A 72,089-nucleotide genomic window follows, 5' to 3' on the forward strand; every position below is an offset into this window, starting at 1 on the left:
GTTGAGATTAAAATTTGAATAAATCCAACTAGGGCCTCAACTGTTGATAACTAACTATATTAGATTTGTTGCTAATGTTGAGGTTTAAAAAAATGAAGAAGTTTGTTTTCCAAGTAATTTTTAAAAAATAAACTGTTTCTGTATACACCTAAAAATGGTATGAAGATAATTAATTAAATAAGCAATTATTTAATTAATCCCCCTTCCTAATTTAATGAAATTCATTAAGCAATTTGATTAAATCCCCACTTGCATCTACTTATTAATAAATCTAAGGATTTATTTAATAGGTTCATATTCATAATCCCCTTTGATTAATTAATTTTCCCCCCATCTTCAATTAATTCTTCTAATCTTCTAATTAATTAAAACAAATCAATTTATGAGTTGTTGATAATTAATTAGTCTTATTTGAATTTTAAATTTAAATTACCCACATGCCTCCTAACTTCTAACCACCTAACCTAACCCCTTCCATCTAACCCTAGGTTTAGTTAAACCTACTCTTCCCTTGAGACACATGGAATTCTTGGGCCACATGTCCCCTTTCCTTAGATACTTTCTCTCTCATGAGCAAAGATTCTTGACACTTGTCACCAAAGAGATGGAAAATGTTCCCTTTCATCCAACCTTTCTAGAAGCTTCTTGACACTCGTCACCATATAGATGGCAAATGTTCTCTTTCATCCAACCTCTTTTCTAACCTCCAATTTCACCATTGATATCTTCAGACTTAATCTTGACCGTTGATTCTTGCTACCTCACCCCTGGCCTTGGAAATCCTATAAATAGACCACATTTTGGAGCAATAATCATCCCATCTCATTTGCATTTCAGAAATTGTTACTATAGGCATATTGATCTTAGCATATCATTTGAGCATTGTTATTATAGGCAGCGGCATTCTTAGATCTACCTTATTTTCTAGCATAATTTTTGAATCATGTAGCTTAATCATTATCTTTTCTAGCTTAAAAACATCATTATCATCTTAAATTCTCCATCTAGATATAGTCAAGTCACTCGAATTTGCTTATCTAGATCTGAGAGAAAATCTACACTTGCATTTATTAGGAGGCAATAGATCGATTAGCCATGGTTTTATCTTTATTTGTTTTAAATTTTCTAACCATGCTTGTAATGATCTATTGAGTGTTTTATGTTGCAGCTGAAGGTATACACTTCATAGGCATGACATTTTGGCACCCACCGTGGGGCCGAAATTATTATTTTTGGCCTCTCAAGCTTCATCAACCTTCATTTCTGATCAGGATGAAACCAGAAACTCATACGAGCTCCTTTGTTGGCTCGTACGAACTTCTTTGTGAATTGGCACGAAAAATCATTCTTTACTCGTATTATCTCATTTCTGTGTCGTACAAACCTATTTCTGCTTTCTTGCGAGATTTAAAGTTTTGTCATGTGAGCTAGTAAAGCATGTTGTATGACTTTCTACTTCTATTTTCTTTAAATAGATAATATTTTGGGGTTTGCAAGTTTTAATCTAATCATTATTAACGCTAATACGGGTTTGTTTATGATTTTTTTTTGTAGCCTAACTAATTTAATAGGACAATTGTCGAAGATACACTAGCCAAAGACTTATTTCAACCAAACACATCATGATTACTAATGGATCTATTTTCCAGGTTTCCAAAGAAGAATTCAACAAAACTTTGTATATTTCTTAAATTTTTCTAGGCACACTTATCTTTTGCTAAAGGAATGAAAAATCATGTATTTTGTGTTTTTGATGATAGGCGAGTATGCTCTCACCTTTCTTAGGTGATCAGAAAGCTAGACTCATCTTTTACTTTCATTAGTGCATATCTTTAATGGGCCTACCCTCCCGAGGATCTAATAACTCTTAGCTATTAAGGCCGGTGAGAGGGGAACGACCTAAGTGGGAATGGCTAACACCAAGTATTCCAACCCACTATAAAATAAATGTGATTTGATGAAAATCAAGTCAAGGACAATGCTTTCCTCCATACCTTCGGGTATAGAAAACCTTGGTTTTCAAGGTTGGGAGACCTCTTAATTGAGTATTATACCCCGACATGCCAAACAGAATGCTTACTAGTTTTGGTTAAATTAGAAGCTACTCGATTCACCTTTGAAAGGGTGATAATATTTATGCAAGAGAGATAGTAACTCTCACAAGATACTTGCCATATCGTGCCCCCATTAGTGTTTGGAGTCGGATAATACGGTGTTGAGAATCCATTGCGTGAGACTCGGTGACCGCATTCTGATTAGCTATTGGGTGTGTAACTAAGTTTGCAAGCAAAGGTTTTCTCTCCTCAGCAAACTTCCTTAGGGTTATCATGCTTGTGGTCACTTACCATATCTTGTGTTTGTTGTGTATTCATCCCTAAATTGAAAAAATCAGACATCTAAAACTGGAAAACATAAGCAAAACATCAGAATTCAGTGATCAAAATTGGACCAAACAAACACATTTTTCTATGTACTATTCTCTGTCGTACAAGGCATTTATCTTGTCGTATGGTTCAGAAAATTCTATCGTACAAACTAGTGATTTGTCGTATTTCTTAGTATTTCTTGTCGTACGAGGAATATGCTTTATCGTATGGTGCAGAAATGTTTTTCATACGAGCTTTTTCTTTTGCATATGAAAATCTTAGTTTTTCGTATGGCCTTTTATCTCTTGTCATTTGGGGCTATATAGTCTTTCGTACGAGTCTTTGTTTCTGCGAGTCTAGAGTTGTGTCATGCATGCCTTTTTCGGGTCTATTATTTTTGCTTGATCGCTTTGCAGTAATCATAAATGCCTGTTCTTTGTCATTATGTGCTTGGATTGTCTCCTTTGTTTGCTTGGTCAAGTTATCATCCGTTGAAATCAGACTTTAGACATAAAGACCTTAATATTTTCAAGTATTCACCCTCAATAAGTTCAAGATCTAAGCATCTCAAAGTGCATTATCACTCTTTTTGGTAAGCTGATAACTCAAGCATAGTTTCTCATTAGGATCTATCATCCTTTATCACAAAACTAAAACGTTTGGTCAGGATAATCTTGTCCCACATCGTAGGATATATCATTCCTACTAGACTTGGTTTTTATCAAATCATCATCGTTACACTCCAAAACCAAAGATCAAAACTTTTGGACAATCGAATTCTAGCACAATATCTAACACATGTGTATGCTCATTCTAACCAGAGCTTAGAGATGAAGAATCATAGAGCTCAGAGACGAAAAATCATAGAGCACAATATTGAACTTTTGTTATAAATAAAGCTTTCATTACTACTAGTCACTGGAATTTTCTTATCTAGATCTGAGAGAAAATCTACACTCACATTTATTAGGAGGCAATAGATCGATTAGCCATGGTTTTATGCTTATTTGTTTTAAATTTGCTAACCATGCTTGTAATGATCTATTGAGTGTTTTTTGTTGCAGCTGTAGGTATACACTTCATAGGCACGACACTTTCTATAGTGTGTATTGAGTTATACCTGTCGATCCATGAGACTGTGTAGGATCCTCATCAAAGGGGTTCAGGTTCCTACACATGTAATTCAATTATATTATGTTAGCTAAAAATTACATAGTACACAACATGAACAACATGAAATTTGTAGACAAAAAGAGTATTAAATATAAAAAAGATGATGGCATCATAATCATTGTAAATTTTTAAATTCCTTACCTTTACTTTATGTAGACTATGCAGGATCCTCAACTAAAGGGTTGACTATGTATGTAGTCAATGACCTGTTTCCACCAAGGGTGACAGAATCATATAGGGACTATACATGAAATCAACACCATCAACTGAGCACCATAAGCATTACATTTGTAAGTTGATAAATAATAAATACATATGTATCATAAGCATCACATGATTTATCATCACATATGTAGTTGAGGATCATAATTAGCATTACATATGTGTCATCCTAAACATGTAATCCATCACATATGTATCATAAATCACCATCCATCACATAGATAGTAAACAATCCACATTCTATAAATAAACATAAAGCTCAAAAAATGTCACATGTATAATCATAAACATGTAATCCATCACATATGTATTTTAAATCAACATCCACCACATAGCTAATTAATAAAAAATCCAAATTCCATAAATAAACACAAAGTTTAAAAAATGTCACATAAATAGTCACTCTCCCTATCTCCATCTCCTAGGGGTGGCATAGTTCTAGTATAAGGACCTGCTAGAGGTCATGGAACATGAATTAAAAACATTAAAAGGTGCATCATGAATTAATTATGTAATGGCATTAGAATTCAAAACATAATGAATTAATTATCTAACCATAGAAGTCAAAAAAAATTTATCAAAAAATAATTATTAAATAGATAATATACTAATCGCATACCTCATACATATCATTATGACCATCATTATGACCATCATCATCATCATCATCATCATCATCATCATCATCATCATCATCATCATCATCATCATCATCACCACCATCACCGCCACCACCACTACCACCACCACCACCACCACCACCATCATCGTCTTCATCATTGTCATCACCATCATCACCATCACCATCACCATCACCATCACCATCACCATCACCATCATTGTCATCATCATCATCATCATCATCATCATCATCATCATCATCATCATCATCATCATCATCATCGAGTAACTGACGATCGTGATCATCATCTACATCATCTTCTACTTCTTCGGTATCTTCTTTGTCCATCACATTATACTTTATCGACCTTCCTATTGGATCATGTCTAACAACAAATGACCAACCCAGTTTTTGTTGAACCTCTGAGTAAAATACTTGTTCACATTGGCTTGGAAGAACATAGAGCTCATCCCCAACTTGTTCAAATGGCCTTGTATTAACCATTCTAAAACCATTATCATGTTCAATAACAGTTCTATCAGGATCAGTTTTATTCAATCATGGCCTGTACCATGTGACGACAAGCAAAACTAATTTGAAGGAATTAAAATCAGACTCAAGTATATCATCTAAAATGACATAGTATCAATTTTCAGACTCTTGTCATTTATCGATGAAGTATTTGTCACCTCAAAGACAACAGTTATCCCAGAATCACAAGTTTTCTTCTTGTCATCCAACTTTTTGATGCGAAATTTATGAACATTGCATCACATAGCATTGTGGTGTTTGACTTGTGATATGTCAAACATATAAAAATTATTGCATCATGAGTTGATAAGCATATGGGCTATTAATAAATTTATACGTACATATTTATCTCTTAAACCATATGCTAAATCAATTTCCCTTTGCATAATATTGGAATCTCCATTACGATGAGCTTCTTTAACCAATGAAGCCACACCTTCCCATGTTAATGTGCAAGCAGAATGTTGACAATGTTCAATCCATACCATCATCCAATCAAGATTGTTTGCAATATACAAATGTAGCGCATCCCACTCTTGACCAACTGTACAAAAATAAATAGATGTCTTACAACTAATTTATTTTGAAGATTAAGAATTAATTAACTACAATAACATCTTATAATTACCTCTCACTTTCCTCAATCTACCTTTCCTTGTCAAGTACTCCCCTTAGAATTTGTTAATAGGGTTGGGATCCCAAATGCAATCCACATGGATCTTTGTTGTAAACTTAGGAAGATATTCAGAAATGTACACCATAGTCTAGTATACCATATATCCCTCCACCATAGAACCCTCAGGATGTGCTCTTTGTCAAACCAAAGCCTTCAAAAATTTCAAGTTCCTCTCAACCATCCACATTGACCTAGTGTGTACAAGTCCACACAATTCAATCTCCTCAACTTGGTGTATGAGAAAGTGTTCTTGTGCATTGAGAAAAGATAAAGGTAGACACTTTTGCATTTCACACATTAGATGAGGAATTTCTCTCTTCCAATATTGTATATCTTCTTTATGGATTTCATTACATGACAACCACCTACAAGATATTCAAGATGCAAAAAAATATATTACATAACAAGTAAAACAAATCACAAATATAATATCTATACAATGAACTGAACAAATATCACTATTTGCCTCATGTGCTTTCCAAGATCATATATGACTTGCTTGACATTATTGTCGAAGTCGTCTGGGAGAGATAGAGGTAGAACATACCGCAACAATTATAAAATTATCATTTCATTTTTTTAAAACATAATACAATGAAAATTACATGCGCAGTATACAAATATATAGTAAAAACACAAGAACATGAATTACCTTAATCAAGGTATGCCAATCATGTGTTTTCATCCCTGACCCAAATTCACTTCTTTCTATATGAGATTGTTTATGTTCACAGCAAATCCTATGGGAAATCAATTTTTTTGTATGACTTGTTTTATAGCATTGCTTTGATGGTCTATTAATAGCCAAGGAAGGTCAGGTATATTAATCTAGTCTCCATGGCTATTTAATTGAATGAAATTTTTTATTGCATGATTGGAATCCTGAATGTGACTACAAATTTTGATAATTTTTTTTTTTCACACCTTCCATCCAATATTTTCCATAATTTCTCTGTTATATTCTTTCCAATATGCATAGTATCAAACAAATGCACAATTTGTAACTTCTCATAGTAGGGTAACCTACTAAATTGTCGGGGATAACTTTTTAGTCCCTTAGGAAGGTGGTCATTTATGCCTTGATGACCTTCACGATCATTAATCACATCATTAGTAAACAAAACACAATAGAAAAGATGTTTTATGACATATTCCATTGGATGGAATGTCATTACCTTGATGATTAATTCTATTATATTCCAACTTCCACAGGTGAGGTGTCATTCTTAGTGGATTTGATGTATTATTTTCTTTCCCATTGAAAAGATTTTTTTCAATATTTCGATACTTATGATATTCGTAGAAAAAGTGCCTATACTCATCAAACACCTGCTTTCCTAAACTTTTTGAATGATGAGATTTCATCTTTGGACCACAAACTGGACATGCAAATTTTCCATTTATTTAAAGACCTACAAGATAATGTATAATTGGATTAAATATGTTAATTTTTTTAATTATAATTATCATGCACAACTTGAATACTATAACATACAACAAAAATGTGTCAGCCCTGGGGCATCGTGTATTGTCCATACAAGCATCGCATGGAATTTAAATCGTCTTTATCTTATTGGTCTAGAGACATCATACATAGTGACAATATTCAATAACTCCAGCAACTCATCGATAAGAGACTCAATATGTACATTCATATCTTTAACTTGGTACTTACCTATTTGAATGAACAAAAACATTACAATATTATTATGACCATTTTACTACAATATTTATAATTAAATATAGACAACTGTTAAATGATAAAATACCTAGAACAATCATTGCCAACATTATGTGCTCCCTCTTTATTAACATCCATGGAGGAATGTTATTGTTGATAACAAAAACAGGCCACACTGAGTAAACAGATCTCAACTCTCCAAATGGATTGACACCATCCATTGCCAATGAAAGCCTAAGGTTATGAGGTTCTTCTTTAAAGTGTGGCCACTTTTTCTCTATGTCCATAAATGTTCAACCATCCGCAGGCATTCGAATAATGTCATCTCGACTTCTATTGCATGCATGGTAATCCATTAATTGTGCCAAGCTAGTGCACTTGAATAATCATTGCATATGTGGAATAATGGGAATATAGTGAAGAACCTTGCGAGGAACCCATTTTGTTATTTGATATGTTCAATATCTACTTATATGCCATTCAAGGCATTCAATTCGAAATTCATGTTGTTTATGATATATAATACAATCATTGGGACAAGCATCTATTACTTGATACTCTATTCCAATATATTTTATAATGGTAGATAATTCTCGATATGAGAAAGGTAGAATATTTGATGGTGGTAAAAAAAACTCACCTATCAATCTAGAGCAAAAAATATAATTTTTTAATATAAAGAATATTAATGGTACAACATGATTCACCATTTACTAACTATAATAACATATATGACATACCTTAACATATGTGAGATTGTTATGTTGGATAAACCATTCATAACCTTCAATTTCACCAACAACAATACAACAGATAGAAAATTTGTCTAGGAGCCTTCATAAAGGGCCTCAGATGCCTTCTCAAGTAGAGCGACATCATGAACAACATCAAGGTAATCTTCATCATCATGATCAGCTGTTCCAGTACTAAATATGTCATGGATCAATGTATTTGTACTATCATCTTCAATTGTGTTTTGTGTCTCATGATTGTCATTAATGTAGAGCATCATGGACCCTCCCACAATTACATTGCAACTTATCATTCTTTCTTCTTCAAAAACTCAACTCTTCTTGTTTCACCTTCCTTCACTAGGCTTCACCAAGATGCCCAAATAGAACTATCAACCTCACCAACTTGTTACAACACTTCCTAGGATCTCTACATACCGTATTATAGTTTACCCAATAGGCTTCACTCAACCTATCAACTGGTTCTCACAAACCCTTACCCGGGTCCCCAAATAGGCCAATTCCCTAGTAGCCATGTTCAGCAGGTATTCTAACCTTTACTCAAAATAATTTGAAAATAGTTGACAAATAAATTGCATATCTGGATACCCTTTTTGAAGTTACCTAACATATGTGAAAATAAACTATGGGTCTTTTCGACGAAATACTCAGACCAGCACCTTGCTACACACAAACCAGACCTAATTAGCCCTCTTTTCCAAAGCAAGTACCAACAAACGGTATGACCACAACAAATAACCAAAAAAAATTCTTGAAAAATGTTCCAAAACCATATATTTTCTAGGTTTCAAGACAATACACAATCATTTGATAGGTTAGATACTAAACCCCCCTTTTTAGGCTAAAAAAACTAGGGCCTCCTTGTTCAAACCCCAAAAATCACTTCCAAATCTTTAAACTTGGTATTCACCATGAATTTACCATACCATAACACTATTTCACATAAAAATACTACCTCCTTAAGGTAGATCTTCTGCTGCTATACTCATGCCTCCATTTTCATGCTTTTCCTCACTCAATCTCTTAGCCTAGTGTATCAACACATCATCTCCATGTTATTACATGCACATGTAAGGTTATAGAAACATATAATACAATATTCTTGACCAATTCCACAAGAAACAACAACCACATAAAGTGGAATGGGTCACATTTGCATTGTGACTCTCAAAAGTTCCCAAAAACAATCACCTACAACAGATTTTAGGACAGCAAATAGAAGTGTATCAGATTTCAATGTAAAACCTTCAATAATAGTATCAAATGATATTAAAAACACTCCTCTACATTTCCAAATCCATTTCCAATAAAAAATGAAGCAAAGAAGAAGAGTTTCAGACCAATAAAGTGCAGATTTTAGACCAAAATTGCAAGGAAAACCTTGTATTTGTATTGCCAAACCCTAAATTCTTACAATGCCAAGAAAATATGACCCTATACCCCTTCATTTTGGATCATTAAAAAGGCAATTTTGACAACTTATTACAAAAGGACTCATTACATGAGTTTGATGACTCCAAGTGGAATTATTATCCATGTTTAAAATATCAAATGGTCATTTTAACCTCATAGACTTAATATCTCATAGATCTTTAGTATGGCCTCATGGTGGCCAATCTTTTCTTGGGTGCTCCTGCACCATACTCCATGCCTCAAAAATTTCCAAGTCTCTTGGAAATGGTGGACCTACAAAAACAAACAAACATAAAACCTACACCATCTTGCCTTTTTAGTGTGCTCATCTTCACCTTTGGTTTGTATTTGTCATTCTCTTGACTTCCCATCCATGCTTTGTCTCTTGTACCCCTCATTGCTTCTTTTTCCACTTGAATCTTCTCCTTCATGCTCTAATTAGGCTGCTCCCATCTACCCTCTGTCTGACCTGCATCTTCACTCTTAGTTTCCTATTCCTTAGCAATATCAACAAAATCAAGAAGAAATAGCATGCCCCTTCCACCATATGACTTCTACCAACATCCATCATCTTCACCATGTTTGGAATCTCTATCACAATAGCATACATCTGCAAAAAAATCAGACTTACCACCCAAAGACAACTCATAGTCTTATTATCAACATATTTCACCTCCATGCTAGGAGGCCTCACACTTTCACTAGCCTTCTCATGGCCCATCATCATCTTATCAACCAACTCAACTTCATCTACCAACTCATTCCTCATCTCCTGCCATTCCCCTTTGCATACCAACTCTCTATCCAAATTCAAGGCTACATCATTAGCCTCACAATTCACTATCATAGGGGTACTTTGCTGCACTATACCCTTTACTCCATCCAAAGAACATTTCATTTTCCCAATCAAAATCACTTTTGCATACTCAAGCCCTTAAAGACTTGAACCCTTGCTATCATCACCAGCATCTCTGTCATCTACCTCTGTCTTAACTCTTTGAACCTCTTTTCCATTAGGTTCATCTTCCTCTTCACATGCTACTTGCTGCTCTTTGTTCTCTTTCACCTCATACCCGCTCTTTGCATCTTCTTCCTGCAACTTGGACTCTACCTTGTCTTCTTCAAGCCTCGAAGTGGCTTCTATCTCTGTCTTTTTTTCATCCTTATGTTCCTCATACCTTAGGAAATCTCTTCTTGCAATCAACCTTATCCTTGACATTCCCCACGTTGCCTTGTCATCCTGCAATGATGTCATCACAAAATTTTTTCCATTCTTGTTAATAACATATGTATTTTCTCTACCATCATGTAGGGATTTAACAAAAAATTGCTATACTCTACCCAAGATCATATGACAATCACTCAAAGGCATAATATCACATAGAATAGTATCATAATATGAACCAATGTTGAAAGAAACATATGCTTTCTCTTTAACATCAACCCATTCATCATTGCTTACCCCATATGCTTTGTAAGGTGACTCAAGAGGTTTCCTTGGAAGGTTCAACTTCTCAACCATCTCTACTGAGACTATATTTTCAAGAGAACCATTGCTAACATCAACCTTGCATACCATACCCCTGCATTTGCATTGTGTCTGGAATATAGAGTGCCTCTAAGCATACCTTGCCCACATTTCTTCATCTTCTTCCATGATGGTTTCCTCTCTTATCTCTTAGTCTTCAATCTGTAATCTACAAGGACCTACTACCTTGCTCTAATACCACTATGATGTAGAGCATCATGAACCCTCCCACAATTACATTGCAACTTATCATTCTTTCTTCTTCAAAAACTCAACTCTTCTTGTTTCACCTTCCTTCACTAGGCTTCACCAAGATGCCCAAATAGAACTATCAACCTCATCAACTTGTTCCAACACTTCCTAGGGTCTCTACGTACCCTATTACACTTTACCCAATAGGATTCACTCACCCTATCAATTGGTTCACTCACAAACCCTTACTCGGGTCCCTAAATAGGCCAATTCCCTAATAGCCTTGTTCAGCAGGTATTCTAACATTTACTCAAAATAATTTGAAATAGTTGACAAATAAATTGCATATCTGGATACCCTTTTGGACGTTACCTAACATATGTTAAAATAAAATATGGTTCTTTTCGACGAAATACTCAGACCAGCACCCTGCTACACACCAACCAGGCCCAATTAGCCCTCTTTTCCAAAGAAAGTACCAACAAACGGTACGACCACAACACAAAACTAAAAAAAAGTCTTGAAAAATGATCCAAAACCATAGATTTTCCAGGTTTCAAGACAATACACAATCATTTGATAGGTTAGATACTAAACCCCCCTTTTTAGGCAGAAAAAACTAGGGCCTCCTTGTTCAAACCCCAAAACTCACTTCCAGATCTTTAAACTTGGTATTCACCATGAATTTACCATCCCCTAACACTTTTTCACATAGAAAAACTACCTCCTTAAGGTAGATCTTCTGCTGCTATACTCATGCCTCCATTTTCATGTTTTTCCTCACTGAATCTCTTAGCCTAGGGTATCAACACTTCACCTCCATGTTAGTCCCTGCACATGTAATGTTATAGAAACATATAATACAATATTCCTGACCAATTCCATAAGAAAAAATAACCACATAAAGTGTAATGGGTCACATTTGATTTGTGACTCTCAAAACATCCCAAAAACAATCACCTACAGCAGATTTTAGGACAGCAAATAGAAGTGTATCAGATTTGAATGTAAAACCTTCAATAATAGTATCAAATGATATTAAAAAAACTCCTCTACATTTCCAAATCCATCCAATAAAAAATGAAGCAAAGAAGAAGAGTTTCAGACCAATAAAGTGCAGATTTTAGACCAAAATTGCAAGGAAAACCTTGTATTTTTTCTACCAAACCCCAAATTCTTACAATGCCAAGCAAAGACAACCCTCTACCCCTTCATTTTGGATCATTAAAAGAATATTTAAACCTCTTCCCTTCATGGAAACTTAAAACCAACTCTTAACCACCCATACAACCACTTTTGGGTGTTTACAACTTTAATTTATTGTCAAATTGACACTTTTAGTTGTCAATTGACAAGTTTTTAATCTTTTTGCATCTTGACACTTTCTAATAAACTTTATTACATTAATATGGTCACACAAGACCTTATGAAACTTAAAATTCTCATTAAAAACCTATTCTACCTTTTGAACCCCACTACATTACTCATTTTGACATTATTTGCCCAACATGACAATTTTGACAACTTATTACAAAAGGACTCATTACATGAGTTTGATGACTCCAAATGGAATTATTATCCATGTTTAAAATATCAAATGGTCATTTTAACCGCATAGACTTAATATCTCATAAATCTTCACTATGGCCTCATGGTGGCCAATCTTGTCTTGGGTGCTCCTGCGCCAGTCATCTTCCATGGGATCATTATCTTCAGCTTCGATATTCACACCTCCATGTTCCTCCACTTTGAAAACCATATTATTTGGGTTGTGTTGATCCATATCATGTGCTTTGGGGTGCTTGACCTATATAAAATTGATAAACATTAATAAATCATGATCATGATCTAATCATCAAGTGATTTCGTATGTATATAAATTGTTAAAACGATATAATGAAAAACTTACCAATGGATGATAATCATGTCCACCTTCAATGTGACCATGCAGCCTACAATTTTTCTTAGTTGTTTTTATTATAAGTCTTCTATTCTTTAACCCCTTACAAATTTTGCAGGGACCATAACATTTTCCATCACCTTTTCTTTTCAAGTTAGACTACAATCTAGCAATTGTCTCCTTATTTTGTTGTTCATTGATATTGTCTGACATGGTATTTCTTCACAGGAAAACAAATTGGGCTATAGAACTAGTTATATAGAAGTTGAAATGTTAGTTAAGAAATCACATTCAATATAATATACCAAATTAAATTACTTGAAAATAGAAATTATGCAAATTGAACCAAAACCATTTAACTCTTCTTTTTAATCTCAAAACATATCTAATCACTTTGTGATGATTTAGAGTAGGCGATATGCCCATTGAGAGTCATAGACCCAAGTTATTCATAGACCGAGGTTATAGAGAGTCATAGACCCAAGTTAGTCTAAAAGGGAAGTAACTGTCCATTCCCATGCTCATGCATACTTGCATGACTAATGATGCCCTTGTGTATCCTAAACATTGGAGAGACCTTATTTGACTTGCCTAATCAATGTGGTTGTTGTCCTAATATGAAATATTGAGTCCTACCCTTCCATCTTACACCCTCACCTCCCTCCACTAACTTCCTTTCGACCTTACCCCTACCCCTATTCTATCCTAGGATCTCCCTTCCCCTCATACCTTATATCTCACACTCCCCTCCATAATACCTACCCCTTTACCCCTTTATTTCGATAAAATCACCTATTCTAACCCACATCCCATAAGTCTTACTTCCTTTATTTCCCTAAGCTTACCTCTACCACACACCTATTAATCTACCCTTTCCATCTTATCACCTACCCCAATCCTATCCTATCCTAACCTACCACCCTACCCCCTTACCCTTTTCCCTTTCCCCTTATAATTCCCATTATAACCTAAATCCCCTTTACCCTTTCATTATCCCCTTATACCTCCCACTCCACTTTATTCCCCAACATACTCTAATTCCAACCCCTTCTACCGCCCACATCCCAAACCTCTTTCCCCCCCACGTATCTCGTTCTTCCATCATTTATATCCCTTATGTCCCCCTTTCCTCACACATTCTATTCCGTCCCCTTTCTCCACATAGCATCTACCCTTAACATTTCCTACCACTCTCCCCTCATATTTCTTTCCACCGTATCATATCATCCTTTTGGGAAAGAGCACCTAGCACAACATGGCCACCATGAAGCCAATTTAGTAATAGGTCAAGGTTTTGAGTTTGGTTATGAATAAGGTCTTAGAAGACCATATTTCATGTAATAAATGTTATTAAGACTATTAGATGGTGTACTGAGTCCTAGTGGGGGTCATGATGATCAATATTGTCAAAACTGTCACTATGTTGCAAATATGTCTAAATGGTCAATTGTTTGCTAACAGTCTCTTCAAATTTTGATTCTTTTTGTAACTTCACCTAGACTTCTGCAACTAAAGTGCAACTTACATCTATTGAGCTTCATCTCATACATAAAAATTTACAACAACAAATTCTTATTGATTTCTTAGTTTCTTTCACATTTTTATTTTTTTTCCAACTAATGCAATAGTCATACTCATTGATTTCTCCTTAATAGTAAACTCATATCTTCCACAAAATTCTCATTCTTTAGGAAGATATTCAATCTTTCTCTGCACTTTTTCTACTTTCCACTATCCTTCAATATTCTATAGGAAACATCAACACTGACAAACATCATTTAGTCTACAAGTACCTACACATCCATACTTGGGATTCATCTTCCTTTCCTATCTTTGAATCGAAAACAACATAGTAATTAAATGAGATCAAATTGATTAACAAATATTGATTCATATTGACAGTAATTATGTATATACAATAACCATCCACTTTTATTGAACAGAAAAAAGAAAGAATATAAATATTACTAAAAGAGAAAATAAACACCCTCTGGTAGTGAACAGTGTATAATAGACACTATTTCTTTTGGTTGCCTTCAGATAAGTGCTTGTTCATAGTCTCTATTTCCCCCTACATCAATGCTTCACCTCCTCCCTAACCTATTGTAATTTAGAGCCAATTTGGTCCTTGGTCAGATGACCCTTCTTAGTGGCATCCTACGAGGCTTGAGAAACCTCCCCCTTAGCCATTTAAGTAGTTTATCTACTTTCTCCTTGCTCTACTAGGAGACCAGTATTCTTCTCTTGCCTAAAATATTTAGCACAATCAAAAGTGTAAAAGGGAATATCACTAGATAACATATTACTTCTTCTTGTTTTCATTGATATTAATCTCATAATTGTAGACCCTCTCATGAGGGAGTTTGGACCAGTCGAGCTCTGATACCAAATTTAAATTTAGTGGAGCAATACTACAAAATACAAAAATAGATCTTATTGATTCATTAAGAAAAAATTGCATTGCCTCTTTATTTATAAAGCACCTAATTCAAACTTTGACTCAAGAAACCAGATACAAGTGGAGTATTACAACCCACTAGAATCAAGACATGGACAAAAAGTGAAATAATGTGGATGACAATTAAACACAAATTTAGGAAATGTCAAAAACATACTTAAATGGATATTGTAGTTTCGTTGCAACTACTTCAAACCTAGACTAGTAGAAATTAATTTCTTCCAACATTAAATCTCCAAAGTAGGAAAAAATATTGAATACAAAATATGTTGCAACTTGTACTAGGAAATCTTCTATGCAAGCTTTTCAAGCCACATGGGTGTAAATACATCAATCAAAGATACACATCTTTCATGTAAAATTACCCCTCAACTTAACCACTCAAATGAACTTGATTAGATCATGGACAATTTTTTTAATATTAATCACACAATAAACCAAAGATTATATGCAACTGTATTAAAAAAAAAAGAACACCATATAAACCGAACTAACAAACTAAGATCAAAGACCACTTTTATACCATCTAGGAAGAGAAAGGAATTCAAAATAAATGGCTAGTGTTGGTAAGCTAATATATTAAAGAAAGTATAGAATTTTCAATGCGATACCTAAAACATATTAAAAGATGGATTAAGGAAGTTACAATATGGTGAATAATATATAGAAATTGCATTTCCACTAGAATAGCAACTCCTATCGAGAATAGTAGGAAGTGGTCACATGCAATATTGGACACCAAATAAATGTTATCCTAACAGGATAACATCAAATAGTAAACTTAACTAGAATGAATATTTTAGATCTAGAATATTCTACACCAACAAAATATGCATGAAGAACTAGAAATGATCATGTCTTAGGACTGATTAGTTTAAGTGTTGGATACCACACATTATGGTCTCTATCACATGTTTTCTTTCAATATCTCAGAAATACTAAGGAAAATTCAAAATATTTTAATGATTGTACACCTCGATGTGACCCTGTTGTGGATATACTTAGTACCATTGATTATATTGATAATCCTTTGAACGAATATGTTATCAAAGTGGAACATTCTTATTAGGAATGTACTGAATATCCTAATGAGATAGAGATATCTTGTTTTGATTCTCCTATTTCAACACCTCTAGAATTGGAAGCTATTGTACCACCTCCAAAAGATATTATATCTAGTGTGAATAGATCCTTGTGTCGATGATGGTCGCATGTCACTACCCTATGGCCCCTACTATTCTCTAGACCTTTGTCCCTAATATTGACACTATTGATTTTTTCTTTGAAATCCTATAGTAAGTCTAAATTCTCCTTTGAAGGATGGGGAGGCCTATGGACACTTTAGTCCCTTGATCAAGGTTAAAAACTTGTCTCATTCCTCTTGTGTCCTCCCATGTTCCTCATTTTCCATAAGAGACTTTTCCATAGCAACCCTAAAGTCATTTGGATTGGCCATGTGTAGGAAAACTGAAATTTTGGGATTTCCACTTCTAGTAATGAAATAAATGAAAAGTAACTTGTCTTGAATGTAATCTGCAAACTACAAGAACTCCAAAAACTAGCTCTCATGTTGAGCCACTACGAAACCTCATTATGTAAATTTTGAAACTCATCTATGCATCTCTGTCAAAAATATTTTGAAATAGAACACACTTTGAAGCACTCCAAAATGGTATCCCACGAGAGGGTTTCCATTGTGAGTTGGTGCATTTTATCCTCCCAGTACCACAAGGTGGAAGCAAGTCCTCTCAAAAATTGCATTTCAAATTTTGCCTTTATGTTTCTCACATATAGATGCGACCCAAAGCATAAGTCCAAGCTAAGTAACCAAGACTTAGCCTCAACCCCATTTGTGGATCTTAAAAATGTAGAGGATTGGAGATGAAGCAACTCTTGAATATGATCCTTTGGCTCATGATATGTGCTTTCTATAGTCTATATCTCTTATATTTATGCATGATGAGGCTAGGTAATGTGTATTGATCAATATTCTATCTCCTCTATGTGTATTTCAAAAATTCAAGGAGAACTCCTAATAAGCTCCCAAGATGCAAGTATATGCTCCTCTACTACAAGTGGATCCTCATGAGGTTCCTCTTTTGTGGGTCAAAACCTATCCTATATCACACTTATCAAATTCTATAAGGATTGTAAGATTTGAAGTCCATACTCGAGCTACTCATCTTGGTGAAAACTCTCAAAGTGATATGACTCTTCTTGTCCCTCATGTGAATGTGCTCCTCTTGAAGCACTAGGGGATGGATGATCCATCCTCATTGTGTGTGGCATTATATAATCCCAGATTAAGTTTAATTAAGTGCATGTTGAATTCAATCCAAATTTTCTAGTGTACAAAACCAATATCATGCTCTCATTGGGACACAACACAAACCTTAAAAAAAAAATGGAAAGCATGCTAAATGTCTCTAATGTGTACTCACATATGAATAAAATCAGACCCACCATGTGCGCCTAAGGATGGCACATAGGCACCACCACATTAGGCATGTTTACTAGAAGGTGACGAGAGGAAAAAAATGAAGTGAATGCGAAGATTTTAGTATGCTTACTTTAAGATGATAACTAACCTATTTGGGCATGGTATTTGGCAAACACAAATGCCTTAAGAGAATGACTGACTAGTCGATCATGGATTTTATCGCATGGAGGATTATGGCTCTAGTCAAGCCCAAGTATATGGATTATGGGAGAGTAGTCCCCTTATTGTAGAGAGCCTTACTTGGTTCTAGGCATAGCTTTCTCGAAGAAACCCTCAACTAATCAAGGAGTTATATCCGTTGAGAATACAATATTGATTTTGGGAAGGAAGTTATGGAAGGTCTAATCGGCCCCTTCCATAGATCGTAGTTTCTTGGACCCCTACAATTCTATGGGTGGAATTCCCCTTCAATAGATAGCAGTTGCTTCCACAATCGATCAATATCCCACAAGAATTCAGACATAGCTAGCATGTATAAAAGAAAAAGTTGTAGAATCTCTTGAAAGGAATGGTGTAATTTTTTCATTGATGAAATTAAGGTGAAGAATCTACTTGCGTGGGTTTGCAATTGGTTCTAGTCCAATTGGCTCTCGAATGAGAATGAACTGTTGCTTTCACTCGGTTTGAAACTAGATTTTCTAGGACATAAACTAATGGTTTACGCATTGTAGCTTCTTCGGTTCCATGTCCACCTATTGCATCTAGAATTCTGCCCCCCCCCCCCCCAGCTGGTTTGAACAATGGGTTCCCTGCCTGCTTATTCTAGCAAGCTGATTAATTGAGTGGGAGGAGATATTCAATTCAGTAAAAACCAGTAAATGATGTTTGCAATGCAACACAAGTCAGACACCTGCGCGGGATTGCAACAATGCACAAATGACTTGCCTTTTTTTTTTTTTTCAAATAATGCTCATTGTCACTGGAATTCTGATGAACGCGGGCACTTTTTTGAAAAAAACAAACAAATTTCATTATTAATGCCTTCTCTGTTGAAACCAAATGTCAAATTACCATCAAAATTATGAGGAATTTAGGCTTTTTTTTAAAACAAAAATCAAATTTGGTCACAATATACCATCTCCATCGGAAATATAGACCAAATGTATTAGTGTGTTATGTCATTAGTTAATTATAAGTTTAAATAAGTTCGAAGGAATATTGATTCACCACTCCCCTCTCAATATTCCGATTATGCATCAGAGAAACATGGCACCATCTTCTTCTCATAAACATACCCTAGCACAAGGGGGGCAAAATCAAGATATTTTTAACCATTCCTTAAATTTCAAATAAATTTTATTTGTACAAACTAGACTCTATTCTATATATAACAAAAAAATTGATTTTTAGAAAATTTTGGTGTTTGCACACTAAGTTTTGCCTTTAAAAATTTTCTATTTTAAAAATTAGTAAAAAACTCATATATCTATTAAAATGTTGGCATAAATACACAATGCTAGTTAATTACTCCCTAAAGTTAATTATACACTAAACTAATTTTTGAAATACTAAAAACAATTAACATCATAGGGGGAACACAAGACACTATGCAATATTTTCTTTGATAAAAATGTTATTAGCTTGTGTGGCCCCAAATTTCAAACCCCTTAATCTCCACCATTTAAAAAAAATCTAGTTTAGAAAGTAGATTCAAAGCACTACAACTCTTATTCTTGATGCATCTTCAAAATCTAAGTGCATAAATATCTTCAATTTCTCATCCAAGATTAGGCTTTTTCATTTTGATGCACTTATCCTTGAACAAACTAGTAGATTGTGGCATGGTAGAATCCTCCACCAAGGCAACACCCTCCTAGATCCATAATAAGATAGGATGGGAACCAGAAGACTTAAAAATAGAAGGCACCTCCATGGAGGTCAAAACCACCCCAACACAAAGAAAGTATTCATCTACACTTAATGAAACCCCCTTGGAGGTAAGGCCCTCTCCAAACTCGACTAGATTAGCCAACACATGATAACATTCAAGACCAAAATAGGGAGATTAAATGGGAAGAAAAACATCTGAGAATGAGACATAGTGAGCATGAATGACAACCCCCACACAACAACATCCTTGCAAATGCTTTGCACATGAACAAGACAAACCATCCCTAAAAGACTTCCAAGCAATTGATTGCACCAAAAGCAAATAGGAATTCTTTATGAAGACCAAGAATAGCTCCAAGATGCATATGGGGTATGGAAGGACAAAGGGTTGTAAGGGAGAGAAAGACCCTATGCAACCCTAGAGAAGAACCACCCTTAGGAGCAACACTTGCAAAAAATACACTTGAAGAGGTCTCCCAATGCTCATGCACTGGACATTGCCTCTCCAACCAGAGACTTTATAGGATCTCATCCCTATCCTGAAATATCTAACCACGAAGCCAATCTTCAATATCTCCATTGTCTTTATCATCACCAGAATCATCCTTACCATACTAAACGCCATTGCTAAGGAGTTTAAAAGCTCTCTTGCCCATATTATTGACCCCATTCCCACTCCCTATTGAATCAAAAAAATTATTTTATACAAGATATGATTAAAATATATTACATCCTTAAAAGAACATTTACTAGAAATATCACAAAATTAAAGATATTTCTTACTTATAACAAGAAATTAACTTATATATCACTGGACATTACTTATTTATTATTGGAAACCAATATTATAGAATACATGTTTCAAGGACCTTAATTCCTTTATTGTAGGAAATAACCCATACAAAATGCCTATGAAAATTTTGCATATGCAATTAGACATTTCTATACTCAAAGATATACTTTTATATATGTTTAAGAGAGTGAATAATGTAGATTGAAACCATTTAAATAATTTATGTAATAAAAACTCTTTTAATGAACAATGACATGTGAGATTAGATAAATAGATAAACATCATTCATTTTAATAATCCAACGCTAATTTTTACCATTACACATTGAATAAATATTTTTTATATATATAAATAAAATATTAAATTATTAATTCATGACATAATATTTAAATAGAGTATGTATATAGTCTATCTTTAAAATACTATCTTCGAGGGCCAAGCCCATTAGGGAAAATTCAACACACTTCCATAAAATCAAATACCTCAATGTTTTCTAAGGTAGATGCACTGTCTTGTCGATTGAATTCATTGGGTTTAATAGGGGAGATGACCTAGTAGTTGTGCACCCTAAATTTGTGCTTCTCAAAATGCTACGTGGAAATTTCAAATCACTTCAAATTTTTTATATCAGCGTACTTGGCAAGTCCCCTACTTATAACTAAGGTTTTAGGGCCACATCATCAAATATGATGCCACATCAGCATGCTTTTTGCCAAGGTGTCCAAAACAACCAAAAAAAAGGTGAGACCAATAGACGTGCAAAAGGGGCCCCAATTTTTGTGCAACTGATGTGGCATCACATGATTGGTTACTTTTCACAACAAATAGTATATTTCATTCAGTTATTGGTACTTATCATTGTTGTACAAAAGTTGGACATTAAATCATCAGGTATGGAGATATTAAATCAACATCTTCTATCACAAAAATTGGAAGGGGTTCAACTACTGGATCCTTTCCCCTATACTAACACATAAACTAAACCTTTTTGTGTCTTCGTGTGGTGGAAATTTATAGTCAAAACAAAGCAAAGCAATAAAGGAAAAATACAAATCCTTGTAATCCGTGTTTTATAACTCTTTCGAGGCAGCGGCCTTATAGACCTACCATTTGTAGTTTCCTTATCCTCTCCTCTTGAGTCCTATGGTGGAGAGTGGAGAGTGGAAACCAGGTTAATGTTTCTTGTGCAACTTCTTGCAACCTACTATCTTATGGGGCTCAAAAATATTAATTTAACACAGAGAACCGCTTTCGAGGATACAAATAGGGGGAATTGAGTAAATCTCTGTACAGGCCAGAATGAAAGGAGTTAATCAGAGGGTCGTGAGGACGGTGAGTGCATTTCTGGCTTGCATAATAGTGGTGGGAGTTGTGTGTACTTTGCTATTGATGAACAACTTCAGGCTTCCTTCACTCCGATTCTCTACAATGCAAACGCTGTTCCATTCAGAGATGGACGATTATGCAACAGATCCAGATATTGTAAGATATTCTCACCTTTTTAATTCATCAGTAACTGCAATAGGTATAACTGACCTTTTTAACAGACTTTTGTTATTCATTCATTCATTACAATTCTCGCTTACTGTCATTGTATTTACACCTATTTGCCTAAAACCGTGCTCAAAAAGCTGTGATTTAGAGCCCTGCACTGATTTACAGTAAAGAATTGAATTACAGAGATCTATCTCTGCGTCTTTTATAGATTATATATGCAATTCAATTTTTCAATATCACGAATCACTGTAATAAATATTAATTCAAAAATAAATACATATGATTTCACAAATAATTTTTGAAATTGCAAAGATATTTTAAATACGTCTAAAGAGACACCAGTTCTGAATCTTCTATAGAGTAAATTATTGAAAATATAATTTTCCCCTGTTTTTAGACAGGTGTACTAAAGATGTCTATGCTAATTTACAAGATTTCAATATAAAATTAACAGTTTACAAATAGGTGTGATTTAGAGCCCTGCACTGATTTACAGTTTCCTCTGTTTCTCGCAGCCTCCTTATAATTCATCAGATGTTACCGACGAGCTAAAAGTAAGCCTTTCAAAAGCGGCGAACCAGGAGAAAACCGTTCTAATCACGACTCTGAATGCGGCGTGGGCGCAGAAGAATAGCATGGTGGATTTATTCCTGAAAAGTTTCCACATCGGTAACGGAACCGAGGCGTTGTTGAAAAATTTGTTGATTGTTGCCGTAGATGAGAAGGCGCTCAATCGCTGCCGGGAAATTCATCCGCATTGTTATCTGATGAAAACAGAGGGAGTCGATTTCTTGGGAGAAAAGCTTTACATGACTCGAGGTTATTTGAAAATGATGTGGAGAAGGATTCGTTTCTTCGGACAAGTGTTGGAGCGAGGATATAACTTCGTTTTCTCGGTAAGTTAGGTTTTCATGTTCGTCAAGGGTTTGAAGAAAATTGTACAATAAATTTATATCATATTTCCTGATTTTTCATCAGAATAATTCAGATTATACTATTATTATCCAGGATGCCGATATTATACTAAATTCTCATCCAAGGCAGATCGTTATAGAAGGAAAGCAACTAATCTCTACAATAAGCCCAACGCAGGATTCATGTATGTTCGCTCAAATGAAAAGACAGTTGATTTTTTCAACTTTTGGTATCGATCCAAGAAGGTTTATCCCGTAAAAATGAGCAACATGTGTTGAACATACAGAAATGGAAAGAGTTCAGACGCAGGCGACTTAAATTCGAATTCCTTGACACTAAATATTTTGGCGGGTACTGTGAAAGAACGAAAGATGTGAACTCGGTTTGTACAATGCATGCCAACTGTTGTGAACTCGGATTGAAGGCGAAGGTTATTGATTTGAGAAATACTCTTTCCGACTGGGAGAAATATAAGCAACAAGAAAAGCTAGGTAAAGGCAAGGATGTGCTCTGGACATCTCCAGACGCATGTCGGAATTCCTGTCGCCGATGAAGACTATTGTAATATTATCATTATCATTATTATCATTATCATATGATAGTAATTAGCTTGAAATTTGCTGAGACGTCGCCACGTTTAGGTAGTATGAAACGCAACCCTTTAGATCATTTCTAGCTTACTCATGGTTCTCATGGTTCTTAGAAGCTTTGGAATATTCACCTTGTCAATTTTAGGAACATTCACCTAACAAAAGCAAGCACCCCAATCTATTAGTATTAGATAGTTTTTTAATTAAAATAAATGTATATTTATTGAACAGAAATAATGTTTTCTTATTAACCAAAAAATTTATTATATTTATTATTAAAAATTTTAATAAGATAATAATTATAAATTAAATTGATTCTAATAACTTCTAATTATAAAAGAAAATTTAATTAAAGTAAATTTTAAAGTTAAATCTAAATTAAAAAATAGAATAAATTAAACGCAAAGTCAATATATCAAAATCTAAATATTAATAAAAATTATTAATAAATAATAAGATTGTTTTTTATAAGATAAGCAGGGAGAGGGCCTTAATCCCTTACATCAAAAGAAACAGCAAGGCGGAAAAGAAACCAAACACTACAAGATTAGTGAGGGCCACCCAACACTGAGACGAACCAGATCACACGGGAGAAACAACCCAATGGAACAAGCAAGAAAACAACCAAAAAAACTAGCTAACATAGAACTAACAACAATTAACACAACAAGCACCTAATCAACATCCATCTATCAATTGTAATAGACCATCAGAAATCACGTCTTCCTCCAACACCTGCAAAGTTGTTTTCCATTATACTTGCCCCTTCATTCAAAGTTATTTTCTATATTTTAATGGACAAAATCTTTTCTCCAATGGCTCTAGGTTTGAATCTTAAGGCCCTCATTAGCAATATAGTCAGCGACCTATTTTCCTTCTCGGAATATATACTAAACTTTGAGTTGTGAAAAATCCTTGAATTTTCAAACTCTCTCTCACTGGGGATCTGATCTCCCATGGGCCTATAATTTATTATTTTAATATGTCAACTATCAACTTTGAATCTCCTTCCATCACAACCTTGGTAAAGTGCAAATCTTTAGGAAGATTTATGCCCTCCCAGGAAGCAATGGCTTCAACAAAGTTGTTAGATTTTATTTCTAAGAACTTAGCAGTGCATTGAATAAGTCTCCCTTTATGGCCTTTGAGAACAACACCCGCACTAGCTTGTCTAGGGTTACCCTTGGAACACCTATCAAAATTACATTTTATCCAATCTTGATCATTCTGTTTATCTTCTTCTACCAATTAATATTGGTCATATCTTGAATACGACCCTAAATTTGTTTAATCCTTATTTCTTGCAGAGTAGGCATGTCTTTAAAGGGCCCAAAGGAAACAACATTGAGATTTTCAATTATTTGATGCTTAATAATCTGGTGTTAGTTGTTTATGGTTATAATTGTTGTATCTCTTCAAGTTTTTGTACTGTAGTATTCATGGCATATGTGGATTTTGTATCTTTGGAGTTTGGAGGTATTATGATTAAGTTTTGTGATAATGGGTTGGTATCTTTGGGTCTAGTTGGCCCTGCCTCATTTCGGTAATCTTGCTATATGCATTAGCTAATGAAGTATGGAAAAGGAAGTGTGTGGAGGTCTTGCGGAGGCCAACATGGAGGTCTTGTTTATGTTAGATATCATGTTGGGCTTGGTTGACACATTATTTCATGTTCATATACTTTGGTGTGTGTGTGTGTGTGGGCGCGTGTGCATGCGTGCATGCGTATGTGTGCGTGTGTGTGTGTACATGTGTAGTTGCATGTATTATGAGACAATGAAAACAAGGAGAAAGAGAATAAGAGAGTGAGGGTGATTAAGGAAGTATATGCAAAAGAGACAAATCAGGGGAGATAGAAGAGAAGCAGAGTGTGAAGTGTGAGTTGCAGACAATGAAGGAAGATAGTGTTGCAATAGTGCAACAATCCTTCACCAAACCTTATGCAGGATAGTGGTATAGAGATCTTTAATCGGATCTTCTGTAGAGTTTGTTAATTATGATTTGATCTTAATCTTGGAACTGACCTCATGCATTTGGAGATGCAATCGTTTTCAGTTCAATCTTTTCTGTTATTGTAAGCATTCCAATAGTGTGTGGTCTTTTGTATCTTTGTAGTGAGCATTCCAACAATGTGTTCTCTTTTGTATCTTTGCTGTGAGCATTCCAGTAGTGAGTCATTTTTGTAATCTGGTAGTGAGCCACCCCTTCTGTAAACTCTTTATAACTAGTTATATTCTCTTGAGAGGTGATACTCTTTGTGGTTTTTCCCATGTGGTTTTTCCATTTATAAAATCTGGTGTTGTCCCTTGACTTTGTTTATTCATGTTTATTCTACATTTGTTATTTATATATGTTAAGCATGATTAATGAAGTTTTATATCCTTACGGAAGATTAAAATTTAGGAAAGTTTTTATATCAGTGGGAATATTGACTCACCCACCCCTTTCTAGATATTCCAGTCCTTTCAACCTACTCAACAATTGGTATTAGAGCTTTGGTCCCTTGCTTGAAAGCCTAGCCGCTTGAGGGAGACTCGTGTTGGTTGAATCATGACACCTATGTGCCTGACTAGATATTTTCAACTAGATGAAAATTTTAAGACAACTCTTGAATATTTGGAAAGTGATGAATCAGGGAATGAAGAATTGAAAGAGAATGTAAAGATAGAAAATGAATGTGTGCAAAAGTTGAGAGAGATAATCTAAAAATTCAAGCTGAGGCATAAAGAGGTTAACAATCAGATAAATGAAACTATTAAAAATCTGAATGAGGAGAAAGATAAGATACAACAATCCCTGAAAGAAATAATCAAGCAAAAGTCTGAAGAATGTGAAAAGCTAGAGAAAGAAGTAAAGAATCCTAAGGCAGAAAATAAAGTCCTTGACAGTGGTAAGATCTGGAAGAATTGATCAGCACGCAACAAGGTCATTCGGAGAAGACCGAACTTGGTTTTCATCATGGTATGAGTTTGGAACAGATTGATAAAGAGAAAAACAAAGAAGTCAAAGCTGAAATGGAGAAGTCAAAAGATCAAAGGAAATCCTCGAATCAGAAATCAAATGCTCAAAGGTATCCTTTATTTAATGGCTATTGTTTTCAATGGAATAAGTTTGGACATAAGGTAGTAAATTGTAGAAGTATTCAGTGTTATAGTCTAGAGAGGTTTTCTCATAAAGCAAATCATTGTAGAAGTAAAGCAAATCATTGTAGAAGTCATGTTGTGAGTTATAATCTTAATCCGGTTGAAACAAACAAGGTGGGTTACAACTTTGATGGACAGTGTTATACTTGCAATGGCTATGGAAATAAGACTAATCAATGTAGATATAGATCACATCCGGTAAGATCTGAAAGGAAGGTACCAATTCTTTGCACTGGATTCCTCCTTCTCAGATTTGATAGTGAGGTGCAAGCAATGGTATCAGGGATAAAGTTATTAAGGTGGATTTGGACGGGTGGGGTGTGGATCCGACTAATGGTGGTGGTGGCTCGGGGATCGCAATGTGAGGTATCAGTGTTGTAATTTTAGCCCGGGGATGGTCATGAGTTTTTGCTTATTAGTTCTTGCCTTTAAGGTGGAGACTAATGTTTTCGCTAGGCTCCTTTCTATTAATTTTTCCCTCGACAATCATGCATACAGTGTTTAAGCCAATGTTTTAAAAAAGATGCTATTAAATGTTATTTTTTCATAAATATTATTAATTTTTTACTGGTTCCTGGCCTTTTTCCCAGTGTTGTTTTGTTTTTGCATCGTCTGAAAATCGTTTCAAAAATGGGGAACATATTTCCCTGTCTTGGTAGCTGGCAATGGTTTTGCGTGGCGTTCTGCAGGGAAGGAAGCGTGTTCGCTGCAGGTTTTATTTCCGCCAGCTCATCGATCGTTATGTTGTTGTAGTCTAATAAAAAAATTAAATCTTCGTCTTTCAGTCCTTATCAAACAAAACTATTATCTGCAAGAAGAGCAAACAATCTTCGGCAGGCATTCAGGTATCATTTCATTCCAGAATTTAGGGATTTTTTTGGTGGTCTCTTAACTGCATTGCTCTTAAGTTATTTCCTCCCCTTTTCCCCTTCTTGTCGTGTCATATGCTTGGATCTGTTGCCTGTAAATTTGTCGTGGGTGTTGATATTCCTATTTTAAAATTTACTGTGTCCTTGACGTTCTGGGTGCATGTCAATAACTTCCATAAGTAAGCATTGAATACGTCTAATTTAGAGTAACAGCTGTAATTTTCTTCATATCGAGATAGTAAATTCTACTTGCTAAACAAGGTGGTTGGGGATTTTCTTGGCCGCATTCTTCCGAAGTAAGTCACACATACATATTTTCAATATCACTAGAGTAAGCAGTGGAATCTTGATGGCATACTATGGGACTTCGCAATTGCGTCATGTCTAAGCGTATTCCATTAAATAAATTTTCAGTACTAGACATAAACATCCCTTTTCGTGGTCGGTAGACTATCACCCGATGGGTTCTTTTTCCTCTTTGTATTTTTAATGATTGTGATGTTCTTCTTTGACAAGTCACTTCCAACTAATAACTATGATCAATCAAAACAGAAGGTGTAAAATTTTATTATCCTGATTGTGATTGTTTCTGATGATGTCTTCTTAATTTTTCTAATCTAAGTCATCCATGGTAATCCGTGCAACGGTTATAAGATCTTTTTATTTTTAATGATTCTGATGCTCTTCTTCGACAAGTCACTTCCAACGATGAACAGTCTAAACAGAGAAATGTGTAAATTTTATTATCTTGATTGTGATTGTTTCTGACAATGTCTTTTTTGAATCTTCTAAGAAGTCATGCATGGTGATCCATGGCACGGTTATAAGATCGTTGCTAACTTATGTGCCTTCTTTAATCTTTTGAATTTACCTCAATCAAGAAGAATTTAAATGGACTCACAGTTTGGCATGTCTTTAAGGTTCACTCTTGCTATGTGACGATTCAGGGGACAATCATTGAAGTTTACTGTTCAACTTTTACTGATAAACATTTATCTTCATGATTTCTTTTAGGAGTTCTATGATAGTTGTCATGACATTAATGAATTACTAGTCCTGCTTTTTAGTAGGATCACAAACATATCCACTTCTGACAGCAATCTTTGTAATAAAGGCAATTTATCACTGAGATATAACATTCGATTTAGTTGACGTGCTGGTGTCTGTTACTTTGATGGATCAGCTGAGCATTTACCTTTGGTTCTGGAAAATTGACCAAAAAATAAAAACTCTCTACCATTTATAGGGAAGACAAATAAAGAGTTGCATTCTTAAGATTTATGTTATAGCTAGTAAAGAGACTAATAAAAAAAATTGTAATGGTTATTTTGTGTTTCCACACTTATAATACTTATGACCTTTATAGAGAATAAATACCGTAGTATAGTAGTCACATAAAATTACGTGATATATCTAGTCACATAAAATTACGTGATATATCTAGTGATTTTTTTCATTGCACTTCAATTTCCTTGTTATAAAAGATACCAAAACAACATTATCCAACAAAACCCTCATGCTGTTCAAAAACTATGGCCCAGTAAGGACTGCAAATAACAACCTTCCAATAAGGTATCTGAACCCCCATATATTTATCATAGGCTAAAGATTGGGATTCCACGTAGGTAGCTTGGAATCCCATTTTTAAAGGGCAGGTGATTTTTTATGTTAGTGTAATATTGGAAAACGATTAAATTTAGGCTTTGATCCCATAGTAGCATTACACTTCAAAAATTCAGAATTACCCCAAGTAACTCATTTGCCATGCCATAGCAATTTTTCAAAATTGGTTCTGAAACTTATTTTATATATAATTTTTTTTTTTTTTTTACCTCATTTTTACATCTAAGACAAGAATATAAACACTATCGAGGATTTTTCTTCAAATTATTCCCTACTGAGGGTTCGAGGTTTCTGTATAAAATTTTGGGTTTACACTAAAATAGTAGGTTGTGTTCAATGAAAACGATACTTGCGTACTATCTTAGGACCAAGCATATATATTTTAACAAATACCCTCGTCGGTAAAAGTAAAAAAATTGATTTTTTTAAATTATTACAGACTTTTAATATTTTAATATAGTATGTTTATTGTATAATCGGTATACATTCTATTTCACATCAAATAGAAAAATAAAAAATTATTCTCTTACAAATATAATATTCCTGTTTTAGGTCCCCTAGTTTTTGCCAAGTTTTTCCCATTTTAAACATAGCTAAAATTGAATTGCATTTACACTTTTACCATGTTGTGTCAATGCCATGTAAATGGAATGCTATCATCTAAGGACACTATGGAGGGAAGCTTGCTAAAATTAATCCTTGGGTGCTGCTGAAAAAAGTTAGGATCCTTTTGTAAGCAAGGTGTCCAATGGAGGTATCTTGTATTCCCATTTCTGAGGGCAAATGATTCTCTTGAATTATAATGTTACACAAACTGGAAAACTTCTGTTATGAACCTACAGAGAAAAGCCAGCTAAAATTTCTCGGCAAATACTGCTAAAAAAACTAAGGAAACTTTTCAAAGGAAAAAGTTTCCTAGTTTTTAAATCTCTTCTATTATGAAATCTTAAGTGGAACTAAAGAATTCTGGATGAAAAACTAAAGTAACTATATGCAATAGTGTTGATGTAATTATTTATTCATATAGGATATTATTACACTTTACTTAAGTTTACTCGGGGTAATGAAGTCCATAGTAGTTTAGGTATAAGAAATTTGAATGTTTGTGTCCCATTGTGATAGTGTGTTGTAGGAGATTTTCACCTTTTATGGTCTTATTGAGCCACATGTCATAATTGTGTGCTCACATATCCATATAGCCTTGCCTATATAAGTAGGCTCATATTCATTGTATGTAACTATTGATCATTTATTCTTGTCTTATATTTTGTCTCTCTATTTTTTACTTTTCATTGAGCTCATGATCTTGGCAAAATATCACATGGTATCAAAACCTAAAGGGCGTCATTGATTAGTCTTTTGGGGATATTTTGGAGGCTTCAATTTTTGGGTTTGGCGATCTGTTATTTTGGGGGGCATCCTGTGGCGATTTGGACATCACGGTTGAGTCCGGGAGGCTGTGTCCATGAAAATTAAATATAAAATCGACCTATTTTGGAGAAAGACATTTTCAGAGGAAAAAATTAGCCTATAACCTTATATGGTACAATTTTTTTATAAAAATAAAAATAAAATATATACATATATATCTATATTTGCTGTGGAAAAAATTTGATTTCCATATTTTTAATTTTCTCATTTTTTTGTTATTGTAAAAATTCTATTTTAAGAAAAAACAAAAAAAATATTGTGTAGGGGTCCCGTGACCACCCCCCTCCCGTAGTCTGCAGACCTTCATTTTGGAGGTGTACTGCCACTATACCCATCGGATTTCTGGTGGTCCTACTACTTCGGCCCGCGTGCCACTGTCATCCATTCCTTTTCGTTCTCTCCGCCACTGCAAGGTTGCTTGTCGGTCACCGAAGAACCTTACTACTGGTTGCTGCTTCATCGGTCGTCCAACCACCTCTCTATCGGTCCTCTAATTGACCACCACCCATGGTTGTTGCTCCCACCGAAGACTTAACTACTCCTGCGGTCAACCTACCACATGGGCACCATGACCCCGCCACATGGACCCTGCCCTCGGCCAATTCGACAACCCCTTTTTTTTTTCGAAGGGGTGCCACGTGGCACCATTTCACTGCACCACGTAGCGCCCAGTTGGCTCCAGCCAGCTCACCACCATGTCAGTGTTCAGTTGGTTGGTGCACATTCAACAGTCCATGCCTCACTTAGTTGTACCATCATGCAGACCGACCGTATGGACACGTCAGCATCACCCACTAATCATATCGTGCCAGATCAGCACGTCTATACCATACAGGCACCATGGAGGCAAGGAGGCGAAGCTTTCGTGATGGCTGGAAGATGATCTAATTTAACCTAGTAGTCTGATGATGTCATCAATTTTAAAAAAATTTGGTAGCCCCTTCCCTTTGGCTTTTTGGTTTTGCAGTTCAACTTCAAATGGCCATATCTTGTTCATTTTTGCTCCTTTTTTGGTGCAATTTGTTTTGAAATGGGCTAGAATTTCATGGTCTTCGTAGTGGTGGGGGAAGTTTATGATTTTGATGGATGGAATTTTTAGAATTTGTATATGTCATGTCTATGTCTGTCTAATCTTTGATTTTGCAACTTCAGAGGCTTCATTTGAGGTCATACGACCTCCTTTTTAGGTGTTTTTTTTCAAAGTGCGTGAAATTTCATCTACTTTTACATGGTGATATGAAATTTATGCCATTGTAAGAAGAAATTTTATATTCAGTATTTGATTATTCTTGGCCTATTTGGCACTTGTATTTTTGCTTGGACCTCACTTAGATCTCTTGCAGTATTTGTTGAAGTCTCTTATATCTCATTTTGAGAAGAAGTAAAGTTGAAATCAGAAGTCCATCCTTGCTTTGTTTTGCAAGTGGCCCATTGTACACACACTAAGTATAAAGTGTCAAACCATCATTATTTTTTTTTTGTGTGGGGGATTCTTGATTGAGTAATTTTGGGGGGTGTCTTGTCTAATTGTGATTCTCTCTATCTTGTTTTTTTTTCATTTTGGTGCTATGGGATCTCCTAAATCTCCACCTTTAACTCCTCATAATTATCCATCATGCAAGATAAAGGCATGGAATAAACTAATGGAAAAAAAACTCATTCATTATGTAAATGGAACTGTAATAGCACCACCTGATCCTAAGGTTGATCCTAATGCATAAATTGAATGTATCACTAAGAATGCTATGGCACTTGGAACATTAAGAAAGTATGTATCAGATGACCTCATTTTTCGCATTGATAAGTGTACTACAATTAAAGAGGCTTGCGATATTTATGAGAAATTGTATGGTCAAGTTGATGAGTTTAAGGGCTACAAGCTTGATAGTGAACTCGTACCATTGGATCCCAAGGATTTTGATACAATCCAAGATTATGTCACAAAAGAAAATGAGCTAAGGCCAAAGCTAAATGATTGTGGCATTGACAAAAAGGATGCTCAATTGGTTTATAACTTGTTGGACAAGCTTCCATCAGAGTATGCAGCCTTTGTATATAGCTTTCATACCCATAGGTTAGCCCAAGGTTCCTCATACACTTCTCCCTCCTTTGATGCATTCACGGAGATGTTGATACTTGAGCAATCTAAGTTGACCAAGATGGGGATTATCAAATCTTCAAAGTCACAAGCTTTGGTGGCTAACAAAGAGAATCAAAGGAATCAAGGAAATGGAAAGAACCAAAAGAAATGTATGTCTAAAATACAAAAAGATGGAGCACAATTATCCTCTCCACAACAAGGTGATTCTACATCCTCACCTAAGAGGAAATCTAAGAACAACCTTTTTTGTGCATATTGCAAAAAGTTAGGACATGATGAAAATTTTTGTTACAAGAAGGATAATGATGAGTTGAAGAATCTTCTTGAGAGGAAAAAAATCAGTTTTCCTTCTAGAATGTCTACATCGACTTCTTCTTCCAAGGAAAAGGATAAAGGAAAGGATCACTCTTTTGGGACAGATAAAGGAAAGGGACAAGTTTTTTGTACTACTAGAAGTCATGATTTAGGAAGATGAGTTATGATTCAAAAAGATGGCTTATAGATTTAGAAGCTTCTCATCATATGGAATCTTCGTAGTCTATGATCTCTTCATTTGAGCCTTCCCACATGCCGTAGATTTTGATGGGAAATCATACATACATCCATATGTGATTGGGAAAGGATCTATTGCCATTGGGGATAACTCCTTCAATGATGTGTTGTGTGTAGCCCACTTGACAAACAATCTTCTTATCATCTATCAAATCACACTTGGGGAAACTAAGAAAACTATGGAGTTCACACCTAATTAAGTTATCATTAGAGACTTGGAGACTAGAGCTATCATTGCAATAGGGGTGGTTGATTATGCATCTTGGTTGTACTCCTTTTCACAGTTTGGTCCTATCAATGAGATTAAATCTTCTTATGTTGATGATTCAGATTTTGAGGAGAACTTTGGGTGCTTGAACTTTGGAATTCTCACATGCGACCCTGTTCTTGAGCCTTGTATTTCATCTCCTCCTCTTGATATCACATCACCTATTGCACCTACTGATGCAACTAGTGTGACAATTTTGCCTTCTTGTGATTCAGTGGAGCAGGATATTCCATGCCTTCCAGCTTCAGTTGATTAAGATGACTACTTGATAGACATTACAGGTTTGTTTGTGGAGTCCTACATTGTAGATTTGGGAAACATCATTAATGGCATTCATCTTCTCTGTGATGGAGATGAGCCTTCTTCAATTGTTGCAAGGGAACACTCTGACCCTCTTGTACATTCTCTAAATGATCATTCTTTTGAGGCTGACATGGTTGTGGATATTTTTGTATAGTAGTTGGAGGAGGTGTCTTTATCCTTAGAGGAGACATGTGAGTCTTTCTATATTGTTCTACATTCATCTCCACTATATCTTGGAGTACCTTTTTCAGTAGTGTGGATCAGTTCACCACCTTTGGAGGGGGTAACCTTCAGCATCAACATGGGGAAACTTGAGAAGTGTTTAGAGATTCCATTCATCATGAGTTTTTTCCCTACATCTTCCCTTTATGATTGGGGAGACTTCATGGACACACCTTTGGTTTTGTTTCTTCCCAAGGGGAGGAATGTTGTTCAACATTGTGGAGCAATTTCTTCATACATCTTCGAGCTTCTACCATTGGTGCAAAATCTACATTGAGGCGGGGCTACCTAATCTCTATCCTTCTCTCATATGGGGGGGACGTTTTCCTCACATGGGATTTTGTCCATCACATACTTCTACGAGAGTTCTTTGTCTATAGTTTTTATCTTTGTTTTTGGGGGAGGGTTTTTTTCCCATTGCATTTTTCTCTCTTTCCCTTCTTTATGAGAGATTGCCTTGGTTTGTGTGCATTTTCATTTGTACATGGGTACCTAACATGGCCTTGTAGTCAAGACCCATCTTGCATTCTTTAGTTGTATTGTAGACTTAAGTGCATTCCCCTAAGGTTCATTAAGGGGGATGTTGGTGTAATTATTTATTCATATAGGATATTAGTACACTTTACTTAATTTTACTTAGGATAATGCATATCATAGTAGTTTGGGTATGAGACACTTGGGTGTTTGTGCCACATTAGGATAGTGTGTTGTAGGAGATTTCCACCTTTTATGGTCTTATCTTATTGTTACATTCCACATTCGGTGAGTGATCCATGTCTTGTGGGATATTATATTGTTTCTCCTACCTACCCCTACTTATCCCTACCTACCCTTGTTTCTTAATGAGCCACATGTCATAATTGTCTGCTCACATATCCATATAGCCTTGCCTATATAAGTAGGCTCATATTAATTGTATGTAGCTATCGATCATTTATCTATTGATGAGAATATAGTTTATTCTTCTCCTATATTTTGTCTCTCTATTTTTAATTTTTCATTGAGCTCTTGATCTTGGAAAAATCTCACAAATAGAAATGCAATTTTTTCATAAGCACAATGCAAATTTCGGAGTCTGTTGTACTAATTAACTACAAATTTGTCATGTGACCGCACAATTTCGTCTTGCCTCCTTTTTACTTTCCCTTTCAATTTTTATCTCTAAAATTTAGTAATTAGAAAAAATCAATAGAGTGGTAATTACTTAAAATAAGCAATAAAAAAATCAATAAATTGGTAGTTGCTTGAAATAAATTTTACATACTTCAAAAAAATTAAGACAAATATATGTTCCTTATATTATCAGGATAGATCATTAATAAGATAGCACATTGCATTGTCTAAATAGTATGTATATTATATATTTGACATTATTCTAGACAAAACTAAGAAGGTAACAACAATGACCACCGAATTCTCCATGAAAATGCATTGCAAAAAACATTCAACTCTTTATATCTGTAGTTCTAATGTCAAAAGTTCACTAATTTTAATCGTGTTAGTTATGAAGGGTTTTAAATACAAAAGCTCAAAGCAATCAAGAGCTACACAACAAAGATGATTCAACAAAATGCAAATGCTAGACTGAGCATAGCCAAATGAAACCATGATGATGAATACTAAGGGGCGGGGGGTGGTGAATTAGTATACCAAAAAACACTATATTTCAACACTTAAACAGTCTAGTAGTAAACCAGTAAACCAGTTTAACAAACAAACCGGTTAACATACATGCAAACGAAATAGAAAATAAGACATTCACCCACAGGAGCAATAACACCATAACACAAGATATTTTGACATGGAAACCCAAATGGGAAAAGCCACGGTGAGATGAAACTCACAAGTAACTATCTGTAGAATAGGAACCAGACCGGTTAAGGTCATACAATGTTCTTTACCAGAACATATCCTGTTAGGAATCTCAATCTTTGTTAGGAGATAAGTCTGACTAAGCACTACCTTGCTAGAGGATTTTAGATCCACAGATGTCAACCACCTTGTTAGAGGATTTACAAAGGCTTTTCTGAGCCTACCCAGTTAAGGGTTTCAAACTTGTCAAAGATTTAAGTAATCAACAAGTGAATGATCTAATAAATGGCACAGGCTGCTTGATTAGATCCACTATAGCTCATAGCTAATGCATTTCAGCATTACTTCAGTCTTCAGTAACCCTCACTCTGTTACAGCTCATGGAATTGATCTTCTCAATTAAGATCGCTCTTACAAAAACGCATCAACCACCTAAAACCCTAGCAACAACATAAAACCCTAGACATGATGTCCTTATAAAGGAATTTGATTTCATGTCGGTCCAATAGGATTACAATCCAATTTCTTATGTTCAATTAATCTAGACATACTTGGTAACACGACACAAAAAAGCACTGCCAGAGTGTCGACACCATCAAACAATAGGTGGATGGTAACTCATCACAAAATGCTGATTGGTAACTCATCACAGAGTATTGCCGGTTCATACAAAATATCGGTTGCTAGTTTGACAAAAATGAAGATTGGAAAATGTGTTCTACCGCTTTGATCCCTCGTACCGCTTGAGATCCTCGAACAGCTTGGGGTCAACATGTCGCTTGAGACAAGTAACCACTTTCTGCAAAACACCGATAGTCTAAAGACTATAATACATCATACCAGTTGGAACAAATTATGGTTGAGCTTTAACTCATACATATAAAAAGTGATCTCAATGCAAGTGTGTGTCCATCAATGACAATCACTAAATAATCATTAGAAATGCCAACAATCTCCCCCTTTGGCATTGATGGCAACGCTTAAGAAAATTTTTGACTACTAAGTGTTTTTCAACAAAATCATGCCATAAGCAAAATTACTCCCCCTAAGCATATACACTATCCCTTTTGCAAACAATACAATGTATAACTATTTGCTTATAGAGATAGACATGAAAGATATATAGAGCATACATCAAAATTTTAAATACCAGAATACTTCTCCCCCTTTGCCAACAATGACAAAGTACAATTGAACAACCCCTGTTTTCATTTGTTAGTAAAATAATAAGAGTTTATAACAATAAAGAGTAAAACTTGTCAGAAACTGATTTAAAGTCCAGCAAAAATTGTTTCATAGATAAGGACCATGACTCAAGTAGGGAGGTAGCCACTTCTTTCTCTATCTACATCTGGGAGACGTGTTCTTCCATGGCGTCTATTCTGCTAATCTCTTGAGTCACCATTTAGGCATCCTAATTGAGATAGCATTTCCAAAGTATTTGCAGGCGTGGGAGTAGAACCAGTTGTAGTTCTTGCAGATCTCGTGTCCGGTTGCTGATCTCTAACTCTATTCTTGCAGACTGGATATGAAACTGGTGAATGGTTTGCCCATAAGTTGAAAAAGAGTCATATGGTGGCTTGAAGATGCTTATGTATAATTGCAAGTCAGATTGTAGCTTTTCCTTCTATACAAGCACATCATCACAGAAGAGATGGGGCTGGCAAATCTTACTAAGTAGTAGATTCCCCTCATCCAGAGCATCCCTCATATCTTTTTGAGCTTTTTGCAGATCAGACCGGAGCTCATTTAACTTCTTCACTTGGGCAATGTTCAGAGCCTTTTGATGCTCTTTCTTGGCATTTGCCTCTGCTACCTCTTCTAGGCTCTGTACCTGATCATCTACTACTGTGCATAGGAGCTTCAATTGTGCCAGTGATGAATCAGTACTAGGTAGGTTTGTGCCAAGTATCAAACTGGTAAGACTATCCACTACAGCTTGGATCACATCTTGCTCCTTCTTCCTCCTTATCACTTCAAGGCATTCTTGAGCAACCTTAATTCTCTGTAGCAGCTCCATTTCATTTGTAGACTGGAGGTCATTAGGACTGGTGAGGTCAACCGGTTTGGCTTGACTACCAGTTGCCTTTGGAGTCTCCATCTGAGTTTTTTTTGCCGCTTCTTCTTTCTCTTCTTCCTTCTTTTTCTTCTCCGCTTCCTTTTGCTTCTCCTCTTCCTTTTCCTCCTTTTCTCTCTTCTTCTCCACTTCCTTTCTCTTCCTCTCTTCCTTTTCTTCCTCTTCCTTCTTCTTCTCTGCTTCCTTTCTCTTCTCCTCTTCCTTATCCTCTTCTTCTTTCTTCTTCTTCTCATCTTCTTGTTTCTTTTTCTCTTCTTCCTCTTTTCTCTTTTCCTCCTCTTTCTTTTTCTTCTCATCCTCTTTTCTCTTTTCCTCCTCTTTCCTTTTCTCCTCATCCTCTGCTTCCTTTTGCTTCTCCTCTAGTTCTGCTTGCTTCTCCTATCTTGTTTCTTCTAATAGAATACCCTAAGCAACATCCTCTACATCCATAGCATCGACATCAATAGTGTCTATAGGTTCAGTAACTAGGTTTCCTTCATTGTCAAAGACTTCATCCAATTTTGTTATTGTCGGTTCTTGCTCAGCCTTCCTATTGGCTTGAAGCACTTTATGAGTATGTACAGTAGTTGTCATATAAAGATGAGTGTCCTTTTCAACATCATCAATTCTCCCTTCTAATAACCAGAGTCTTCTCCTTTTAGTGAAGAAGAGTCCTTTATTCTGGTTAATAACTTCAAATAGCTTAGAATTGGACAGGTCAGGAAAGTGTTGGGCAAATGCTTTCTCCCTTATTTCTTGTTCCTTCTCTATGGCAATGCGCCATTTATTGTCTAAAGACTTATACAAAGAATCCGGTATCTCAGATCTAATTTCTGAAGGCAACCGGTCATTAGCACACAAATACTTAATAATTTCCTGTTCAACTTCTTCCTTTTCTTCATCATTGAAATCATCAAAATGATCTACTAAGTCATTCAATAACTTTCTCCTAATATTTTTAGTAGTTCTTTGACAATGTGTCAAAGGTTTGTAGGAAGAGATGTCAATATTTACTGGTGCAGATGATGTCAGTTCATTCTTTGTCTTTTTCCTTGTTTGCCTTGTCTTCTTAGGCTTTTCTTCAGACATAGTTTCTTCTGAGTCCGATGAATTGTTCTTTGTCTTCCTCTTCCTCTCGAGGACTTTGGTAGGTGCCGCTTCCGGTTTCTTCTTTGCAGGTGACCGCTCGGTCACTTTGGGACTTGATGGAGTAACTGGTGTCGATGCTGAAGGCATGGAACGTCCGGTATGCTATCACCATACACACATATTTGACCAGGTCATCCTTGATGGAATTGACAGTCATTCCATGTGAGTCGCTCACTGAACCGATGAGCTTGGCCATTTCGATCTTGATGACCTTCCTCAGGGTTGGCACTTCACCGACGTTGCAGAAACTGGTGACAGCATGAATAGCTTCCGATGTGATGCCATGTGTTATTTCAAGATACATTTTGTCACCATGAGCTCTACTCAGAATGATTCAGATGTGATCATCTGTGAAATCTTCAAGGAAGTATACCGCATTGTGAAGCTTCTTCTTCTCTAGGATGCTATACTCCTGTTTAATCTTTTTATCCTTCCCACAGAATAGACCTAGTTGAGAATGGATTGCAAGAGACCCTAGGTCTTCAATTTTACAATCTATGTAATAAAAAATGCCTTCTTCTACTATAACACCAGCAGGTACTTATGACAAGGTATTGTATTTGGAGTTGCGTTTAATGAAGTTCATAGAATCAACAGGTGCACTAGAGCTAGCATGTAATGCCGAAGCCATGCTAAAACAAAAAACTCGAGAAATACCTTTCAGAAATCGAGAATTTAGGGCTTGCTAATTCCACTTCGCCTCACACTTCGTCAGTTGCTAAATCACCACTTTGAGTTCTTCTCTTGACCATTTGATATTAGCTTTTGAATCATCTTCAGGGTTTCAAAATTTCTTTGAATCACTACACAAATCACTTTTTCTTCGCTCTGGACTAGAAAAACTTCTTCACTCGAAAAATGATAGTTAGAAATGATTTGAAAATTGCTTTTAAGCATATTCCTCACCTACCACAATAAATGCTCCACCATTAGGGTGTAAACCCTAATTTCCCTTTTACCTTTTCTAGTCTTCTACCAAATGACACGTATCACATACCGTTTAAGGTCTTTTACCAGTGTAAACCGGGGGTTCGAAGTATTTCACTTTTTTCTCCCCCTAAGGTTTTCTGATGCCTAGTTTGCTGGTTTCGTGATTTCCACACTAGGTGCAGAAACCGGTTCTTCTTGCAACATTGTTGGTTTCTTCTTCCAAGTTTTGTTCGTATCTTCTTGAATGGTTTGAACATCAATTTTTCCTTCCAGAGTGACCGTTATATCATCCGATATACTCTTTCTACTTCTATAGAATCTGGCAATGTGACCCAGTTTGTTGCAATGATAGCAAACCATTCCAGGTGCTCTCCAAGGTCCATTATTCACGTTTCCATTCTTCCTTCTGCATGTTGCAGTAGTGTGATCATGACCATGGCAAATCTAACAGTTTTCTCTCCATCTAGTTACCACTTGATAGCCACCACTATATGACTGATGATTATAGGTATAAAACCGGTTCGGATTTCGATTCACAAAAGGTTCCGAACCAAATCCTTGAGTCCTCTGAGGATATCTTCCAGTGTTGTTCACAACAGACCTGCATGCAGATGCTCTATGCCCAAACTTGTTGCATGCATAACAATTACCATTGACCTTATTGGATCTAGGTACATTGTTTATAAAGTAAGGAAAATTATTTTAAGCTTTGCTCCAACACACATTAGCAGTATGTCCTTCTTTAAGATGGTTAAAGAAAATAGGTTTGAACTTTTGCTTACCTTTACGTTTGAATGTTAGTTGCTTCTTCGATGCATCAACATTTGCACCAGAATTCTCACCTTTCTCATGACTAGAGAAACCAATTCCATTGGTATTCTTTACCGGTTTGGCCGATTCAAGCTTTTTCTCTAGCTTAATAGTACTCTTGTTGAACTTAGCAAGTATTTCCTTTGACTCAGAGAGTTCTTTGGAAATAGCAGCATTTGTCTCCATCAAGTTTGCATTCTCAGAGATGGCCATGTTCAGTTCTCCTTGCATGTCTTCCTTTTCCACTTTGCTTGCATGGAGTTGAGTGGTTAGAGCACTGACTTCTTGTTTCAACTTGGAGATCTCATGATCTTTGTCCTTAACCAGATCTTCAGCTTTCCTTCGGTTGTCAAGCTCTTGACACATTCGGATAGTCAATCCTTCCAACTCCTTTCTTGGATTGGAATTTGATTCATTCTATTTTTCTACTTCTTGAATTAGGGCTTCCATATCCGCTTCATCAGAAGAACTATTTTCAAATAGCTCCATCAGTTTTTCAGCATGCTCTCTTCTTTTTGCCTGAGAAGTCTTATATTTTACCATAAGTTCATCATAGGCTTGCTCAAACTGAGTGAGCTGATGAGTAAGTTCCCTCATAGTGTATTCCCCCATGTCTCTTTCCAAGTGGTTAAACTTGTAGTAAGGTAGGCTTTGATACCAATTGATGAATACTAAGAAGGCTTTGTTAGGAGATAAGTCTGATTAAAGACTACCTTGCTAGAGGATTGTAGATCCACAAATGTGAACCACCTTGTTAGAGGATTTACAAAGGCTTTTCTGAGCCTACCCGGTTAAGGGTTTCAAACTTGTCAAAGATGTAAGTAATCAACAAGTGAATGATCTAACAAATGGCACAGGTTGGTTGACTAGATCCACTATAGCTCATAGCTAATGCATTTTAGCATTACTTCAGTCTTTAGTAACCCTCACTCTGTCATAGCTCACAAACTTGATCTTCTCAATTAAGATCGCTCTTACAAAAACTCATCAACCACCTAAAACCCTAGCAACAACATAAAACCCTAGACATGATGTCCTTATAAAGGAATCTGATTTCATGTCGGTCCAATAGGATTACAATCCGATTTCCTAGGTGCAATGAATCTAGACATACTTGGTAACACGACACAAAAAAGCACCGCCAGAGTGTCCACACCGTCAAACAATCAATGGATGGTAACTCATCACAAAATGCTGGTTGGTAACTCATCACAAAGTATTACCAATTCATACAAAATACCGGTTGCCGGTTTGACAAAAATGAAGACTGGAAAATATGTGTTCTGCTACTTTGATCCCTTGTACTACTTGAGATCCTCAAACCACTTGGGGTCAACATGCTGCTTGAGACAGGTAACCACTTTCTGCAAAACACCGATAGTCTAAAGACTATAATACATCATACCGGTTGGAACAAATTCTGGTTGAGCTTTAACTCATACATATAAAAAGTGATCTCAATGCAAGTGTGTGTCCATCAATGACAATCACTACATAATAATAAAAAATGCCAACAAATGATAATCTTAGTTGCAGAGTGTGAAATAGAATATAGAAGGGAGATTACTATCAAAACTTATTAAGTGTTGCATGATATTTCAAGAATTTCATAATTGCTCTTGAACACATTTCCATAGGTTTTTCCAAAACATAATAGCTCTTTGTGCAAATCTAATATTTGTTCTGACTGCATTATTTAATTTTTTTATTGTTGGATGAACCTCAAGTTATAGAATGGCTATTGAGTGTTCTTGTAATGCATTAGAAAAGCGATTCTGGGAGAATAAGAGGAATGTAGGTAAAGCCCTGAGCTTATCATTTTACATTATGAATTTGAAATTACTCTACTACATGTACATTTCAAAAAGAATATGGCATATTCTCTCTTTGTCTTGGACAAATATTTGCTTCATTATTGGTTCTATAATCTCTATCGTCTCTAAGTTCATTTGAAATTCTATGATACATGTCTCATTACTAACAAGCTTGAAATCCATATAACATGACACATCTTCAAAACTTATAAATGTCAAAAATAATGAGTGGTGTTCCATGTCCTAAATCATGTCACTGTCTTAGTTGTGCTTGTAATAGGTTCGTTAAGAATATACAATTTTTCTCTCTTTTCCCTAGCCTTCTAATATTACCTATAGTGTAAGGCACTGGCACACACACAAGAGAAGAGTTATACATGCATTGTTATTTTGTAAATATTTTTAATGATTTGTTTGATGTTTTAGCTCTTCCGCTAGTTGGAGTTGATAGTTTACATTAACACTTCATTTGCATCCTCATCCATACTTGACTTTATCAATCATCTCTCATCCTCCATTTGGCATTCCATTGTGCTAGTGATCAAACTAAGGGTATACTCCACATAGAAGCAACATCTTGGAGAGGAGAAGGACAAAGAAGAGATAACGCAAGGGATTATCATGGGGAAGTTTCATATTCATTTTGTTTTATTTAATTCCTAGCTTCTTGGTTTACTAATATTCCTTGATAATGATTTTAAATGGTTTAGTTTTATGTTGAAGACTAATCTTGACTAACCAATTTATTGTGTTTTAGTAAACTTTGATAATTTACTCAAAGATGTTGGGATGGCTCCACTCAAAGAGTTATAATAGAAATCAAGATATGTGAGCTGGGACAGATTACCCAACTATGTTGGAATGATACCATTCAAATAATTATTATTCAAATTAAAACATGTTAAGCTAAAAATGCTACCAATCTCTCTTGAAATTTGATGATTAAAATTTTAGTTGGACAAATCAAAATACCTAAACTTGTTGAGGTTGTGAAACTGTGAAGGTATGGCTAGTGGAGGGAAGAAGGCATTCTCATTAAGATTCAAGTGCTCTAGATACTATAGTTTTAATCTAGTATGCCATGAAGTTCCCTCTAGGAGATGAATGGCTTCTTGGATAAACATAAGTAATGCATGAGGCATTAAGGAACTAAGGACTAAGATCCAAGGAGAGAACATGGGCAATGATTGGGTGGCAAGTGACTCCTTCCCACACACAATAGTTAAATCCCTTCCATGATTACAACATGTAATGGGAGGAAGTGAAATTGAGGCCCTCTTTTATATCTAAGAGAGAATTTGTTTACTCCACATAACATGCGAAGCAACAGGGAATCAAAACTAATAACAACAAAACCCACATCATTACCATCTTTGTCAAAAATTGAATAACAACTCTCTCTTCCTTTAAACAACTTGCTCTGTCTAAAAATAATAGAAATTAAAGCTGATTTATAATTCAATTTATCCCTTCACTTCAAACTTATTCCACATTTATTCTACCAAGTAAAGCTTAGGGAAATCTCCTCTATTCAATTTGTCATACCTACTTTTTAAAAATGTAATTGGAATAATATAGTTTAGAAATCTTGTTCAAAAATTCCACACTTGTTACAAGATTCTAGAGGATAAAAATGAGTTACCACTATTTCTTTTACAACTTTTTTAGCTTTTCTTTCCACAAAACCAAGACATTTTTTTTCCTATGACTTGCTCGCATTGAATATTGTTCAATCATTTTAATGGGCAGGAAATATTGGCGAAATGATTAAGTGAGATTTTATATAATCATCTCATTTAAATGTTTGTGAGGGTTAATTATTTATTTTGAGATTTAATTTAAGAATTTTGGTACAAAATAGATTTTAGTTAGCTAGAATAATGTGATTGGATCATATATTTACATAAAATAAATGATAAAGTGTAGAGTGTGCACTTTTTACCATTAAATTTTGTACTTACTTTAGTGTTCTTGTGAATCTTGGAATTTGTTTTCCTCAATTACTAATAATTATTTTATTCACAACAATCAACTTAATCAACCAATCATTTTCCAACTAATCTATAAATGTCAAATTCATGACTTATTTAAGTATCATCGTGGTGATGAATGCATGCTACCACTCAAATGATTACTCTAGAAATTAGTAAGCCCCTAATGACAATGCCATAACTACACACAAACATAAATCACAAGGGTTCATTCATGATGATCGTATCTATGTATCTCCTTTTGGCAATCAAAGGCTTCATAGTTCATACACCAATCATAGAGAGAGTTGACCTTCTCCTCTTGTATGAGATCTCTGATCTCTTTTTAAAATCATGACTATTAATTGAGCTCATGTTTTTAAACTAGTCTATTCATATTAGAATGATAACAAAATGTTTCAGCCAACTGTTGGTTACATACCAATTATTAGCGCACAAATACATAGAATTGCATAAGGATCATATCATTCCATAATACCAAACTCACATATTTGGAATGGTTTGAGCACATGTCACTTATACATAGGATGGCTAGATCAAACAAACATAATAGGTATAACATTGACTAGTTCATATACACATCACAAGTACAATCATAACCAACTCGATGGATATAACAAGTACAGTAGTGTCTAGCTTAAATAAAAAAACATCACAAGTATAATAATAACTAAATCATATTAAAATGGCAAGTACAATATTGATTAACTATAGTATACATCCCATATATCTAATATGAATGATTCACATATACCTCACATGTTTACATAAAGAACAACAAGCACAATCAAAGTGGATGCAACCTACTGTATGCATTATCCCACTACTTGCTCTACTAACACTCAAACCTATAAATGGTTCTCATCTAAAAGGAAATGCTAGTGCATCCCATCCCTTTTACAATCCATTTTCATCTATGATGACAATGAAGTGTCTTATACTACTTGTAATGTCATAAATTCCATACCTAGCAATTTCACATCACATACACCTTCCCTTAGCTTAACACAAGATAATTGTATAATTAAACAATAATTTAATCAAATATTCTTCTTTGTAGCAAAGTGGGATTGATACCCAACCTCTAAGTTTAATTAATTTCAGATGAATGCACTATGTGTTGGCATACATGTTGTGTACAACCATCCCAATATATTGTGTGACTCAGTTGACCATTGGAATGTTATACTTCCTACATTTTAATAATATAATGCCCTCGTCAGCCATGCTAGGCACCAAAAACAAATTTGAACCTTCAAAGTTGGTATTTGAACTTTCATTTTAAAAGAAGTGACTCTTTCACACTTCTCTTTGGCATTGTCTCTTGATTTCTCATTCACATTTGCATGCAAAATTAGTCATTAGTCTCTCAAATATTTCCACACTAGACTCACAACAACCTTTTAATTTTTGAAGCACATCTCACTCTCTCTTATAGTATTTGCATGGATGTCATTAGTTACATGATCTTCCTCTATTGTGGAAGATTGATAAATTATTATCTTTTGAATACATCTTACAATTTATTTCATTATATTTTTATAGACACATATTTATCTTTTATTGTTGTCTTTTTATATCAGTTGTATCTCTACCTATCTTTGTTGTTCATCGAGGTGAAAACACCAAAATCGATGTTTGACTAAGGCAAGCTCTTTGTCTTATGTGTGCATGTTCCTAAAGAACTCCTCTTTGTATTTTTGAGCCATATTCAATCTCTTGAGTGACTTCTTCCCTTTTTCCCTTATGCTTTCAGTATAGATCATTTCAATACGTACATTTACGTAAAATTCATGGATCTTTAATCATCTTTAAGTACTTAGTTAAGCACTACGGTTAAACAATGCGTTTTTTCATTTAGGTAGTTCCAAAATTACGTCATTTTCCTTCGATTAATCTCGCCTTCAATCCACGCGTAGGCAAACTCATTATTCATGTATTTTATTTTCCTATTGCTTTAGTCAAGCTATGGTAATATTAATTTATTTGTTCTATGTTCCTAGGGTTTTTACACGACTGCTTCGACGATTTGAGGCAGAGCAACAATATCCACTTATTATGCTGATCAAGGTACGTAATGACTCTTCTCGCACGCAAATAAATAAGAGAAGATGGGACGAAAGTCAGCATGTAACAGGCATGATATTTTCATGGTAATTACATCCACAAATATGGTGGATCATCGTGGAAATCATTTTACAAGCTTTCTGGTTATTATTTAGATATTTTAACATCCTCCGATTTGTTTATTAGAGTATTCTAGTTTATCACATTTAATAACTCATGACCTATACATTTCTCATGAATATGTAATGGGACAACTATTTTCATGTGATTCAACATAGTTACATGGGTTGCAATCTATCTATAAAAGGATTCTCTACTTTTGCTCTTTCTAGAGAATGGAGATAAAAATGTTTCTTTATTTGTGAAAAAATTGACAAAACTTTATAAAAAATTAATACATCCTATAGAAAGTGTAAAGTCTTAAATTGCACCCCATGTAATTTCACACCACATAACTCCTTCACTTGAGTTGAATTAAAGAAAATGATCAATATGCCACCTCATCAACTTGCTCAACATGCCTTGCGATTAGTCACACGTACCTTCCCGACCATTTGTTCTAGATTGTTTATGGAGACTTGTGCATTGCAGAGACATCTATGTGTAGTGCATTCATCTAGCGAATATCGACAATTGAAGGAGTCCATTGAGAAATTGCACCTACTAATTATAGTAGTGCAACATCTCTTTCAACTCCCATCACTATCAAGATGATTCATAGTCCACTTTAAGTTGCCAATTTCACTTCATTTCTTTCCTCTATCATTCTTTTCTCTTGCATTTTTTAAATTCAAGAATTGTTTTGTGGATTACTATGGTATCCTCTTGATCTCTCACAATATTTGTGCATTCCCATATATTGCTCATCTCTATTGTAACTTGGGAGGTCTACACTTTTTCCGCTTCCAACAAGCTCCTAGTTTCTAGTGTTGAAGGGAAGTTTATCCTCTCTAATTCATCATTGTGCTTATTTCATTATTTTCATCTTAGCATATTTTTTTTGCATTCTCTTTATTAGATTTTTTTAATCATTTACATCACAACCTATCTACCTAGCTATCCATGTTGGTGGAAACACCAACTGGGGGTTTCAATATGACAAACATCTAATCACAACCTTGTAAAAATTTTGTCCTTGGTATTATGTGTCTAGGTATAGTGAAGAAGATTGTGGAGCATGCTAGAAGCTTCATTGTTGGACCCTTCATGAGTATTCTTCTATCTTTCCCATCTTTCTATTTGTTAAATTCATTTTGTTAATTTATGATTTTTGTGCTTTTATTACACTCGATATCTAGAATCCAAGTTTCATTTCTCACATCTTTTGTTATGAACGTTTGTACCTCATCTTCCAGGACATTTGTGTAGCATTCTAAATTGTACACCTTTAATTAGTGTCTCTAATTTCACAGTCTCCTAGCACTCATTTTAGTATTTATCATTCATCTATGCATTATAGGACCTTTATTTATTTAAATTAATATTTAATTTAATATTATGAGTCTTATTCAATTTTATTACATCAACACTTTATTAATTTGGGCTCTTAAATCTAAGCATGTCCTTTATCTTTTATTATCCCAATTTATCCTTATCCTACCATAAATTCAATGTGCAAAAAATATTTAACATATCTATACATCATGTTTTAAGTCACTAAGATAGAATTAACATTAGAGCCCCCTTATCTTGCATCCCTCAAAGATCAAAAAAAAGTTGTTGCAACCAGGTTGCCCCACACTACCTGGTCCTATTCTTTTAGCTTCGATTCTTGAGAGAATAATAAGGTGGTTCTACCCTATTCAATTCTATCTCCATCCAAAAATATACTAAATATAAGGTGGTTTTAATTATGAAATTCTAATATAAGGCATCCCTCTCAATACACTTCATAATCGACAATTATCACATTCTTATCTCTGATAGAGAGAAAGGCATATGTTTTGATAAAAACTTGATTGATCATTATTGGATGAGGTGAGGGAATTTATAAAAGGAGAAAATAGCTATGAGGAAACGGCTCTATAACTGAACCTATGTAACTAAATAGTATTACACAATGTACTATACTAAGTTTTAAGCAAACATTTATGCCCTTATTATATTGTTCCTAAAAATTGTCCTAGGGACCCCCCCTAAGTCTTACACAACAAAACTTGTTGATTACAATATATGAATTCACATTTTTTGAAGATCTTCTCTTGAAGAAACAAATACTGAACCAAGCAAGGCTCCATCAAGTTGTCTCTTGATCCTTAGAAAGGTGTAGCTTGGAGTTGTGTTCTCAAGCTCTTAGTCCCAAAGTCTCGAATCACAGAGTCTTGAATTATTCAACAATGATCCCTAAGAGATACAAAAGATCTCTATCATTATCTAATGACTATAAAAGGGTATAATTATCGATCATATAATCTGAATCTCGCTTGACAAAAATCCATATTGAGCTCAACACAAATCTCAAACCTATCTCCAAAATATAACCTTCACAACACATGTATTCTTCAAATCTGTCAACATCAAAAAGAAAACTGAAAGCAATAAAACGAAAACCAAAAACACTTCTCAAGAAGAACACCATCTCAAAGTGAGAAGCTAGCTCGAGATGATGAAAATCTTCCATCCTCCAGTGCCACTAGCCTCCAAGATTATGAAATTTTATTGTACTAATGCACTATTCACACCAAGAAATGGACGGTTGACACCAAGCGAAATGTCATTAATAATACATTCATCATCTATGAAATCTTCATTTTCAATGCAAACAACATTGCTTTCATCAGATTGTTCTTTTACCTTTCCCTTAAGCACATCACTAGCCCAATTTCTACAATCCCAAGCAATGTGATCCTTTTTCTTACAATAAAAACACTCAATTCTCTCCAATCTTCTATGACTTTTTGAAAAAAAAAAAAAAATTCTTGATAGTCTCATCTTTTGTAGGTGCTCTTTCAATATAGTGATTTCTCTTGAGGATCATCTTCTAATTATTGTTTTATTCTCTTATCTTTTTCTAGAAGAGCCGAAATCATACCCTCTAGAGTTTGTGATGGTATTTTACTAAGCGTGAAAACAACATTGTTGTATTTTTAAGGAAAGCTATTTAACAATATGACCTTTACATCATCATCATCTACAAAAGCCTTAGCCTCTGAAAGCTTTCTAATGAGAGATCTGAAATTACTTCTATGATTTGACATTGTGATCCCATCTTTTGTCCTGAACCTAAACAAATGAAGTTTGAGAGAGAAGTTTGCATTGACTTCTTTGGGTCAAAACAACTTATTCAAATTATCGTAGATGTCATTTAATGATATATCTAAATCAATGCGATGCAATTCAGTGTCAGAAAGAGTAAGACCAATAATAGCGTTAGCTTTATCATCTCTATTATTCCAGTCTAATGCCTTGGTTGCATCTGTAAGTGGTTTCTCCTTTCCACTTACTATACCCCATAGATTCTTATTCATCAGTTGCATTTGAATTTTCATTCTCCAAATGTAAAAATTAAAACCAGAATACTTGTCTAATGGAATTTCCATTTTAACAAATTGACATTAGCCTTATCAAATTCAACACCTAGTTAATACATTACTTGCACACAATTTGCACAATAATTCTTTTGATATAATACCAAATTCAATAGAAAAATCAGACTGCATATATACCAATGTTTTTCTTGATATGCCCAAATTTTAAATTTTATGTGAGTCATACCATATTCCTGTGGTCCCTCATGCCATCAACTTTTCCTATTATATATGACAAGCGTATATTGCAAAGGTCTCTAGAGGTTGCCTCACATGTCAACAACAAATGTCAGTAACTTTCCTTCAATGCTCTGTTAAATAGGAACTCACTCCTCCTTCCATCGCAGGTCACATCATTCTTTTAGAATTCTGAATATTTAATACTCGTTATACCGCTATGCCATATTCTTCGCCGAATCAATGACCAACAGAAACAATCATATAGCATTCAGAGGCACACGAATATCATTAATACTCTTGATTGATTGCTTTGTATTTCCTGGCTCATCAGCATGCTTTGAGAATTATTCATGGCATGAAGATCACTGTCGATTCACACACGATAGTTACTGCAAATGAAATTACACCCAGTTCACATGTTCCTTCATCACCCATACTCTATCTCATTGCAGTCTTCTCTTCATTACGCAGGCACAGGATCAATCAATGCTCTGATACCAAATGACAGAGAGAAAGGCATATGTTTTGATAAAAACTTGATTGATCATTATGGATTATGTGGGAGAATTTATACAAGGAGAAAATAGCTATGAGGAAACGGTTCTATAACCGAACCTCTGTAACCAAACAGTATTACACAATGTAATATACTAAGTTTTATGCCTTCAATCTCATCACTATATTGTCATTCCAACTCAAGACCAACATTTCAATAGCATATCTAATTCAAAGAGCAACAAGTTATATCAAGGTATCTTGAATTATATTTTGATTATGATTTCGTGATGGATTTTATGTGATTTATCATGTTATTGTATCAACCCATGGACAAGTTATACTAAGAGTGTTACATCAACCATTGAAGGTATAATCACTTACATTCAAGTATTTCAATTTTAGACATTTCCTTTCTCTCAAAAGGAAATATTTTGAATTATTTCCAAGTTTAATTTCTATTTAAATTAGGTGTAGTTCCTAAACTAGGGTTTGACCTAAGAAAACCCCTATGAATAAAAAAATTACATAATTTTTTGTGCAGAAAATTGACTCAAGAGCCATGCGTGAAGAATTCAATGGACTAGACAACAAAAATCAGAATGAATTTTTGACCTGGACCTGAGAATTTCTGATGACCTTATACTAAGAGATTTTGTGCATTACTCTAATTCCAAAATAGTTTCATGTGTCTACATCTGATATCTTGAGGACCAAGTTGCCCCACAATACCAAGTCCCACACTTTCAGGCTGAATTTTAAGTAACAAGTTTTGATCTGCTTCATATCCTCAAATCAAACTTTACATCTCTGCTGACATCTAGAACTTACTATTATTATCATTTTTATTTTTATTTTACATCATTTTCCCTAGATCTAGCATTCAAACTACATCGTTTTAATTGTATCTTCAACAAAAACAAAATATAATTGAATCCAATTTCCATGCAACTCTCTTCCTAATATAATTGAGGTTGGGTCTTTTGGGTTTGTTTTCCTTTTAATGTAATGTGTGGGAAATAGGTCTTTTTCCTAGTTTACATAACTAAACTTTTCAAAACCTATTTTCAACCATTACACTTTTTATCTCACATTGTCATCCATGATCCATGTGCATGTTCTAGTCAATGAGTGTACAAAGTTTATTAAGTGGCCCTAGTCACTAGTACTTTCAACTTCTATGGTTTGAATACTTATACCTTTTAGCATCTTATACTTATACATACTCTATCATCCTAGTGAGAAAAATGAGAGGTTTTAGTACCCCAAAGGTTTTCTCAGAGTGGAGAGAAGGATATTGTCCTTGTGGGGTTTGACCATCTTTCAAAGTGATTTGATTTTCTTCTATATTTTGGTGAACATGACGTGAACTTGCATTTTATTCAAAACTTGTTAAAAATTCTCCCACAGACCTTGTTAAAACTATAAAAAAAAATCCCTTTGTTGTCTCCTTTCTTACTCATTCTTGAGATTTTTAGAGTGTTGTGAATCTTTTTTACGAGTTGTAGGACCCAAACTACTTCAAGAGTTGTGGTGAGAAGGACTTTGAGCCTAAGAATTTTCCCTAATCAATATAATCCTAAAACATTTGGTCTATTGTTCTCGAGGGGTGTGGATCCTAAAGATCCTTTTGCTTCTCAGTCATTTCCCATGAGTCTTGATTTAATGGTTCAACTACATCTAGTTAATACCCCTCAAAATAACTCTCAAAATAATGCTCTAGTTTATACCCCTCTTTGATCTCCTCCTATGGATCATGAGTCTACTTTTGTGGTTTCATTTGACCAATTCATTTCCTTGGGGAGAACTTAAGTGATTTTGAAGGTTTCTTAAGACGAGATGTTGGAGATTGTTGATAGCATGAGCTTGTATGGTTGTCAATTATATCAAAACTGGTTATCTAAATGGATTTTGGTTCTAATATTTTGTTGGTTGTTGAAGATTATGTTTTGTGTTGCAGTTAATATTTTTTGTGTTTGTCGTGGCATCTTGTATCATGATGATTCAAAAAGCCTTTGCCACCCTCTAGATATGTTGTTGACTCTGTTGTGGTTTAATCTGGATCATATTATCTTGAGCTAGATATGTATTGGAAGATATGTTGAGATTCTTTTTGGGGTCTCACCATGACATGCAGAGATCTAAATTGACTTTTTTTTATTGGAAGAGGATTTGTGGTTGAATAGTTGTTATTTATTCATGTTATATTGGGTAATGGCTTTGGTAAATGTGTTGGCCTACACGGACCATTGGATCAATTATGGAACAATGTATTGCAATATTTTTTGGTTCCTTATTTCTCTTTAAGTGGATCAATTCTATTTTTTTAGGTCTGAGTGGCTTATTTTATGGAATATTTCTTATTTTGTTTTTGGTCAACCCTTTATTAGGTTTTTAATGTTGTATCCCATATTCAAGATGTGTGTATAGATGAATTTCAATGTGATGAAAAGTGGATTCTGTGAGATGTGTATGCAAATGATATGCAAAAAGATTTGAGTTTCTAGTTGTGTGAAAGTCAGTTTGTGAAGAGCTTTCAAGGTGATATATTCTTAAAGATAGTGTGTTGTGACAATAAATATTATCAGAGATATTTTTCATGATGTTGGTAACTTGATCAAATTTTTCAAGGAAAATTTCAGGTTTAGGAAAGTCGTTCTAAATTTGAATTTACCTATTTCATTCATTGTTGAGTGATAGTGTGTCCTTTAGCGGTAGTTTATATCTTGTCCTAAAGAAGTGATCTTTAGTAGAACAAGTCCTCTTTGTATCTTGTCTAAGGTTGTGTACCTTAGTTTTCTAAGTATTTTAGATGTTAGATCTCTTTGGTATAAATCCTAAAACATTGCAAATAATGTTATTCATAGTGTGCGTTATATTCTTACCATTTTTTTTCCGTGTTTGGGTTTTCCATATAAATCTAGTGTTCATATGTTGATGGTTGATTCTTGTGTGTTGATGATTAATGTTCTATTGGTAAGTAAATTAATATAGTTTATTGATAATTTATTTTGAATTTTGGGACTAATTCAGCCCCCCTCTCAATTATGTTGGGTCTTCAAGTATTGGTATCAGAGCATTGATTCATCTTTCGAAAGCTTAACTAGTTGAGGTAGATCAAGAAATGACACAAGACCATCATGTTACAGCATTGATGTTTGATGGAAAAAACTTTACTTATTGGAAGGAGAGAATGGAGTCTTAAATCTAGAAGTATTACTGAATGAGATCTCAAAGATTATTCAAACAGGTTATCAATGACCTCAAAATGGAGCATCAACTTCGAATGAGATCAAGGCTCATGAGATAGATACAAAACATATGACAATACTTACCATCAATCTTATATACTTAAGAGGATCAATATTTGAAATGATCTTTGTTTGATGTACAAGCATGTAATGTCCCAACTTCTGTGAAGAAAAAACTATGGCAAGACATGGTCCTTCCATATGAGTATAATTGAGCTCATATCGTACAAGAGTATGACTGATATAATATATGGCATGTTATTTTCCTTTAGAGTCACACTATGTTAAAAGTACTCCCAATCTTGTGGTAGTTGTTGATTTGTAAAGGATTATAGCTTATCATCTTATGGAGAGATTAACACAGGTGGTCATATTAATTATTGATTTATTCTTTGAAAAGCTTGTTTACAGTTGTCATCCCACCTAAATGGAACTTTCTTATGTAGCAAGTGCTGAAAGGGTTGGCATTCATTCGCTAACTGCACTATGAAATGGTGAATAGACTGTAACCTTCCTTGCAAGGATCTCAACTAATGAATATTCCTTGGTAGTTGCATTTTAAGTATAGCTTTGACTTTAGTAGGCTCAACTTCAATTTCTTTAGATGAAACAATGTATCCAAGGAGCTTCCCAATGGTTACCCCAAAGATACTTATTTGGATTCAGACACACTATGCATTGCTCCAATCTTGTGAAGATTTTATCCATGATTTCTAAGTGTCACTCTCTAGTGTGAGGTTTTCCAAGGCATCATGTCATAAAAGATAATAAGCTAATAGGTAGCTTCGGTGTTATTCAATCACCTGATAGGTCATTACAAGCTGATAGGTAGCTTTGGCATTCTTCAACACAAAGGGAATGGCATTCCAAAAAAAACTTCCCTAAGGAAAAGTGAATGCTATTTGAATCTGATCCTCAGGAGAAATTTTGATTTCATTATAGGCTGAGAAACTATCCATGAGGGATAATGTCTCAAGACTAGTTGTTAAGTCCACTATTATATCAATATTTGGAAGTGGGAAGTCATCCTTAAGAAAAGCTTTATTTAAGTCTCTAAAATTTTTGCAAACATAGACATCCCATTCGGTTTTGAAAATGGCACCGAATTTGAGCTCCACTCTGCATAATCGATAGGCCTTATGAATACAACATCTAGTAGCTTTTATAACTATGCATTTTCTAATTGCACCACGTGGGGTGCATTTTTATTAAGTTTTGCTTCACAAGTTTTTCTCCCAGTGGCAAAGAGGAGTGATGCATTACCAAGTCAGGATCAAGTCTTAACATATCTCCCTGGGACCAAGCAAAGTTAACTTACCTTTCTTTGTAAAAATATACATGTTTTTCTCTTTCTTCTAGAGTCAATAATTATACTAAATGTATGATCCTTGGTTTCTCTTCTGTGCAAATATTGGTCGCTACGGTTTTCTCAACCAACATAGATGACTTTTCATGATATGATGATTGGGGAAGTATGTCAAGAATTCCATCCTTGTGTGCCTCAAGGAGGTTTTCACCTTTGGATACATCCTTTATTTGTACATTTTCAGGGTCTAATAGCACTGCACAATATTTGTCACTAGAAGACCTATTTATATTTTCTATAATTTTGCGACTAAAAGGCTTGGCACCCTCCCCAAAGTGAGTCGCACTCTTAAGTTCTATCGAAAAACCATCTCTATGATCCCTAGAAGGCATTTCACTTCATGCTCCAAGAAAGTTTATGATTGCCTCATCATTTTAAAAAATGTCCAATTGTGATCCCAATCAATAAGTTGTGGGTGACTAAGGGGTAAATAATCATGATTAGTCTCAAGATTATTAATGGGTTTGAGGTTACAGATAAAATCATAGTCATCTATATCAATGAAATTGTCACAGTCATTGATGGTACTTTCCTCACTAGTATATGTTGCATTAGAGGACTCCCCTTCCTTACTCAATTTTCCCTTAGTACTCAAGGTCTTATCATTTTGTGCATTATAACCCAAACCAAAAACCTTACATCCACCACTAGGTGTGATAGGTTTAAGTATACCTTTCTTTTCCAAGCCAAGAGGACTATGACCATCATAGCTATATTGTTTCATTGTCTTAAGTCCTTTTCCATACTGTTCAACTGGTATCTTGACTTCTTTTTTTTCATTTTATTCCTTTTATGTGTCCTCATCTTTGTAGAATCAACCAAGAAGATCCTCTTCTTCCCATTCATGATACAAGGTTCCACATTTTCTGAAGACTGTAGGTTTGAAAACCAAGGTAGTAGTAGTATCCCATGTGGTTTCAATCATTTGTAGTTTTCCATAGGTTTGCGAAGATATAGGGAGCTTTCTAATGGAAAGAGCTTGACTCATAGAATATTCTCCCATCCCATTATCTTTTACTTTGATTTTAAACTCAGTCTCTTGGGATTTAGAAGTGGATGCTTTTAGAAACTCAAGATCAACATATGCTTGAGAAGATGGTAATTCCCGATTGCTAAGAATTATAGATTAAGTCGAAGGATTTAAGTTATTACAATACATGAAAGGATTTTGATCCCCTGGTATAGTTATGTCATCATGTGGAAATTTTATGCATTGGTGATACATTGAAGGAATAACTTGCATTTCATGAATCTGTTGTCTACCAAGAAAAATATTATATGTCAAGGGGAGATCAAGAACCTGGAAAACCATATCCTTTAACACATGACCCATCCTAATTGGCAATGCAACTAAACCTTTGGTTGAATGTTCCTCCTCATCATAGGATTCGATAATAATTATTTCTTTAATCTACTACATTTTTAGAGAAGTCCAATTCTTTGATTGCTTTCAAGGTAAAAATGTTGGGACCTATGCCTCCATCTATTAACACTCACTTGACCTTAACCGTATGGATAAATATTTCAATATGTAAGGATGTTTTGTGGGGTTGTTGCATAGAGTGATCATCAATTTTTATGAAAGTGAGGGTATGAGGGGCAGCGATATGACATGCCATAGATTGGAACTAATCTACATGCAGTTTGGTATGCAAATGGTGTTTGCAAGTGGTTGGTCAAGAATCGCTTTAGGCTAGGGGGATAATTGGAGAAGCTCAAGTATGGAAATTTGTTTGGGTTTTTTTCCTACAAGCTCTAGGAGGTTATATTGTGAAGTGGGAGTTGTAGGTTTAGAAATAGAACCAGAAAATCGAAGGGTAATTGTGCCTCTATGGTTAAAAACATCACATTTAGGTTCTTTACATTTGATTATAAAGGTGTTCACATGATTATATGATTCATTGAGATGGTTTACGTAATAATCGTATTGAGCATTAGTATAATTAACACCATCATCAGATTTAGAGGCCTTTCCTTTATCTTTATCAAACACCTCACACTCACAGTTACTAGAAGGAGTATGTCCATCAATTGTGATATTATCCTCATTAAGAGTAAATGTAGAATGGAAGTGTGTAATCTGGACTAGTTCATACTAGGGCTTCAACAATAGACTTCTTAATTTGGGTGAATTATTCTTTAGTTTCTACACTCTACTTGATTTTCGCATCCTTCTTCATCATCTCATTGAATGGCTTCACTATTTCGAAAAATCCAATAATGAAATTTATAACAAAATTAATTTTTCTTAAGAAATATCTCATTTCTTTCTTACTTGTTATCATATAGAGTTTTAACAATACTTCAACTCTAAAGGGATTAATTGATATCCTCTTTTTTGATATGACAAGGCCTAACAATTTACCTTCCGACACCCCAAACATACATTTCTAAGGGTTGAGGGATATCCTATATTTTTTACAATAGTCCAATATTTTGTGCAAATGATTGGGATGGTCTTCATGCCTCTTCGAGAACAAAGTGAGGTTATCCATGCATATGATAATATATTTTCCAATTAATTCCTTAAAATCTATGTCCATTTCTCTTTGAAAGGTTGGACCAGCATTTACTAACCCAAATGGAAACTTTTGGTATGCAAAAGTACCCCACTTATTGGTGAATACTATCTTCATATAGTCTTTATAGTTGACCAACACTTTTTGATATCTAGAATAACCATCAAGGAAAGACATCATTTGTGACCCATTTACAATTTACAATAATTCATCTAAGGATCGCAACTAGTAATTATCTTTCCTAGATGCCTTGTTAATGTTAGGAAAATATACACATGTAGAATGGTGAATAGGGAAGGTAATTTTACTCGTGAATAGCTTGTGAACTTCCTTGAATATGAGAGGTTCTATGAGAGGATTCATCAGACATTGTTTCTGTCTGAAAGGCTTTGTGTTGGGTTTCAAAGGAATTGTATGAGTGATTATAGAAGTCAAAATTGTTCAAATCTTCATATCCTTAGGCTATGACATCTATGTACTCCTTCAAAATATTTATAGTTTTCTCTCTTAGCTTAAGTGCATTTTTTTCCAATTAAAATCATCTTTTCTTAACCATTCTAGCCAATATTGTATAGCTCATATTTCTAAGCCTCGGAATCGGTAGTCAACTTCTCCTTTACCCCAGGGTCAGAATCAAAGAGACATTCAAGGGTAACCATCCCCTTAGGAATGAAATTTATGGAGAGGTTCATAATACGCTAAGTGTTCTCCTCACCAACAAAGTTTTCTCTATCATCTTCATCAATAATTTGGTCTTCAAAGGTACCCAGGTTAGCAAGAAAAGCCAAGATATTTTTATCATCTTCAAAGACTTGGAAATGAGTAATGTTGTTAGGTACAAATGGCATCAAGACTAGCTCTACAGAGAATTTGTACAATGAGGACTCACTTACTGGTTCTAACATACTTGCAGCCACAACCAATGTATTTGGTATACCATTCCTCTTCTAGGGTATGAGTTGAATGTCAAAGGCATCAAAATCCTCAGTCAGAACCTAGACAAAAAATTTGTATGCTACTAGTCTCTTATCATGACATGCATACTAGATTCTCACCTATTTGATGACCAATTATGAATCTCCCTGCACCTTCAAACACTTTTCTCCTTTCTTGAGGGCTTCCTACTTAGTCATATTATTGGTATACGAAAACAACAATTGGTATGAGGCTAAGAAAGCCTTACCTTTGGGATTGGTTAACTCAACTCTAGCTCCACTTCCTTACTTAGACCTTGGTCCATCAAAGTTTAGGAGCCATATTTGACCCTTAGTTTTCTCAACAATTTTCCTCTTAGATATAATGGCTTTAGAATCTTCAAGCCCTCCAATTTCTTCCTCTCATGTTTTCATAGGACTCTTTACTATGGGGGGGATGATTGATTCGATCAATGGTTGTACTAGAGACTATATGAGATCATGCACTTTTGTAATCTCCATTTGTAGAGGGATATCTTCTATAGTTTCTTCCTATTCCATGCCAAATTTAGGATATTGGGAGGTTCATTGGGTTTAGGCTTCTCATAACTAGAAACATGAATGGTGTTGACTTGATTAGGTTTATTTTTCTTCAAGGATATATATATTTAAAAGAGAGAGCATTAAGGAAATTGTTAATGACTTAATCATCTTGTGCCAAAGTATCTCTATGTGTGGCTACAATATCATCCTCTTGCACCAAATGATCCTCATAAGGGAGGTACGGTTGAGGATAAGCATCATTATTCAAAGATTGATCCTTAGGAGGTAGATTTTTGAAAGAAGAGTTCATAACCTCTTCTTGCACCAATGTGCCCTCATTGGTAGGACCAAATTTAGGAGAGGATAAATCAATGTCCATCAACACTTCTTCTCTAGGAAAGGTATCATGTATGGAAGATAGAGAAACATTAAGTCCAAGGTGTTTATGATGTCATCCTCTTGCTCTAAGATACTCTAACGGGAGAGGCATTGTCTAGGAGAAAGATCAACATAAATATTCAAAATTTCATCCTTAAAAGGAAGAGTTGTAAACTTGAAGTGTTAATAATATTTTCTTGCACCAAATTATCCTTATGAATAAGAGAAGATTTAGAAGAAGAATTATCATGGTCCATGAGGGCCTCATTTCTAAAAGGTAAATCTTGATAAAGAGGATTGTCAACCACATCAACTTATTTTATGACAAAAGCTTCTTCTTAAATAGGATTCATAGAATGAAAAGGTTCATAAAGAGGATTGTCAAGCGTGACAATATCCTTGTGAATTATTGGAGATTTAGAGGATGATTTAGAGAGAAGGATTTACTCATAAAGAGTTTCATCCATCATCTCAAGGTCATCACAAATAAATGGCTTATGCCTTATATTAATTAACCTTCGGAAAAAGGATGGTTTACAAGACTTAGGATAAATGAAACCATCAAAAGCCTCCTCAAGTTCTTTTGTGCTATCTATTTCCTTGAAAAGATGGTAATTATAAGAAAATGGATTATCAAAGGCACGATAGTCTTGCCAAGATTAATTTGACATTTTGAAAAGAAATGGTAACTATTGCAATGAAATGAGGTAAAGCATAAAAAGACACAAATGCATAAAAAACAATTTTTTTTTATGTATTTTTATGTTTATATTTATTTTTTCTGTAATTTCATGTTATCTATGAAATGAATGTATCTAAATTTGAAAACACACTTGGAAAATTTTGCAACCCACAAGTTAATTTTAGAAGTATAAATTTGGTTTTTTATTAATTCAACCTCTAAATGTATGTAATTCAATTAGAAATTCAATCTATGAGTGCAAATTTGAAAGCTAAGAATCATACAAATCATATTTGAAGATGAAAAATTAGAATTAAGCATGAAAGATATTGGGTTCACCAAAATGTAATAGTGTAATTTCGAACTAGTGTTTCACTAGGTAGGATAAGACCACCAATTAGCCAAATCAACCAATACATTAAAAGGATGACGAACCCTCAATAGATCCAATCTCAATTTTACTATCTTCTATCATGTGGACAAGATAAGAGAAAAATATGAAAAGGAAAAGGCCGATGATAAACAAAAGCTTCTGCAAGAATTCGCGGCCAAATGTGAATCCGCAAATCTCTACCTCTCTTAGCTAATCTCATTGGACCAATCTTACCTAGATAACAGTTACATATTGTTTTCTTTCAGTCTTCAGTGGCTAGATGCCACCAAAAGCATTAAGGATGAAATGAACATCATTGAAGATAAAATCCAGTAGTCTCAAAAAAACTTCAAACTTTCAAAAGACTTATTCGGCTCTAAAAGATAAAAGATTGAAGATCTTAATAGCTCATACTATGAGCTATATCAACAAAGGGACAATATTATTCTTCCCTTAAGAAAATTGAGATATTTTAGAAATGAAAGTATCTTTCTCTTCAATCATGCTCTCTCTTGTGCCTCCCAGTTCACTTATTCTAACCCCGATTCTATCATTGAAGTAGAACAACTACATGCATCCCTATTAGCACATGTTGAACTTATAATAGATGCTCTTTATCATTAGGATATGTTGGCATTCCAATTACAATGCGAGATTGTTGGCATTTCAATAAGGATATTGAGAAGGTTGTTGATGATTATGGATATAACTGATTAAGGATGTTTACTGTCTTGATATTATTATTTTGTCATTGATGTCAAGAAATTGATTTTCTAGTTCAGTATGATGTTGCCATATCTTAAGAAGTATGATTTGAAGAATATAAAGATGTCAGTAAAAGACATAGAAAATTATGATGAATAAGGGGATGAATAAGGTATTCAATGAGCAACTATTACCGAGTCAGACAATGATGAGATCATGATGTTTAGATTGTTTTGACATCATACATATGTTGTAAATTGTAAGGTTAATAGTATACTATGTTACCAAGCAAAGAACCTAGTCGATAAACCCTAAGGAACCTAGTCAGTAAACCCTAAGGTTATCAATGTCGGTTAATGAAGGCAGAATGTCTACTGAGTAAAGTTTAGTATTCACCGAGTTGTAACCGAGCGGTAATAGAATGCATTAAATGTTTGCATGCATTATTTAATAAAGGAAGCTGATGAGCTGGAGTTGATTAAATGATTGGCGAGCCGTACATGAAGTTTTTTAATGAATCTAAGGTAATGGAAAGTCAGCATGAAGATCTATAGCTCAGATTGAACCGCAATACCCTAGCACAAGTTCCAAGACTATTATTCAAGTTCCAAGGCAGGGTAAAATGTTTTCAGATCGAAAGATGCATTGAACCTGGACAGGATTGAAGATCTGATGGCTATGATTGATCATGGGAAATGTGATCAAGCAGATTAAGTGGTTACCTGATTGTTTATAAATAGGAAACTATTGATAAACAATGTATGCGGGCAAGTGTATGCACAGGGATGCTACATAGTGATTACCGAGCATAGAAGCTTGAAGACCTGTTTTGATAATAGAGTATAGAGCCCAGCAGATACACAAGATTAGTTCTATGTCTAGATTGTATTGAGCAAATAGGAATCTGCTTTAGCAATTTTAGATGTGAAGTTTCAGATAGATTTTTATTACTGTTATTTTGTGAAAGTGATAGAAAATCTCTTAATCGAGTAGACTTAACAGTCTTATTTGTAAATCCTCTAGCAAGGAGACATTCTTATTGAGTGTTTGAAATCCTTTGACAAGGTCACTTCTAACAAGGTGAAGATCCTAACAGATCTGAGGGAAATCCCTTAACTGGGTCACATCTAGCAATGTGTTTGTAATCTTTAACAGGATTTGCTTTTAACTGAGCATACTCTAGAAGAGTATATTTCTTAATGGGTTTGAAATCCCACAGTGGTTTTTCCCTATTTGGGTTTCCACATTAAATCTGGTGTTATGAGGTTTATGACGTTTCTATGCTTTTAAGTTTGCATGTTTGTCAGTTTTGGTTATATTACTGATATATATATGTTATCGAGGTTGAATCTGATGTTTTTATGGATGATTAAGTTTGTATGATTCACCCTCCCCCTCTCATCTTGTTGGGTATTGGATTTATACTTATATTAAGTATCAGAACTATCAATTGGTATTAGAGCATTGGACTCCAGAAGGAAAGTTTAAAGGCACTTGAGTTAAAGATCCAAGATGTATAAGAGGGATGCATCGAAGCTGAACAAGTCTAGTTTCTCTGCATGGCAAAAAAGGATGAAGCTGCACTTATCAGGAGTTGGAGAATATGTTGTCTGCTATCTGGAGGATGATTTTGTTACACCGAGCACCTATCCATTGACTATGGAAGAGATAAAGGCAAAGCAAGAACATATTCAAGCAATGATTGAAATAACATCTGCCTTGACCGATTCAGAGTTTAATGACCTAGAAGGTTGCAATGATGCAAAGGCAATGTGGGATAAGCTCATATCTGTGTATGGTGGAGATGAAAATGTTCAAAGAGAAAAAGTGGATAGTCTAAGAGGACAACTTGAATCTATGAGGATGAATGAAGGTGAGAACATAACTCAGTACAGTACAAGACTAAAGGAGATTTTCAATCAAATCAAAGGAGCAGGTGGAACTATTGAAGAAAAGGATATAACAAGTAAATTGTTAAGAACCCTTCTACCGGCTTATGCAATCTGAGTCTCTGCAATCAATGAACTGAGGTCTGTACCTAATATGCCAGTTTCTTTAGATGCTACTATTGGTAAGCTACATGCATTTCAGTTAAGTAAGTTTGATAACAGTGGGTCTTCGGTAAATAAAGTTGAATCTGCATTTAGTTCTTTTCATCTTGATGAATCTAATGATTACAATGAAAGAAAGTATAAGTACTCTGAAGGAGATCACAGTGGAGCAAGTGAAAGAATTCGTAAGAACATGGAAGAAGTACACAAACTGTATGAGGAAATCAGAAAGCAGGAAGAGTTTGAAGCACTATTAGCCAGAATGTTACCGAGAGGAAAAGGTAAGTATAAAGGAAAACTACCTTTGAAATGTTTCAATTGTGATAAGATAGGACATATGGCTTCTAACTGTCCTGATAGAGATTCTACTGAAAAGAGAGATCACCGAGATGACAGACAGAAAGACAATAATTACAGAGGACACCGAGACTTCAGAAGAAGAGATAAAAAGACATGCTTAATATAGATGAAACTGATACAGAGGAAGTAGTTTATGTGGCTATTAAAGATGGATCAAATGAAGAAAGGTATGAAGAAAAATCCCTACTATCTCATATAAGTAAAAATGACTCTTGGATTATAGATAGTGGATGCTCACATCATATGATAGGAGATAAACACAAGTTTGTTATATTAGAAGATTATGATGGAGCCTATGTTAGATTTGGTAATGATGCACCATGTCCGATAAGAGGTAAAGGATCCATAACACTTCTTGACAATGCTAAATGTAATGATGTTTATTGGGTTGAAGGTTTGAAATACAATTTGTTGAGTGTAGCACAGCTAAATAGCATAGGTTACCGAATAGAATTTCAAAAGGGAATTGTCAAAGTTCATGACAAGCATGGAAAGTTAGCTGCTACTAGGACACAAACAAGAGGTAACACATTTCACCTTGACTCAACTCGTAACAGGTGTTTGTATGCAAAGATAGATGATACCTGGTTATGGAATAAAAGGTTTTGTCATGTCAATTTTGATAATCTGATCAAAATAAGTAAGAAGCACCGAGTAAGAGGTATACTGAGTCTTGAAAAACCTGAGAATGCTATGTGCCAAGGATGTTAGATGGGTAAGATGACAAGATCAAGTTTTACAAGTAAGTCTTACACTTCTAAGGGAATTTTAGATCTAGTGCACACTGATCTTTGTAGTCCTATGAAAGTTCAAAGTTATTATGGTGATAAGTATTTCATATTATTCATGGATGACTATTCAAGGATGATGCCAGTAATGTTTTTAAAAGAAAAATCAGAAGCTTTTCAAATGTTTAAATGGTACAAGGTAAGAGTTGAAAATGAAACAGGAAGACAACTGAAATGTCTTAGATCAGATAGAGGAGGAGAGTTCACATCTGATGAGTTCAACTAATTTTGCAATGATCATGGTATAAAAAGACAAGTCTCTGCACCGAGAACTCCACAGCAGAATGGAATAGCTGAGAGAAGAAACAGATCTATTGTGGATTGTGCTAGAACACTGATGATTGAAAAGAAAGTTCCACAAACATTTTGGAGAGAAGCAATAAGCACAACAGTTTACACCCTGAACCGAGTACAATTGAAGAAAGGTACTTTGAAGACACCTTATGAAATCCGGTATGATAAGAAACCTAATGTAAGTTATTTTAAAATCTTTGTAAGTAGATGCTATGTTCACAAAGATGATAGAAATGGCAAGTTTGATCAGAAAAGTGAAGAAGGAACATTTCTAGGTTATTCTTCTAGAAGCAAAGCATTTAAATGTCTGGTCAAATCATCTAACAAAATAGTAGAAAGTGCAAATGTGAAAATTGATGAATTTGCAGAAAGAAAGGATGAAGGAAATTCCAAGGAACCAGAAGACTATGATGAATTTGTCTATGTTCAACCGAGAAGTCCTGCCGAGAAGACTGTTGAAGAAAATGAAGAGAATATCTAGTTACCGAGTGATGAAGAAGATCATACAGAGCCTACCGAGCCTATATTAGCCAAGTATGTCAGAAGACATCATGCACCGAGTCAGATTATAGGAGATAAGGATGATCCGGTGATGACAAGGAACAAACTAAGATACAACACATGTTTGATATCTGAATTTGAACCGAGAATAGTGAAAGAGGCATTTAACAATGAAGATCAGATAAATGCTATGACAAAAGAGATTGATCAAATCAAGAAGAATGACACATGGACACTAATCCCAAGACCGAAGGACAAAAATGTAATCGGTACCAAGTGGATTTTCAGAAACAAGCTAAATGAAAAAGGAGAGGTCATTCGAAACAAAGCAAGACTAGTTTGCAAAGGTTATGCTCAAGAAGAAGGAATTGATTATGGTGAAACTTTTGCACCTGTTGCTAGAATTGAAGGAGTAAGAACATTGTTGGCCTATGTTGCATTCAAAAAATTCAAGATATATCAAATGGATGTCAAATCTGCATTTCTGAATGGATTATTAGAAGAAGAAGTTTTTATTGAACAACCTGAAGGATTTGTTGAAGACAATAATAAAGATCAGGTATGTAAATTGAACAAAGCTTTATATTGTTTGAAATAAGCACCTAGAGCGTGGTATGAAAGATTGCACTCTTATTTGATTAAGATTGGTTTTATAAGGACAAGTGAGAACAACAATATGTACATGAAGAATGATGAAAATGGAATACTGATCTCAACCATATTTGTTGATGATATTATATTTTGTGGAAATGACTCTCTATGCAAGAACTTTGGAAATGAAATGAGCAAAGAATTTGAGATGTCATTAATCGGTGAGATAAAGTATTTTATAGGTTGACAGATACTGCAAATGCAAAATGAGATTTTCATTACTCAATCCAAGTACATAAAGGAAATCTTGAAGAAATTTGGAATGGAGGATTCAAAACCAGTAAGTACTCCTATGACTACCAACTATAAACTATCAAAGAATGATGAATCTGCATCTGTTGATGAGACTCTTTACCGATCTATGAATGGAAAGTTGCAATATGTTGTTCACAGCAGACTAGACATAGCACATGTAGTAGGTATAGTTGCAAGATTCTCTGTAGATCCTAAGGAAACACACATGACAACAATCAAAAGAATTTTTAGATACTTAACAAAAACTGAGGATTATGGCTTAGTATATCAAAAAGGAAATGATTTTGATTTAAAAGTTTATATTGATGCTGATTGGGCAGGCAACATTGATGACAAAAAAAGCACATGTGGAGGAGCTTTCTTTTTAGGAGAAAGACTAGTGAGTTGGCTTAGCAAGAAACAAGGATGTGTTTCACAGTCAACAACAAAAGATGATTATGTTGCAGCAGCATTGAATTGCACCAACATAGCATGGATCAAACAACTATTGGAAGGTATAAATGAGAAAGTTACCAAGCCAGTAACTATATTCTGTGGTAATACTAGTGCCATTAACATTTTAAAAAACCCTGTTATGCACTCTAAGACAAAGCACATCTCTATCAAATATCATTATCTTAGAAAAAAAGTTCAAGAGAAGAAAGTGGTGTTGGAGTATGTTAGCACAAAGGAGCAAATAGCAGATATCTTCACCAAACCACTACCAAGGGACACTTTTGAATATCTTAGAAGTCAGCTAGGGGTCCTACCCCTATCTTCCACTCACTAACCGAGTTCGGTGAAAGCATCAATCTGATGACTCTATCGCATATCTTTTAGGAGTTGATGCTGATTTACACACTTTAGGAGGTTTTCTAAAGATGTGCAGGAAACTATATCAGGAAATTTTACAAGAAATTATACAGGGAACAGGAATTGAATACATAATGCTCTAACCGAGACTTCGTTGATATATAACAACATGGAATTCACTTCTCAACGATAGAAATTATGTTTTAGTTCTTTACTTTTTGGCATTGTTGTCAAAGGGGGAGAAGAATACCAAATGGGGGAGAAGACTACAGGAGAAGTCTAAAGGAGAAGCCTACATTTCAGAACTAAGGAGACGACTAATGACAAAGGAAGAGCATTTCAGCATTTCAGCAATTTGAATCGGAATCAATAAAGTCAAATCAATTGGTTTTGCCATCAATGCCAAAGGGGGAGATTGTTGGCATTATAACAGACAAGAAGAATGTTGGCATTCCAATTACAATGCGAGATTGTTGGCATTTCAATAAGGATATTGAGAAGGTTGTTGATGATTATGGATATAACTGATTAAGGATGTTTACTGTCTTGATATTATTATTTTGTCATTGATGTCAAGAAATTGATTTTCTAATTCAATATGATGTTGCCATATCTTAAGAAGTATGATTTGAAGAATATAAAGATGTCGGTAAAAGACACAGAAAGTTATGATGAATAAGGGGATGAATAAGGTATTCAATGGGCAACTATTACCGAGTCAAACAATGATGAGATCATGATGTTTAGATTGTTTTGACATCATACATATGTTGTAAATTGTAAGGTTAATACTATACTATGTTACCAAGCAAGGAACCTAGTCGGTAAACCCTAAGCTTATCGCTGTCGGTTAATGAAGGTAGAATGTCTACTGAGTAAAGTTTAGTATTCACCGAGTTGTAACCGAGCTATAACAGAATGCATTAAATGTTTGCATGCGTTATTTAATAAAGGAAGTTGATGAGCTGGAGTTGATTAAATGATTGGTGAGCCGTGCATGAAGTTTGTTAATGAATCTAAGGCAATGGAAAGTTGACATGAAGATCTACAACTCAGATTGAACCGCAATACCCTAGCACAAGTTCCAAGACTATTATGCAAGTTCCAAGGCAGGGTAAAATGTTTTTAGATCGAAAGATGCATTGAACCTGGACAAGATTGAAGATCTGATGGCTATGATTGATCATGGAAAATGTGATCAAGGAGATTAAGTAGCTACCTGATTGTTTATAAATAGGAAACTGTTGATAAACAATGTATGCAGACAAGTGTATGCACAGGGATGCTACATAGTGATTACCGAGCACAGAAGCTTGAAGACCTATTTTGATAATAGAGTATAGAGCCCAACAGATAGAGAAGATTAGTTCTATGTCTAGATTGTATTGAGAAAATAGGAATCTGATTTAGCATTTTTAGATGTGAAGTTGCAGATAGATTTTTATTACTGTTATTTTGTGAAAGTGATAGAAAATCTCTTAACCGAGTAGACTTAACAGTCTTATTTATAAATCCTCTAGTTTTGAGTGTTTGAAATCCTTTGACAAGGTCACTTCTAACAAAGTGAAGATCCTAACAGGTCACATCTAGCAATGTGTTTGTAATCTTTAATGGATTTTCTTTTAACCGAGCATACTCTAGAAGAGTATGTTTCTTAGTGGGTCCAAAATCCCATAGTGGTTTTTCCCTATTTGGGTTTCCACGTTAAATCTGGTGTTATGAGGTTTATGATGTTTCTATGCTTTTGAGTTTGCATGTTTGTCAGTTTTGGTTATATTACTGATATATATGTTACCGAGGTTGAATCTGATGTTTTTATGGATGATTAAATTTGTATGATTCACCCCCCCCTCTCATCTTGTTGGGTATTGGATCTGTACTTATATTAAGTATCAGAACTATCAGGATATGCACAAGGATTCTTGGATTGCCCATGCTAAGAGCAGCAAAGATTCCTCCGACAAGTAATGAGTATCTCCCTTAGGGGGAGTTTTTTGGTCTAATTTGTTTTTATTTTTACTCTTTGTCATTGTTATCAAAAGGGGAGTAGTTAGTGTGCAGTAGTATCAGTAACATTCATCAATATTTAAAACTATCTTCTATGTTATTATTCTTAGCAAAACTTTTATTGTATCTTTTATTGCCATCAATGAGAAAGGGGCAGATTTTTGACCTATTTTCCATTGTTGTCAGTGATGTCATAGATTTCATATGTATCTATGTGGTCTATAATGTATGTATATACTTCAAACCGGTTATATTACTTTTCACATGCCACAATTTGTGGTCCAGTACTCTGCCTAACTATAAACACTATTTTTAGGTCTAGTCCCATTTGGACATGATGATTCTACACGTCTTAAGATGATTTAGATCCATTTCTATTTAAATATGCTACTTGTTAGAAGCCGACTCTGCACAAAGACATTTTGGTTATTGTTATGTATTGGATAAGTCTTGTCTCACCACTTCTAGTTGAGTTGACTTGTCATGTCAAGATTGTTGTTGATGTGGATATATATTGCGACTTATATCATGTGAAATATATGTAGTTGTTGAAAGACAAATAAAATTTGTAATGCATGCGAATAATACTATGAATGTGCATTGTGATTAAATCTGGTATAGTGAATAAAGAAGAACAACTTGTGTACTACAAAGGAACTGTAATCTATGCATTGGACATATGCAACTACAATAGTTCAATATTGTGTAACTCATGTTCTGACTGTAAGACATCTTTTGTTCAAGATACCAAATCCAAACCAATAGTGATCCAAACCGATAGTGATCCAACACCCTTTTTATTGTGTAACCGGATGCGTATTACTCTACTCCTAAGAGAAATTTCTCTATGTGGTTTTTCCCATATTGGGTTTTCCACGTACAAAATTTTGGTGTTATGTGTTATGTCTCTTTCGTTTACTGCACTTAGATTATGTTATGTCATTAATTAATTAGAATTTTTTATAAGTTTAAAGGAATACTGATTCACCCCTCCCCTCTCAGTATTTTGGTTATTCATCAAAGCAGCATGGCACCATCTTCTTCTGATACACATACCCTAGTACAAGGGAGAAAAATCAAGATATTGGTCTTTCCATCTCTCTAGATCTTCCTTATTCTCCTAGAGCCTATCTTACTCATGAAAACATTTGTAGAGAAGATGATGTTATGCATTTAATTTATGATAATACCCATGATAATCTCATTGGGTCGAACATAAGAAATAATTGGTGAACCAAACTAATGTGATAACATACAATAAATTGGTAATTTATAAAATGAAATAATATAATTAATATTATGGATAATTAGTAACAGATGGTTGTTACTAATTATTTATAAGGTTGATTATAATATTAGTCATAATATTCAACTGATTAGTCTATATGTTATCAGAATAATAAGTAGAGATATACAGATAAATATAAGACAAATGTTCAAGGTCGTAAGGCCAATTAGACATTTAGTTTATCCGATCAAGATATCTATTTGAACACTCCCTCTTAGCAAGGAGGATAATATTCTATCCTACAACATCATATTATGATCAAAATAGATTCTTCTATAAGAGAGATATATCACCTCATTGTGATATCAGAAGCTATGGCATATCCATGGATATCATGTCACATGATGTCCATCATAAATCTTTTAATTTAATGTCCACCATTATGGCTTGTCCACGGATATCACATCTCATGATATCCACCATCATGGTATAGCTAAATATATTACTTCATGGAATATATGTGGATTTCACGTCACGTGAAATCCACCATGAGTATCTCTTTATGTAATATCCAATATTATGGCTTATCCATGGATACCAAATCTCATGATATCCACTATTATGGCATATCCATAGATATTATTGCAGAGATTTAAACCATTATGACATGTCCATATATATCATGTCCCATGATATCCATCATAATGGTATGATCAATCAATATCGTAAGATTGTCACCTTATGATAAAGATTAGATGTGCAAGTCTTCATTATTGAGAGATCATCACCTCACAATAATGTTCATAGGGACTCATCAAGCACTGAACCAATGTTGTCATGGAGTCACACACATGACAATTAATCATGAACTATATAAGATTAACAAGTTGCATTAATAAGAGTTAACACTTTAAACATCTTATATAAAGAAGGAATACATTAGCATAATAATACAACGAAATCAATGATGTTGAGACTCAATCTTAACTATGGCTACATTTTCCACCATACCAAACTTATCTCGAAAGTATAAAAACTTTATTCTAGAGAGAGGCTTGGTGAGAATGCTTGTTGTCAATTAATTAGTACTAATATTTCTTAACTGAATAACACACCTTTCCACTTGTTCTCCACATGCTTTGACCTTTCATCTCAACATAGTCCACTCCCTCTGAATCGGTATCATCAAGATTCTTGGATATCAATCAAAGTATATCTTCTTATTTTCTCCCTCTGTCACAGAAGCATCCCTTGCTCACATGGACCCAATAAGAGATGTCTTTCTTCAAGAGACTTTCATTTTCTAGTATGATCCTCATATGTCTGAAAGTGAAAGATCCAAAATTATAGTGTAACTATTGTCATAAGATCAAGCCCTAGACAAGAATATGACTATCCTGAGCTTTAAAACAAAATCCCCTAGCAGTATCCTCCCTCTCACTTGGAGAG

The 72,089-nt window shown here is 34.7% G+C and overlaps 1 protein-coding gene across 1 annotated transcript; it reads left to right on the forward strand.

Moving 5' to 3' along the window:
• The first annotated feature begins 21,730 nt into the window (after positions 1-21,730).
• LOC131073427 (uncharacterized protein At4g15970-like) lies at positions 21,731-23,602 on the forward strand. The gene is made up of 4 exons (XM_058009866.2): positions 21,731-22,119; positions 22,650-23,030; positions 23,113-23,181; positions 23,336-23,602. Exons 1-4 carry the CDS (start codon positions 21,937-21,939, stop codon positions 23,600-23,602), a joined length of 900 nt encoding a protein of 299 aa, XP_057865849.1. The 5' UTR covers positions 21,731-21,936.
• The last annotated feature ends 48,487 nt before the right edge of the window (positions 23,603-72,089 follow it).

The sequence above is a fragment of the Cryptomeria japonica genome, chromosome 7 (genome assembly GCF_030272615.1).
Source record: "Cryptomeria japonica chromosome 7, Sugi_1.0, whole genome shotgun sequence".
Taxonomy (NCBI): Eukaryota; Viridiplantae; Streptophyta; class Pinopsida; order Cupressales; family Cupressaceae; genus Cryptomeria; species Cryptomeria japonica.

Coding starts and splice junctions, on each gene's coding strand:
- LOC131073427 (XM_058009866.2), top strand. CDS start 21,937: ATGAAAGGAGTTAATCAGAGGGTCGTGAGGACGGTGAGTGCATTTCTG. Junction 22,120..22,649: donor ATGCAACAGATCCAGATATT/GTAAGATATTCT, acceptor TGTTTCTCGCAG/CCTCCTTATAATTCATCAGA. Junction 23,031..23,112: donor GATATAACTTCGTTTTCTCG/GTAAGTTAGGTT, acceptor ATTTTTCATCAG/AATAATTCAGATTATACTAT.